This window comes from Nicotiana tabacum, chromosome 6 (genome assembly GCF_000715075.1).
Source record: "Nicotiana tabacum cultivar K326 chromosome 6, ASM71507v2, whole genome shotgun sequence".
Taxonomy (NCBI): domain Eukaryota; kingdom Viridiplantae; phylum Streptophyta; class Magnoliopsida; order Solanales; family Solanaceae; genus Nicotiana; species Nicotiana tabacum.
This window is the reverse complement of record NC_134085.1, coordinates 142,734,111-142,806,199: the sequence shown is the minus strand read 5'-3', so window position 1 is coordinate 142,806,199 and position 72,089 is coordinate 142,734,111. Positions and strand designations below refer to the sequence as shown.

The window sequence follows — 72,089 nt, the reverse complement described above, 5'->3', positions numbered from 1 at the left end:
ACAGAATTTACTTTCAATATGAGTGATGACCCAAAGAGAATCACGTAAAAATCAAAGGAATACAACAACCTTTACGAAACAACATGACATGTAAGGCACGTGATAACTACGCAGACCATCATGACAATTTGGACATGTAGCATATATGCAAAGAGTCATGGAGGAACTCACAATTAAGAAGTAAACAAACAACAAGGAAGGTAATAACTTCAACTAAGGCAAATAAGGCCAAACAATGAGCAAGAGGTAAACAAATGCTTGTAAACATGTAATTTTTGACCCTCTCCAAGATTTTATACATTTTAGCATAAATATTTAGTTTAGGGTTAGTATCGCTATTCTAAATAGTTTTGACTCTTTTACTTTATTTTATCACAAAAATAAAAATTACAAAAAATATTTTCTTTTATTTAGCTAATTAAAATTTTTATCTAGTTACTTTTAATTTATCTACCTTACATAAAGGTCAAAAATACAAAAATAGTTCTAGGAATATTATTTTGATTTTACAATGTTTTTTCTATTTTTTATCTTTTAGTATGATATTTAAAAAATACCAAAAATAGGTTTGTTTTAACGGATAGTTTTATTTTAATAGTTATTTTTCTTAAGTAGGATTAATTAGTAAATGTGGTAATATTTTTAGTCTTGTTCAAGGAGAAAGAATAAATTTGGGCTCAAACAACCCATTTCTTTAGACCTAGTTTTCGTACCCTTAACCCACAAATCCAAGCCCAATATCCTTTAAACCCACCCAAAAAAGAAACTTAATCTTCCCTTTAAAAGGGAATGAGACAAAAATATAAAAGGAGGACCTAATTCCAAAAATATCTAAGGCAAAAAAGGGAAAAAACTGTGTAGTAGCTTGAGGAAGAAAAGCCAAAAAAATAGTGATAACACACACACACACACGATAGAGAGAGGGACGGGAAAGAACAGAGACTTGGGATCGGAGGGAAAATAATAAGATAGGAGGCAAAACTTCTTCTTCTTCCTAGTAAAAAATCAACTTCAAGAGCTCCATGTGAATTCCGTTGAAAACTTGCTTCGAAACTCCATTGAAACTAGCTTTGAGCAGCCATGAAAATCAGCCAAAACTAGCTGTAAAACAGCTGAAATTAGCTGCGAATCAGACTAAAAACGAGCTAAAAAAGGACCAAAATCCAGCCCCAAAACCACCCGGAAGCAGCTGTAGCTCCACTAGTTCATCGCTACTGCTTCAGCTGTACAAACACCAGCGAAACACCACCCAAAATGAGCCACAGACCAACTAAAAATCAGCTCCAAACAACCAGCCAAACATATGAAATTTTAGCAGCCTTCCACCTCCAAACACCACCGCTAAAGTTGCCGAATCGAGTCAAGGTCGTCGAGTTTCAAAAGTTCTGGTCATACTCCATTTTTAGAGTTTTCTGTTGCATTGTGGTTGCTATTTACTTTAGATTTCACGACCGCATTCATTTATATTTGATTCCAAACAAACTAATCAAATCTTTGTGCGTTCAGGTCCATCCCTTTCTCTTCTATAATTTGCTTTTGGTGATGATCCGAGTATGATAAGGGCCATTGTTAATTCACTTTGAAATATTTATGAGACTGGATTGTTTGACAAATGCTAAGTGAGCAATGACGCATTTTCTATGCCTTGCTTAATTATTTGGGATTACTACTTTGGTTTATATTTGCTTTGAAGCACTACACATGAACATTGAGTCTATTTGCTTTCCTCAGTTCGTCTCGATTTCAGCTTGAAGCTGTCTTTGTTCATTTTGCCGTCAATGATTTGTCTGTACTTATTGTTAAATTTTGGAATCTGTTAAGACTTCTACCTTCAAGGTTGTTGAGGTGTTAGTTGAATTGATATTTATTTGTGCATGGCTCTTTTAGTTTTTTCCAACTTATTTGACTTTTGCAAGATAATTTGGTAGTGAAATTTATGAGTTTTGGATGCTGGTTTAGAATTTTTATTTGAATTTTGTAATCTCTATGTTTGTTGTTGTCTAGTTGCTTTGCCATCCTTCAAAACTATTTGACTCAGAGAACTCTTTTCCTTGGCAACCTTCTATTGTATTCATTTAGGCAAAAATTATAAAAAGATTATTCTGAATAGAAACAGATAATATACTTGTTTGTAGATTACTAAAATATGATCACTATTTAAGCATTTACTACAAGTTGTTTTTCTCATAAATTTTTTTCCCTTTTTTTGTCTTCTTGGTTGACCTTTGATAAGAAACTTATTTATTTGGTGCATGAACATCGTATCTTGCTTTAGGCGCGATTAATAAATTATCGTAGTCATGGGTACGGTTCCCGTGGCATGGTCACGATACGTTAATCCCAATTTGGGTGTTCATTTTATGTGACCCGACCATAACTTCTAATAATAATAAAATAAATATGTTGTAAACCGCGGGTGCATTTCATGTGACGCGATTCGCAATGTGTACAAAAATAGACGAGCGCGTGCCATCGCGACTCGTTCAAATAAATTTCATAAATCCTAAAAGCAGTTAAATAACTAATTAAAAGTGGTAGAAGGAATAAAATGCACAATAGGTTCTAAACATGTAATAAATTAGATAATTAGGCCAATTAATAATAGTTGAACGACCGTGCTAAAACCACGGAATTCGAGAATGCCTAACGCCTTCTCCCGGGTTAACAAAATATCTTACCCGGTCTTCTGTGTTCGCGGACCATAAATAAGAGTCAATTTTCTTTGATTTGGGATTTAAAATAAAATGGTGACTTAGGACACCATAAATTATCCCAAGTGGTGACTCTGAATAAATAACAATAATCCCATTTCGATTATATCACTTTAATTGGAAAAACTCCCCTATCCCCCTCGGGGTGTAAAAAGGAGGTGTGACAGCTCTGACGACTCTGCTGGGGACAAGAACCCAGAACTTCTGGTTCAGGGTTCAGAATTCGAGCTTAGAATAACTATTATACTTGGCTGTATTTATTATCCAACTTTTACATTTTTGAGCCAAATGTGCTAAATGTTGCCTTTTACCGCTTTGATATTGTTTGAACTGTATATAAATTATTACGAAACCCTCTTCTCTTTGAGTCTTCTAAATCATGTAGGAAGTGTGCACTTCGTGTGACCTCTTTTTTGTTAGAGTCATATCCCAATTTTAGAACAAGGTTCGGACAAGTTGCAAAGCCGGTAAAGCTTCTGTATTCCCGGTATGCTGCCCCCCTCGGCTCGAGCTGTCCGCTTGGGTAAGCCAAGTCTAGAACAATACACCCAGTTTTTAAACCTAGAATAACATAGCCTCATGTCAGATCCCTACTAGGAACGCTTGTTTGCATCACGTGCATTTGACTTTGGGGACTCAACACAGAGGTTGGGTCCGTCTAGGACAGGTGTACCTAAATTAAAAGACCGTCCTGATGCATCTTACGTGCTACTTGCGTATCTGTTTGTTTCGGCTTGCATGTTGACTGGCTTCTAGAATAGGGAAAGAAAAAAAGAAGAAGAAAATAAAAAAAAAGAGAAAGGAGAAAAAAGTAAAGAGAGTGAGAGGCAGTTATTTGAATTATCCTGAAATTCTGCCGAAATATTTGAAAAAAGAGAAAAAGTCTTTTCAAAATAAGTCATATTTTCCTTTGCTCCGTCAAAACTGATGAACTACGCAGGTCTGATTCTCACAAGATGTGAGATACGTAGGCAAACCTCATTGGTTCCGGCCCCAATTTTCAAAATCCAAAAAATATTTTCCTTTACTTCCTTCTTCAGAAAAGTCTTTCTTGAGGCGACAATTTTCGGAAAATCAAAAAATATTTTCCTTTACTTCCTTCTTTAGAAAGTCTTTTTTAGACTCTAATTTTTTTAAAACAAAAATCCAAAAATATTTTATTTTATTTTCTTCTAAAAAATTCAAAAATATTTTCATTCTTCTTTAGAAGTTTTTTCTTTCGAAAATTGAAAAGAAAATTCAAGATTCAAAAATATTTTTTTAGAAGTCTTTCTTTCATAATTTTAATATAAAAGTCCAAAAATTCAAAAATATTTTCTTTCTTCTTTATAAGTCTTTCTTCTAGAAATTAAAAAAAAATCAAAATCCAAAAAAAAAATGATTAGTTTATTCACTTTGTTCCCAAACTACGCAAGATCTGATTCATGTTCCCACATGATACGTAGGCAACCCACATCAAGTTCGATCACCATTAAAAAAATAAAAACAAAATGAAAAAATGATGATAATAATAAGGACCGACTCAGTCCATTCTAATATGTTTTTGTTTTGAATTGTGAAGAAAGTTTGAGGTGGCCGGTTTGTGGTAAGCTGACAACACAAGATCTAAGGAAATATGACAACTGACATCAAAGTTGTTACGAGTGCTCAAGAGGCTCAGGGTCAGAAGGTTCAACAAGAGTTTACTGTGGTTGAGGAAAATAGAGAACTGAAATAGAAAATGACTGAAATGTGTCAAGCATGGGCTAATGGACAAGGACCGCCCTTTTCTTCTCATGGTTTCCCAGAATTCACACACATCTCGACTATTGCCATTCCAGTCTCATTGTTTGATAAATCCTATCCACCTGGGTTCAGTCATTATCCCAACTGTACGGCTACAGCTGGAACTTCTGTTTCATGCTCTCAAAGTTTGTCATTGACAACCAATCAAACAACCTCTAGTGTTATGCCCGTGTGATGACTTGGCCAGTCGTCTCATGAGTTACTGCTCCGTTTTCCCCATTTCTACTCCTTTATGCTTTGTTTATTCGTGTTATGTGGTATCGGGTTGATCGGATCGAATCCGCAATGATTTTGGTAAGGTTTGAGACACTTAGTCTCTTTAGAGTGAGTTTAAGTTGGAAAAGTTAACCGGATATTGCCTTATGTGTTAGAGGGCTCAGATGTGAGTTCCTATGGTTCGATTAGCTTCGGGAGGTGATCTTGTGACTTAGGAGTGTGATCGGAATGAATTTTGGAGGTTCGTAGTAGATTTAGGCTTGAATTAGCGAAGTTGATATTTTTGGCGATTTCCGGTTGGTAGGCGAGATTTTGATGTAGGGGTCGGAATGAAATTCCGAGAGTTGCAATAGCTCCATTGTGTCATTTGGGATGTGTGTGCAAAATTTCAGGTCATTCGGACGTGGTTTGGTTGGGTCTTTTATCAAAAGCGGAATTTGGAAGATTTTAGAAAATTTGGCTTGAATCGGATGTGTTTTGGTTGATTTGATGTTGTTTGAGGTGTTTTGAAGATTGGTACAAGTTTGAATAAGGTATTATGATATGTTTGTGCTTTTGGTTAAGGTCCCAGGAGCCTCAGGGTGATTTCGAATGGTTAACAGAGAAGTTTGGAATTTATTGCAGCTGCTGAAATTGCTGCTTCTGGTATTTTTGCACCTGCAGATTGGGGACCGCAGGTGCGACGCTGCATAAGCGGAAGGGTGGCCGTAGAAGCGGAATCTAGGGAAGCCATCAGGAACCACATAAGCGGTTGGAATACAACATCTACGATGGCGCAGATGCGGAAAGTTGATCGCAGATGCGGAAATGAGAGTTTAAGTTAGGACCGCAGAAGTGGAAATATAGCCGCCGATGCAAAAAGTTCTGGGCGGAAAGTATAAATTTTGGCCTTCGCAAATTTTGAGTTATTTCACCATTTTTATCTTGGCTTTGGAGCTTTTTGGACGAATTGAAAGAGAGATTTCAAGGGAACTTCATTGAGGTAAGGAATTTGGACCTAAAACTCGTTCCTATGCTATTATTATACGGATTAGAGCTAGAGATCATGGAAATTAAGGGTGAAAATTGGGGAAACTAGGACTTGGGAACTTAGGCCTTTGATTGAGGATTTGGTGGACCATTTGAGGTCAGATTTCAGAAATTTTGATATGTATGAACTTGTGGGGAAATAAGGAATCTATTGATGTAAAAATTATTGAAGTATGAGACATGGGCCCGGGGGTCGGGTTTTGGTAATTTCGGGATTTGTGTCGTATATTGATTATTTTTGCTTGGGCTTCGTTCCCTTAGCATATTTTGACTTCCTCGTTCTAATTTTGGATAGACTCAACGCGAGTGGAGGCGGATTCATGGGGTAAAAGTGTCGCGAGCTTGAGATTTGACCGGTTAGAGGTGAGTAATGATTGTAAATGATGTTTTGAGAGTTTGAAACCCCAGATTGCACATCATAGTTCTATATTAAGGTGAGGCACATGTTTGATGATGAGCGTGGGGTCGTGCACTATTGGGGATTATGACTTGGTCCGTCCCGATCGATGATTTTACCGCGTATTTGACTGACATCTATTTGTTATCATCATTATTTGGGATGAATGCCATATTTGGGCCTTGTGCCAACTATTTGAACCCTTCAAGGATTTTTACTGATATTTTTCTCACTGTTTTGACTTTATACTTGAACTCAGTCATGTTATATTTCACTGTTTTCGTACTCAGCCATATTTACTCTTTTTTAAACACTCACATGATCTCTTAAATGATATTTTTAGGCTGAGAAACATGTTTTACTATTGCCCGAGTAGCTTGTGAGGATTTTTGACTGAGTAAGGCTGATGGCCTATGTTGTGAGGAAACATTTGATACCGATTATGAGGCCGAGGGCCTGAGATATGTACGCCACGAGGTGGCTTGATTGATATGAGGCCGAGGGCCTAGTGATGATGCCACGAGGTGGTTTGATATTGCGCTTGGGCCGTAAGGGGCCCCTCCAGGAGTCTTACACCCCCAGTGAGCGCGGGTACCCATTGTGATGTGAGATTGAGTCGGAGGGGATGGTATTATTCTATATGATTGCCCGAGGGGGCAGATTTATTGATACTGTGCCCGAGGGGCGAGCCTTTATGTGCTTACTTTTCATAATTGACTGTCAATTACCTGCTTAATCATTGAAAAAGGCTTTTCATGAAACTACATTTGAGTTAAATAATTTTACCTATCTTTCACTGATTTACTAATTTTAAATAGTTTTACTGCTTCAGGCGTTGCTGATCCGTCCAGTGCGAGTTGAGAGCTCCCAACGAACATTCGGAGTTCATGAGGCAGCTGCTTGAAGTCCGCAGACCCGTGTTTCTCCCTCTTTATCATTTCTATTTCTGATCAGACAATTGTAATAGTTTATAGACTTATCGGATTTGTAGTAGGATTTATAGATGCTCATGACTAGTGACACCCCGATATCGGGAAGTGTTGGGTTGTCCTTCCGCATATTTATGATATTATCTGCTACTTAGTATTATTAAATCATGTTTTAGACTGTTTTCCTGTTGTTCGTTTAACATCGAATTGGGAATAGTTGGCCGGCCTTGTCTTCACAAGAGGCGCCATCATGACCGGGTTCGGGTTTAGGGTTGTGACAAGTTGGTACCAGAGCCTAGGTTACATAGGTCTCACGAGTCATGAGCAGGTTTAGTAGAGTCTCATGGATCGGTACAGAGATGTCTGTATTTATCCTCGAGAGGCTGCAAAACCTTTAGGAAAAACTTCATATCCTTGAAATTCTTGTCGTGCAAATTTGTTGATTCGAGTACTAAACTTCTGTTGTTCTATTCTCTCATAGATGGTGAGAACACGCGCTACTGGTTAGGATGGACGACCTCCAGTTCCATCAGCTGTGGCCATTAGAGCCCGAGGATGCGACTGTGGTCGTGGTAGGGTAGAGAATCTAGGGTAGCACAACTAGGGTAGCACCTGCAGATCCACCAGCTGCCCCAGTTCAGGGTCAGGTCCCAGTTATGGATGCTCCAGCAGCAACAGCTCAGGCACCAGCTGTGCCCATTGTGATTCCGGGTCTTTAGGAGGCCTTGGGTCAGATCTTATTAGTTTGCACTGGACTAGCTCAGGTGGTTTCAGCCACTACAGCCGCAGCTACTTCTCAGGCCGAGAGAGGCAATCAGACTCCTGTCGCTCGCACACCTGAGCAGGTCGTGCAGGGACTTCAGACGCTGGGGGCACATCCAGCCCAATCGGTTACAGCTGCTCAGGACTATGTAGTTCCTGCTATGCCGGAGGATGAGCAGCGTAGGTTGAAGAGGTTTGGTAGACTGCAGCCTCCGACCTTTAGTGGTGTAGAGGGCGAGGATGCCCAGGGTTTCTTAGATAAGTGTTAGAGGATGCTTCGTACCTTGGGTATTCTGGAGACCAACAATGTTGCTTTCACTACTTATCAGTATTCTGGAGCTGCCTTCACTTGGTGGGAGACTTTTGAGAGGCGTAGGTCTGTTGGTGCAACATTCCTTACCTGGCAGCAGTTCTCCATTCTCTTTCTGGAGAAATATGTGCCACAGTCTCGCAAAGAGGAGCTGCATTGGTAGTTTGAGTGGTTGCGTCAGGGAGAAATGACTATGACGCAGTACGAGATGAGGTTTTCCGAGTTAGGTCGTCATGCTATTTGGATGGTTCCGATAGATAGATAGAGGATTATGAGGTTTGTTGATGGCCTTACTTATCAGCTTCATATTCTCATGATCAGGGAGAGGGTGGTTGGTGCTACTTTTGAGGAGGTTATGGATATTCCCCATGAGATTGAGTCTATTTGTCGCCAGGAACGCGAGGAGAGGGAGGCCAAGAGGCCTCGAGGTTCTGGTAGTTACAGTGGTACTCCTTCGAGAGGTCAGTTTCAGCACGGCAGAGGTCGTCCATTCAGGCATGCTCAGCCATCTCGCCCAGGTTATCATGGGGCGTCATCGGGTCATGGTTCTCATAGTTCTCATCAGGGCCAATTATCACTTAGTGCCCTTCCAGCTCTGAGTTCATCCCGTGCTCCATCAGTTCAGGACTCTTCTATGCCGAGTGTATCTGCTAATCACTCCGGTGCGAGGGGTTCCCTTCAGTCCCCTTATCCAACACCCGGGAGTTGTTATGAGTGTGGTGAGATGGGTCATATATGGAGGCAGTGCCCTCGTCGTCTTGCGAGCTCATCTTAGCAGAGGGGTCAGTCATCAGCTTTAGCGCTAGTTACTTCACCACCACCCGCCCAACCAGCTAAGGGTGGAGGTCAGTCAGCTAGGGGTTGCCCTAGAGGGGGAGGTCGATCAGGTGGAGGTCAGGCCCATTTCTATGCACTTCCAAGCAGACCCGATGTTATTGCTTTAGATGTTGTTATTACAGGTATTGTTTCAGTCTGCCACAGAGATGCCTCTGTATTATTTGATCCCAGTTCCACCTTTTCTTATGTGTCATCATACTTTGCTCGTAATTTGGGTACGCCCCATGAGTTTCTTGCTTCACCTGTTCATATATCTACCCCGATGGACGATACTGTTGTTGTAGACCGTGTGTACCGATCATGTGTGGTGACTATTGGGGGTCTGGAGACCCGTATGGATCTTTTATTATTGTGTATAGTGGATTTTGATGTTATTTTGGGCATGGATTGACTATCTCCATGTCGTGCTATTCTAGATTGTCATGCTAAGACAGTCACATTGGCTATACTGGGTGTGCCACTGATTGATTGGCAAGGTGTGACTGATTATGTTCCTAGTAGAGTGATCTCATTCTTGAAAACCCAACATATGATTGGGAAGGGTTGTCTTTCATATCTAGCCTTTGTGAGGGATGTCGGTGCCAAGACTCCTAGTATTGATTCTGTTCCAATTGTGAGGGATTTTTCTGATATGTTCCTGCAGACCTGCGAGCATGCCACCGGACATGGACATTGATTTTGGTATTGACCTGGTGCCAGGCACTTAGCCCATTTCTATTTCGTCGTATTGTATGGCACCGACAGAGTTGAAGGAATTAAAGGAGCAGCTTCAGGAACTCCTTGATAAAGGGTTCATTCGGCCTAGTGTGTCACCTTAGGGTGTGCCGGTTCTATTTGTGAAGAAGAAGGATGACACTATGAGAATGTGCATTGATTATAGGCAATTGAACAAGGTAACAATCAAGAACAAGTATCCTTTGCCTCGCATTGATGATTTATTCGACCAACTTCAGGGAGTGAGAGTGTTCTCCAAGATTGATCTCCATTCAGGTTATCACCAGTTGAAGATCAGGGACTCAGATATTCTTAAGACAACTTTCAAGACCCGATATGGTCATTATGAGTTCTTGGTAATGTCTTTTGGGCTGACCAATGCCCCAGCAACATTCATGCATTTGATGAACAGTATGTTCGTGCCTTATCTTGACTCCTTTGTCATAGTCTTCATTGATGATATTCTGGAATATTCGCATAGTCAGAAGGAGCACGCGGAGCATTTGAGAGTTGTGTTGCAGAGATTGAGAGAGGAGAAGCTTTATGAAAAATTATCCAAGTGTGAGTTTTGGCTTAGTTCAGTGGCTTTCTTAGGGCACGTAGTGTCCACCGAGGGTATTCGGGTTGATTCGAAGAAGATAGAGGCGGTTAAGAGTTGGCCCAGACCGTCCTCAGCCACAGAGATTCACAGCTTTTTTGGTTTGGCTAGTTATTATCGTCGTTTTGTTCAGGGATTTTCATCTATCGCATCGCCCTTGACCAAGTTGACTCAAAAGGGTGCTTCATTTGTGTGGTCGGACGAGTGTGAGGAGAGCTTTCAAAAGCTCAAGACAGCTTTGACTACAGCTCCAGTGTTAGTTTTGCCATCAACTTCAGGTTCATATACTGGGTATTGTGATGCTTCGAGAGTTGACATTGGTTGTGTATTGATGTAGAAGGGTAGAGTTATTGCTTATGCTTCTCGTCAATTGAAGCCCATGAGAAGAACTACCCCATTCATGATTTGGAGTTGGCTGCCATAGTTCACGCGTTGAAAATTTGGAGGCATTACTTGTATGGTGTGTCTTGTGAGGTGTTTACTGATCATCGTAGCCTCCAGCACTTGTTCAAACAGAAAGATCTCAATTTGAGGCAGCAGAGATGGTTGGAGTTGCTTAAGGATTATGATATCACTATATTGTACCATCTGGGAAAGGCCAATGTGGTAGCCGATGCCTTGAGCCGAAAGGCGGTGAGTATGGGGAGTTTGGCATATTTTCCAATTGGGGAGAGACCTCTTGCGGTTGATGTTCAGGCCTTGGCCAACCGGTTCATGAGATTAGATGTTTCGGAGCCCAGTCGGGTATTGGCTTGTGTGGTCTCTCAGTCTTCCTTATATGCTCGCATCAGAGAGCGCCGGTATGATGATCCGTATTTGCTTGTCCTTAAGGACAGAGTTCAGCATGATGATGCCAGAGATGTGACCATTGGTGATGATGGGGTGTTGAGGATGCAGGGCCGGATATATATGCCCAATGTGGATGGGTTTCGGGAGTTGATTCTGGAGGAGGCCCATAGATCGCAGTATTCCATTCATTCGGGTGCCGCGAAGATGTATCAGGATCTGAGGCAACACTATTGGTGGAGGAAAATGAAGAAAGACATTGTGAGATTTGTAGCTCGGTGTCTCAATTGTCAGCAGGTGAAATATAAGCATCAAAGACCGGGTGCCTTGCTTCAGCAGATGGATATTCCCGAGTGGAAGTGGGAGAGGATCACTATGGACTTTGTAGTTGGACTTCCACGGACTTTGAGAAAGTTTGATGCTATTTGGGTGATTGTGGATCGGCTGACCAAGTCCGCGCACTTCATTCTTATGTGTATTACCTATTCTTCAAAGCGGTTGGCAGAGATCTATATCCGGGAGATTGTTTGTTTGCATGGTGTCCCAGTTTCCATCATTTCAGATAGGGGCACTCAGTTTACTTCACAGTTTTGGAGGTCTGTGTAGCGAGAGTTGGGTACTCAGGTTGAGTTGAGCATAACCTTTCACCCTCAGACGGACGGGCAGTCTGAGCGCACTATTCAGATATTGGAGGACATGTTGCATGCTTGTGTCATTGATTTTGGAGGGTCATGGGATCAGTTTCTACCGCTTGAAGAGTTTGCTTATAAAAACAACTACCCGTCGAGTATTCAGATGGCTCCATATGAGGCTTTGTATGGGAGGCGGTGTAGATCTCCAATTGGTTGGTTCGAGCCCGGTGAGGCTAGGCTATTGGGGGTAGACTTGGTGTAGGATGCCTTAGAAAAGGTGAAGGTGATTTAGGAGAGGCTTCGTACATCGCAGTCGAGGCAAAAGAGTTATGCTGACAGGAAGGTTCGAGATGTGTCCTACATGGTTGGTGAAAAGGTTCTATTGAAGGTTTCGCCCATGAAGGGTGTTATGAGATTTGGGAAGAAAGGGAAATTGAGTCTTCGGTTCATTATGCATTTTGAGGTGCTTCGGAGGATTGGGGAGGTGGCTTATGAGCTTGCTTCGCCGCCTAGCTTGTCGAGTGTGCATCCGGTATCCCAGTTTCCATCATTTCAGATAGGGGCACTCAGTTTACTTCACAGTTTTGGAGGTCTGTGCAGCGAGAGTTGGGTACTCAGGTTGAGTTGAGCATAACCTTTCACCCTCAGACGGACGGGCAGTCTGAGCGCACTATTCAGATATTGGAGGACATGTTGCATGCTTGTGTCATTGATTTTGGAGGGTCATGGGATCAGTTTCTACCGCTTGTAGAGTTTGCTTAAAAAAACAACTACCCATCGAGTATTCAGATGGCTCCATATGAGGCTTTGTATGGGAGGCGGTGTAGATCTCCAATTGGTTGGTTCGAGCCCGGTGAGGCTAGGCTATTGGGGGTAGACTTGGTGTAGGATGCCTTAGAAAAGGTGAAGGTGATTTAGGAGAGGCTTCGTACATCGCAGTCGAGGCAAAAGAGTTATGCTGACAGGAAGGTTCGAGATGTGTCCTACATGGTTGGTGAAAAGGTTCTATTGAAGGTTTCGCCCATGAAGGGTGTTATGAGATTTGGGAAGAAAGGGAAATTGAGTCTTCGGTTCATTATGCATTTTGAGGTGCTTCGGAGGATTGGGGAGGTGGCTTATGAGCTTGCTTCGCCGCCTAGCTTGTCGAGTGTGCATCCGGTATTTCATGTTTCCATGCTCCGGAAGTATATTGTAGATCCGTCTCATGTTTTGGACTTCAGCACGGTTCAGTTAGATGATGATCTGACCTATGATGTGAAGCTAGTAACTATTTTAGGTCGTCAGGTTCGGAAGTTGAGGTCAAAGGATGCAACTTTAGTGAAAGTGCAGTGGACAGGTCTGCCCGTGGAGGAGGCTACCTAGGAGACCGAGCGGGAGATGCGGAGCAGATATCCTCACCTGTTTTAGGCTTCAAGTATGTTTCTTGATTCGTTCGCGGGCGAACGTTTGTTTAAGTTGGGGAAGATGTGAGTTTCGATGGATCGGTTAGCTTTGGGAGGTGATTTGTGACTTAGGAGCGTGATCGGAATGAATTTTGGAGGTTCGTAGTAGATTTAAGCTTGAATTGGCGAAGTTGATATTTTGGAGATTTTCGGTTGGTAGGCGAGATTTTGTTGTAGGGGTCGGAATGGAATTCCGAGAGTTGTAGTAGCTCCGTTGTGTCATTTGGGATGTGTTTGCAAAATTTCAGGTCATTCAGACGTGGTTTAGTTGGGTCTTTGATCAAAAGCGGAATTTGGAAGATTTTAGAAAATTTGGATTGAATCCGACGTGTTTTGGTTAATTTGATGTTGTTTGAAGTGTTTTGAAGATTTGTAAAAGTTTGAATAAGGTATTAGGATATGTTTGTACTTTTGGTTGAGGTTCCGGGGGCCTCAGGGTGATTTCAGATGGTTAACGGTGAAGTTTGGAATTTGCTGCAGCTGCTGATATTGCTGCTTCTAGTATTTTCGCACCTGCGGATTGGGGACCGCAGGTGCGGCGCTGCATAAGTGGAAGGGTGGCCGCAGAAGCGGAATCTGGGGAAGCCGTCAGGAACCGCAGAAGCGGTTGGAATACCGCATCTGCGATGGTGCAGATGCGGAAAGTTGATCGTAGAGGCGGAAAGGAGAGTTTAAGTGAGGACTGCAGATGCAGTGTTTTGGACCGCAGATGTGGTACCGCAGAAGCGGAAATATAGCCTCATATGCGAAAAGTTTTGGACCTTAAACTCGTTCCTATGCTATTATTATACGGATTAGAGCTAGAAATCATGGAAATTAAGGGTGAAAATTGGGGAAACTAGGGCTTGGAAACTTAGGCCTTTGATTGAGGATTTGGTGGACCATTTGAGGTCGGATTTCAGAGCTTTTGATATGTATGAACTCATAGGGAGATAAGGAATCTATTGATGTAAAAAAATTATTGAATTCCGAGGCATGAGCCCGGGGGTCGGGTTTTGGTAATTTTGGGATTTGTGTCGTACATTGATTATTTTCGCTTGGGCTTCATTCCCTTATCATATTTTGACATCCTCGTTCTGATTTTGGATAGATTCGATGCGAGTGGAGGCTGATTCGAGGGACAAAGGTGTCGCGAGCTAGAGATTTGACCGGTTCGAGGTGAGTAATGATTGTAAATGATGTTTTGAGGGTTTGAAACCCCGAATTGCACATCGGTGTGCTATATTGAGGTGAGGCACATGCTTGATAACGAGCGTGGGGTCGTGCACTATTGGGATTGTGACTTGGTTAGTCCGGATCGATGATTTTACTGCGTATTGGACTGAAATCTATTTGTTATCATCATTATTTGGGCTGAATGTCATATTTGGGCCTTGTGCCAACTATTTGAACCCTTCGGGGGTTTTTACTGATATTTTCCTCACTGTTTTGACTTTATACTTGAACTCAGTCATGTTATATTTCACTGTTTTCGTACTCAGCCATATTTACTCTATTTTAAACACTTACATGATCTCTTAAATGATATTTTTTGGGCTGAGAAACATGTTTTACTACTGCCCGAGTGGCTTGTGAGAATTTTTGACTGAGTAAGGCCGAGGGCCTATGTTGTGAGGGAACATTTGATACCGATTATGAGGCCGAGGGCCTGAGATATGTACACCACGAGATGGATTGATTGATATAAGGTCGAGGGACTAGTGATGATGCCACGAGGTGACTTCAAATTGTGCTTGGGCCGTAAGGGGCCCCTCCAGGAATCTGTACACCCCCAGTGAGCGCGGGTACCCATTGTGATGTGAGATTGAGCCCGAGGGGCTGGTACTGTTCTATGTGATTGCCCGAGGGACTGGTACTGTTCTGAGATGTTTCCCGATGGGCGGATTTGTTGATATTGTGCCCGAGGGGCGAGCCTTTATGTGTTCACTTTTCATAATTGACTGTCAATTACCTGCTTAATCATTGAAAAAGGCTTTTCATGAAACTACATTTGAGTTAAAGAATTTTACCTATCTTTCACTGATTTAAAATGGTTTTACTGCTTCATTATGGAATGTTTTGTGCCTTAAGTGATTTCTTACTTTCAGTCTTTATTTACATTTGTTACTCACTGAGTTGTGGTACTCACTTTACTCCCTGCACCCCTGTGTGCAGATTCCGGCGTTGCTGATCCTGCCAGTGCGAGTTGAGAGCTCCTGGCGGACATTCGGGGTTCACGAGATAGCTGCGTGACGTCCATAGACTCGTGTTTCTTCCTCTTTATCATTTCTATTTCTGATCAGACAATTGTAATAGTTTATACACTTATCGGATTTGTAGTAGGATTTATAGATACTCATGACTAGTGACACCCCGGTATCGGGCTATGTTGGGTTGTCCTTTCGCATATTTATGATATTATCCGCTACTTAGTATTATTAAATCATGTTTTAGATTGTTTTCTTGTTGTTTAACTGTTTAACATCGAATTGGGAATAGTTGGCTGGCCTTGTCTTCACGAGAGGCTCCATCACGACCGAGTCCGGGTTTAGGGTCGTGACTGCCCGTCTTCACCATCCCATAGCCGACGGTGGTGCAGAGGAAAACTCATGAGTCACAATTTGCTACCCCACAATTTCCAAGATCTATGTATGTTCCCCGATGTCCACTTGCCTCCTGGCTTCAAGATTCCCAAATTTGAAAAATATGATGGACATAGAGACCCCATAGCCCACCTGAAAAGGTATTGCAATCAACTAAGGGGTGCGGGAAGAAATGAAGAATTGCTAATAACTTATTTTGGGGAAAGCCTTACGGGAGTAGCATCTGAATGGTTTATGGATCAAGACACATCTCGCTGGTATGTTTGGGATGATATGGCACAGGCCTTTGTCAAACAGTTCCAATACAACATCGACATCGCCCCAGACTACAATTCCCTTTCAAGCCTGAAGAAGAAATCAGTTGAGAGTTTTAGGGAATATGCCACTAAATGGAGAGAGCAAGCATCTAGAGTTAAGCCACCCATGGATGACCACGAGCTAATCACTGTCTTTCTTCAGGCTCAAGAGCTAGATTACTTTCAAAACATGATGTCCGCAGTTGGCAAATCCTTCTCGGAAGCAATCAAAATGGGATAAATGGTAGAGAATGGCCTTAAGACGGGCACAATTATAAGTCAAACAGTTCTCAAAGCCACAACTCAGGTTGTCCAGATTGAATCCGATAGTTTTGGTGATACGAATGAGAAGGTTGAAGAAATCATGATGACATCAGGGTCGAGAAGAGGTCCCAGGAGAACATCTCGAAGGTATGAGCAGCCTTCTCAGGTTTTCCATGACTCCTCTGAGCACTATTATCCACCTCAGAACCCTTAATACTCTGTTGCTGCACCTCAGTACGTTTGCCAGCCACCAAAACACCCTAGAAGGCGAGCACGAGCATCACAAAATCTCCACCAGCCTCCACAAAATTTTTAAGTGCCCTATAACCCACATCCAATGCCCAGGGGCACAATGTTGAAAGTTGTCGGGATTTTAAAAGAGAAATAGAAAGGATGATCCAGGAAAAACTAATTGTGATCCAAGACATTGACACCCAGAATATCACGCAGAATCTTTTACCTACACATGATGATGCACAATTTGTGGAGATGATGCCTGATGACATGGAGTATGAGAATCTTCTTGGGAACTTGCCGAATGAAATTGGAGAAGGCCATGGTGATTCTGATGAGCAAATTTGTGGCTAAATGTCAAGCTTAGCAATTAAAAGTCATTCCATCCTTACTAGGAAGGAATCTTGGTAGCTTGTTTTGATATTTTTTCTATTATCTGGGTTATTTCAGGGTTGTGATCTAGATTTTATTTGTTTTATTGAGTCAAACCCTTGTATCCCTCCATTCTGTCTATTGAGTCTTGTTCGTTTGTTCTGTTGTTATTTTCATTACTCGGGTTATTTTAGGGTTGTAACTCGGATTTTAGGTGTTTGTCTTGTTTTTAGACCCTTTTCATCCTTTACTCAATAAAATACAGTTTATATGGGTTCTTTTCTCGCTAGTTCTAATGAAATGACATGCATGTGGAAATTTTGGCCAGATCTTAGAAATTGATTTAATTTGGAATTGGATAACTGAAAAAAACACTTTTGAGGATGAATAAAGAGTTGAAATACTTTGGAATTAAGGTCGAGTCAGATTCACCTTCAAATCATTGTGAAGATCGGGCTTGAGGATGTTTAATCAATTGAAGTTTGTTGGAAACTTTGACACTAAGGGATGGAAAGTGTCTTGTGACCACGACACACCAAGAAGACAGACATCTTCGTCAATGCTATGATCGTGAAAAGATATTATGTTTGGTGTTCTCGAGGTTGGAAGGCCCTTTTTATGCTACCCAAACACATTATACCCTTTGTCACCCCTTTGAGCATGTGTTATTTTCTTTGGCCACCCTCTTTTAGAATCAAGTTTAGAGTCAAAAGTCAAAAAAATAAATGAAATAACAATAAAAGTACATGACCCAAGAGTACAAATTGGGGCAGCTTTTAAAAGTTCTAAGTGCAAAAAAAGAAGAAAAGAATTGTCAAAGGTCCATGCCTCAAAAATAGAAGCTGGGGCAAACAAAAAAAAGACAAAGAGAAAAAAGAAAAAAAGAAAAGAAAAAAAAAGAAACAGAAAGAAAGATGAAAAATAGTTTAGGTCAGATGTTTGAACTACGTTCGACCTGATTCCTTAAAAAAGGATGCATAGGCAGCCTCACGGTTCGGTCTAACACAAATAAGAATTCAAAAAAAAAAGGAAAAAGAAAAAGAAGGAAAAAGAAAAATTTAGTATCTAAAACTGGGGCATGAGTTTGTTTTAGTTTTTGAAAGAGTCGATTCCAAGAGTTGTAAGTGTACAACCCATCATATTGAGTCTACTTTGAGCCTTCAGGCCGTCCTTTCTTTCTAACCCTATCCAAAATTCTTCCAAATAAAGACCTCCCGATATGCCTTCAAGAATGCCAAGAGATGCATGCAATGAGTAACAGTTGTCACACGACATAGAACACTATCAGGTTGCTCACAAAAGAAGGCAAAAGAAAAGAAAAACAAAAGAAAAATGAGAGAGTCTTGCTAGTGAAAACCCTCAAGGGCACTATAATGCGACAGTAAGTAGATATTAACAAATGAAAGAGACTTATTGTTGAAAATCCCTCGGGGCACCACTAGTCGAAAGTGAGTCATGAAGCTGATGTAAAGGATTGGCACGAACAAGCCCAACTTCAAAGGTCATAAGAATGGTAAAAAGGAATATTGGATTAGTTTGATAGATCATGCCGTTGAGTCAAAAATGCATGTCATGACCATTAAGGCTAGTTATTGGAAAAAAAAGGAAAAAAAACTCTTCTTTCTGTCCTTCCAACAAGGGCATTTCTTGTTAATACTTGTTTCTTTGCATCATTTGTGTCTTTTACTCTGAGTCAGTCCTTGTCAAAACAAGCAAGAAAAGGTTTCAAAAACTGCTACAAGTTTTTCAGTTGCACAACGTAAATTTGACCAGCGCACTCAGTTTTTCCAGTCAACATGCCTTGAGGATTCATGCAAAGGCTTCCCAAAAAAGACTCTTGTCAGCCTACTTGGCGCAAGAAAGATAACTGGTGATCCTCTCTGACAAACAAATTGCTCAAAAAGCAGGAAGTCATTCAAGATATCAGAAAAGGTCACCTAAGCAAAGATCTCTAGTTGGGATAAGGTTGTTTGAGCTGCAAATACAAATGGTACTGGGTGTGAAACAATCAGAGTTAGTGCAGAAGAAAAGTCTCTTGAGACCGACATAGGCTGATCGAGCAAAAGCCAAGCTGCACAAGACTCAAGGCCACAAACCGATCACCACCTTTTAAAACTGACAAAGTTTTTTTTTGTTTGAAACAGGAACAAAGCAGTGCAAGGAAAGTGGTTCAAAAAAAATATAGAAAAAAAAAGAAAAAAAAAGAGAAGAAAAAGAAAATAAGAGAAGAGCCGACAAAGGGAAGTTTCTCAAATCTTTGCCTTTATTTGTCTTGCTATTGTGCATAAAATCTTGCCATTGATCTTCACATTTTTCCTCCTAGTATAAAAAGTACTAGTCTGATTGATTTTCTCCCAATTAAAATCTTAGTCTGATGAATCTTTCTCCTAAGATAGAAACCCTAGTCTGATGAATCTTTCTCCTAGGATAAACGTCTTAGTCTGATGAAGCTTTTTCCTGAGATAATAACAGAAAAGTGACCTAGTCTAATGAACTTTCTCCTAGGGTCAAAATCTTAGTTTGATGAATTTTCTCCTAAGATAGAAGACCTAGTCTGACGAACTTTCTCCTAATCGAAATCTTAGTCTGATGAATCTTTCTCTTAAGATAGAAGACCTAGTCTGATGAACTTTCTCCTAGGATAGAAATCTTAGTCTGATGAATCTTTCTCCTAAGATACCAAAAAAAGAGACCTAGTCTGATGAATTTTCTCCTATGATCAAAATCTTAGTGTGATGAATCTTTCTCCTAAGATACCAAAAAAGGAGACCGAGTCTGATGAATTTTTTCCAAGGATAAAATTTTTAGTTTGATAAATCTTTCTACTGAGATTAAAACCTAGTCTGATGAATTTTCTCCTAGGATAATAATTATTTTTTTAAAAAAGGAAGTCTGGATTTCAAAAAAAAGGGTCAATTTTTAGTTTTCTTAAGTTATTAATCTTTCGTTTTCTTGAAATCAGGGATCCCGCCTGGAGGATAGGGCTAGTTTTTACTTTAGTCAAGCTTAGTTTATAGTTTTGCACAAGCTCAATCTTAAATCTAGTAGACGCACTTCCTGGTCTGGGTCATTCAGTATTTTTAGCAGACGCATTTGCTAGTCGAAATTTTCTTGGTTTTACTCACAGGAGACGTACATCCTGGTTGAGTCTTCAATTGCATCCTTCATCAATAGCATAGGTGATTCATAGGTCTGCTAACAACTCACAAATCTTCCTAGTACAAACTGGGGCTGAAAGGTTTCTTTTGTTTTGTCTGTTTTGCTGTAGTATCAGGCGCCCACCTGGAGAATAAGGGAATTCATTTTATAGTCACTTCAAATTTCAAGTCAGTACCAGACGCCCACCTGGAGAACGAGGGAAGTCATTTCAGAATTCAATTCAAGATAGAAGTAGCGGAAGCTTGCCTCAAAATTGCGAGTCGACAGCTCAAGATAACCAAAAGAATAAGTCTCAATCCAAAAAAAAAGAAGAAAAAAAGGAAAAGAAAATAAGGGAAGTGAATCCAAATGCATAAGCCGATGAAAGGTGTGAACTGCTCAAGACATGGCTGAAGTCACGAGCACTGCATGTCCGGTCTTGATCCGAAGAAGTCGTGGAAGAATGAACTAACACCTGTAGCTAACAAGCATCAAGATTCAGATCAGAGTCCGCATGAAGAACCAACCAAGACTCAAGATCAAGCTTCAAAAGACTCATAGATATGAATCTTGTAACTCGTACCTGATAGGCTTAGTTAGTCTTTTTAATTTTGATTTTTGATGTAATAACAGGACCGCAGACCTCCATCACTTGACTCTCTCATCCTCTCCACACACTCCATCACCTCATTCACTTCTGAACTATACGTGGCCTGATCCTTTATAGCCAAGGAGATATAAGCAGCTTAGATACCAGGGCTAGGTCACATTCTCTTTTATTTTAGTTTTTGGTCTCTCTAAATAAGGGTCGGGTCAAAAAACCTGTCTCGTCGTTCTTTGTCTGAAAGCTCTTCGTGTTTCCAATAAAAGAGGGGCAGCTGTAGACATGTAATTTTTGATCATCCCCAAGATTTTACAAATTTTAGCGTAAATATTTAGTTTAGATTTAGTATCGATATTCTAAATAGTTTTGACTCTTTTACTTTATTTTATCATAAAAATAAAAATTACAAAAAATATTTTCTTTTATTTAGCTAATTAAAATTTTTATCTAGTTACTTTTAATTTATCTACCTTACATAAAATTCAAAAATACAAAAATAGTTTCAGGAATATTATTTTGATTTAACAATAATTTTTCTATTTTTTATCTTTTAATATGATATTTAAAAAATACCAAAAATAGGTTTGTTTTAACAGATAGTTTTATTTTAATAGTTATTTTTTCTTAAGTAGGATTAATTAGTAAATGGAGTAATATTTTTAGTCTTGTTCAAGGAGAAAGAATAAATTTGGGCTCAAACAACCCATTTCTTTAGACCTAGTTTTCGGACCCTTACCCCACAAATCCAAGCCCAATACCCTTTAAACCTACCCAAAAAAGGAACCTAATCTTCCCTTTAAAAAGGAATGAGCCAAAATCTGAAAGGAGGACCTAATTCCAAAAATAGCTAAGGCAAAAGAGGGAAAAAGCTGTGCAGTAACTTGAGGAAGAAAAGCCGAAAAAATAGTGATAACACACACACATACGATAGAGAGAGGGACGGGAAAGAACAGAGACTTGGGATCGGAGGGAAAACAATAAGATGGGAGGCAAAACTTCTTATTCTTCCTCCTAAAAAACCAACTTCAAATCTCCATGTGAATTCCGTTGAAAACTTGCTTCGAAACTCCATTGAAACCAGCTTTGAGCAGCCATGAAAATAAGCCAAAACTAGCTGTAAAACAACTGAAATTAGCTGCGAATCAGACCAAAAATGAGCATAAAAAAGGACCAAAATCCAGCCGCAAAACCACCCCGAAGCAGCTGTAGCTCCACTAGTTCATCGCTACTGCGTCAGCTGTACAAACACCAGTGAAACACCACCCAAAACGAGCCGCAGACCAACTAAAAATCAGCTCCAAACAACCAGCCAAACACATAAAATTTTAGCAGCCTTCCACCTCCAAACACCACCGCTAAAGTTGCTGAATCGAGTCGAGGTCGTCGAGTTTCAAAAGTTTCGGTCATGGTCCATTTTTAGAGTTTTCTGTTGCATTGTGGTTGCTATTTACTTCAGATTTCATGGCCTCATTCATTCATATTTGATTCCAAACAAAATAATCAAAGCTTTGCACGTTCAGGTTCATCTCTTTCTCTTCTATAATTTTCTTTTGGTGATGAAACAAGTATGATAAGGGCCATGGTTAATTCACTTTGAAATATTTATGAGACTAGATTGTTTGACAAATGCTAAGTGAGCAATGACACATTTTCTGTGCCTTGCTTAATTATTTGGGATTACTACTTTGGTTTATATTTTCTTTGAAGCACTACACATGAACATTGAGTCTATTTGCTTTCCTCAGTTCATCTCGATTTCGACTTGAAGTTGTGTTTGTTCATTTTGCCGTAAATGATTTGTCTGTACTTATTGTTAAATTTTGGAATCTGTTAAGACTTCTACCTTCAAGGTTGTTGAGGTGTTAGTTGAATCGATATTTATTTGAGCATGGATCTTTTAGTTTTTTCCAACTTATTTGACTTTTGCAAGATAATTTGGTAGTGAAATTTATGAGTTTTGGATGCTAGTTTAGAATTTTTATTTGAGTTTAGTAATCTTTATGTTTGATGTTGTCTAATTGCTTTGCCATCCTTCAAAACTATTTGACTCAGAGAGCTATTTTCCTTGGCAACCTTCTATTTTATTCATTTAGGCAAAAATTATAAGAAAATTATTCTGAATAGAAACAGATAATACACTTATTTGTAGATTACTAAAATATGATCACTATTTAAGCATTTACTACAAGTTGTTTTTCTCATAAAGTTTTTTTCCCTTTTTTTGTCTTCTTGGTTGACCTTTGATAAGAAACTTATTTATTTGGTGCACGAACATCGTATCTTGCTTTAGGTGCGATTAATAAATTATCGTAGTCATGGGTACGGTTCCCGTGGCATGGTCACGATACGTTAATCCCAATTTGGGTGTTCATTTTATGTGACCCGACCATAACTTCTAATAATATAAAAATAAACATGTTGTAAACCGCGGGTGCATTTCATGTGACGCGATTGACAATGTGTACAAAAACAGACGAGTGCGCACCATCACGACTCGTTCAAATAAATTTCATAAATCCTAAACGCGGTTAAATACTTAATTAAAAGCGGTAGAAGGAATAAAATGCACAATGGGTTCTAAACATGTAGTAAATCAGATAATTAGGCCAATTAATAATAGTTGAGTGACCGTGCTAAAACCACGGAACCCGAGAATGCCTAACACCTTCTCCCGGGTTAACAGAATTTCTTACCCGGTCTTCTGTGTTCGCGAACCATAAATAAGAGTCAATTTTCCTCGATTTGGGATTTAAAATAAACCGGTGACTTGGGACACCATAAATTATCCCAAGTGGCGACTCTGAATAAATAATAATAATCCCATTTCGATTATATCACTTTAATTGAAAAAACTCCCCTTATACCCCTCGGGTGTAAAAAAGAGGTGTGATAGTGTTAACAATATCATATAGAGCATGTAAGTGTAGCCTAACAACAAGATACCACATATTATGACAATTTGATCAAATGCATGGAAAAAGACTAGACAATCTAGCCGACCAACACCATATATAAATTGTGTACCCACTCGTCACCTTGCATACACGGCTTTCACATATCAAGATAGCACAATTGACTCAATTCCTAAGGGGTGATTTCCCCACACAGGGTTAGAGAAGATACTTACCTAAATTCGGCCAACTCAATACTCAATTTAGCTTTTCCTTTACCAATTCACCATCGCTCGGTCCAATCTAGCTAAAGATAACTTAAATACAACAAACATTGCAAGAGAAAACAATTTCAATTAACAAAGCTATGATCCTTATACAATTTACAAAAAGTCAACAAAAGTCAACTCCCCAGACCCGTGCCTCAAAACCCGACAAAATTTACAAGACCCGAACACCCATTCCGATATGAGTTCAACCATATAAAATTATCAAATTCCGATATCAATTTGTCCTTCAAATCATCATTTTTCATTTTTGAAAGATTTTATAATTTTCCCCAAATTTTCCTTTAGATTCTCATGAATTTGAGGTTAAATCTAAAATATAATCACAAAATATAGTTGGAAATTGATTAAAGACACTTACCCAATGATTTGTTATGAAAATCTTCTCTCAAAATTGCCCACTCTCGAACCTAGGGTTCAAAATACGGTAAAATGAAGCTAAGATTCGGAATGCCCATCTTTTAGTAGGCTGCTGATATCGCATTTGCGACGCTGGGTTCGCAAATGCAAACTGTCAAAAGCGAAGCCTTGACTATCCTGTCTCTATCACAATTGCGACAAAACACTTCGCAAAAGCGACCCAAATGTTCGCAAATGCGAACTTCCTTTGCCCAGTTCATTTTCGCATTTGCAAAACTGGCTTCGCAGTCCCTAGCCTTTTCGCAAATGTGATTCCAAGTTCGCAAAAGCAGTGGTCGCAAATGCGACCCTCTACTCGCAAATGCGAGATCAGACAGTAGCAGTTCTGAACTTTCTTCCAAACACTCTGAAATGCGTACGAAACTAGTCTGAGCCCTCGGGGCTCCAAACCAAACTCCCACACAAGTCTGAAAATATAACACAAACTCGCTCACGCGATTGGAACACCAAAATAACCTCTAGAACCATGAATCGGATGCCAAAATGCATGAAAATCACTATGAACTTCAAGATCTTCTAGAATTGCAACCAAGCGTCCAAACCATATCAAATCAATTCCAAACGACACCAAATTTTGCAGGCAAGTCCCAAATGCCATAACGGAGCTGCTCCAACTCTCAAAATTGCATTTTGACCCCGATATCGCCAAATTCAACTCTTGGACAAACCTTTCAATCTTCCAAAATTTCAACTTTTCAATTTTTGCCAAATTGCTTCAAATTACCCTACGGACCTCCAAATCTAAATACGGATATATGCCTATGTCACGACCCAAAACACGACCCATCATGATGGTGCCTATCGATGATACTAGGCTAGTCGAAATTACCAAAATGCTTTCAACAATAACTAGAAATAAAACAAGACTTTTAAAATAACTGAAATCTTTATCATAAAACCCCAAAACATAAGTGCGGAAAATAAAGTCCAACATTAGGGTGTCATTAGTCATGAGCGTCTAACATAATCGATCCGAAAATAACAAGACTAACATAGTCTGGAATCCAAAATACAGAAAATAAGGAAAGATAGGGAAGAAGGAAGCAGGGCTGCGAACGCCGACAACTACCTCATGATCTCCAATGATCAGCTACGGGTACTATCAACAACCTCCATGTCCAATAACTCCTGGATCTGCACACGAGGTGTAGGGAGTAACGTGAGTGTGAGCACCCAATTTTTGCCCACATGGAAATTACTCCTAAAAATAGACCAAAAATAATTTTAATGGATTTTAAGAGTTTTTCTTTATTTAGTTGCATTTCATGCATGTTTAATATTTTAAAATCATAAAAATTGTCACATTTTTCGTTTCGTGCCATCATAGGTTTAATTTACATTTTAGGAATTAACTACTCTTGAATAGTTAGAATTAATGCATAAAAATCAAACAAAATACTTTTTAGATTTTACATGCATTTGTTAGTAGATAAATAGAATTATTTTTGCTAAATTAGATTTAAGTTAGGTTTTAATTTGTTAGAACTTAAAATTAAAAGAAAAACAAAGAAAAAAAGGTAGATTTGGTCTGTCAATTTCGTCTGGGCCAGCTTAATTTGAAGCCCAAAAATTCCAAATTACCTAAGCCCATACCATCCCAGCCCACTATCCAAATACACATTCCCCTTTATTAAAACCCTACCTCCTACACTCTAAGATATAGACACACTAGAGACCTAGTATAGACATCAAATCCTTCACACAAAAACAGACCCCTCCTCTCTAAAGAGGACCAACGCAGTTCCTCCTCCATCAAGGGCTCTCTTTCTCTCTGAATACAAAAATCAGAACCCTTCCCCTTAGAGACCAAAACGGCGCACCTCTCTGGTCTTCAACAAAAGGAACGAACACCCTCCCCTTCTTCTCCTCCATTCCCCCTCTCCTTCTTCATTCTTCTCTCACTTTCACAAACAGAAACATTTGGATTTAAATATACGAAATTTCAAATCTAAAAAAAAGAAGAACTCCGAATATCAAAAAGAAAACAATGAAAAGGAAGATTTAAAGATGGTTTCAGGTTTTCATTCAATTGCTGCATATTTTCTGCGATTTCTCTAAGTGGTTTGAGTTGTTGAAGTTTTCAAATCTGCTAGATCTGTTTGTTTTGGGAGCTGCTGGGTTATCTGGTTTTTGGAGCTGTAGACTTGCGCTCTAGGTACTCCTCTTGGCTTCCCTGCTTCGTGTAATATTTGTGGTTAATAGAAGGTCATCCGTAAGTTGTAGCAACATATTTGTCTTCAAATCTGAGACCTCTCTACTTCTTACCTGTTATTGTTTGGGTTCATTATTAAAATAATTTGTTGCAATGTGTATGAACATACAGCTGCTGAGATTTAGTAGTAAAATCATGACTTAAAAATAATTAGTAAATTTGTTGAATGAATTTGTACATATTAGATTCTGGAAGTGTAATTTTGAGAATATCTGTTAGGTAGTAAACTATTAGTTAAGAAATTCGGCCTTTTTTGCTCAAATGTAAAAGTCAGTAGTTCTTAAATCAAATTCAAACAAAAAAATATATTTTTGCAGTGGGAGGTGCTGGGCGTTGGTTTAATAAAATTTCGTTCTCTAAACTTGATTTTCATTTTCATAAATTTTTTCAATAGTTTTTCTTCATAAAGCTCCCAAAAAAAGGCAACTGCAAAATTTTCTTGGTAAGAATTTATTTACTAATCTTTGGTTTTTTCAGTGATTTTATCTTCTGTAAATTTTTTAGAGATTTGATTTCGTTGTCCATTTGCAAGTGTTATTGTCGGAGATTTGATTTCGTTTGTCCATTTACAAATGCTATAACCAACTCTTCATCTCTATACTTCCTTCCACAAATTCCATTTTCCATGACTCATGGCCTCACAATAATCTCAAATTAGATTAGGGAATAAATCACAAACATCGTAGCTTGCTTTAGGCACGATTAATAATAAACATTGTAACCATAGGTACGGTTCCCGTGGCATGGTCACGACACATAAATCCCAATTCGGGTGTGCATTTCATGTGACCCGACCATAACTTCGAACAATAATTAAAATAAACATGTTGTAAATCGCGGGTGAATTTCATGTAGCGCGGTTTGCAACGTGTATAAAAAACGACAAGTGTATGATAATCGTGACTTGTTCCAGAAATAAATCCATAAATAAATAAAAGCGATTATAAAGTTAAAAATGCACAATAGGTTTAAACACATGTAATAAATCAGATAATTAGGTCAATTATTAATAGTTGAGCAACCGTGCTAAAACCACGAAACTCGGGAGTGCCTAACACCTTTAGCCGGGTTAATAGATTTCCTTACCCAGTCTTCTGGTTTAGCAGACTTTAAACGGAGTCAAATTTCCTCGATTTGGGATTCAAAATAAACCGGTGACTTGGGATACCATAAATTATTATGAGTGGCGACTCTGATTAAATAAATAATTCCATTTCGATTTATGTCACTTTAATTGGAAAAACTTCCTTATATCCCCCTCGGGTAAAAAGGAGGTGTGACAGCTCTGACGACTCTGCTGGGGAAAAGAACCCAGAATCTCTGGTTTAGGGTTCATAATTCGAGCTTAGAATAATTATTATAGTTGGCTTTGTTTATTATCTGATTTTTACGTGTTTCAGCTTATGTGCTAAATGCCGTTTTTTACCTCTTTGATATTGCTTGAACTGTATATAAATTGTTACGAAACCCTTCTTCTCTCTTAGTCTTCTAAATCTTCTAGGAAGCGTGCGCTTCGTGTGAATTCTTTTCTGTTAGAGTCATATCCCAATTTTAGAACGAAGTACGAATAAGTTGCAAAGCTAGTGAAGCTTTTATATTCCCGATACTCTGCCCCCCTCCCCCCGTCTTGAGCTGTCCACTCGGGTAAGCCAGGTCTAGAACAATACACCCAGGTTTTAAACCTAGAATAACACAGCCTCATGTCAGATCCCTAGTAGGAACGCTTGTTTGCATCACGTACATTTGACTTTGGGGACTCAATACACGGGTTGGGTCCATCTAGGACAGGTGTACCAAAATTAAAAAGACTATCCTGATGCATCTTACGTGCTACTTGCGCATTTATTTGCTTCGGCTTGCATGTTGATTGGCTTCTAGAATAGGGAAAGAAAAAAATCAAAATAAGCGAGAGGTAGGTATTTGGAAAATTTTAAAACTTTGTCAAAATTTTGAAAAAAAAGAAAGAAAGAAAATAAGCCAAAGTTTTCAAAGGTCATGTTTCCCTGTTCTGTCAAAACTGACCGAACTACGCCGGTCTGCTTCTCACTGGATGTGAGATACGTAGGAAAACCTCATCGGCTCCCCAAATTTCAAAAACAAATCCAAAAATATTTTCCTTTAATTCCTTCTTTAAAAGCATTTCCTTAGAAAATTCAGAAAAAAAATATAAAATATCTTTAAACTCAAAAAATAATTTCCTTCTTTCTGAAGTCTTTCATATGGAAAAAGAAATAAAACGAAAAATCAAAATTCAAAATGCGGGTTTTCTTTATTTTGAAGTATTTTTCTCAAAATTTTAAAAAAAAGAACCCAATTTTTTTTTTCCTTCTTTAAAAGTCTTTCTTTCGTAAATGTCATAAAATTTTAAAAAAATTGAGGTCCAAAAATATTTTCATTTTTCTTTAGAAGTACCTTTGTAAATTTAAAAACAAAAAAAAAAACTCAGAAATCCAAAATATTTTCTTATAAGTCCTTCTTTCAAAAATACAAATCAAACAAAATCCAAAAAATATTTTTTACCTTTTTTAGAAGTCTTTTCCCAAAAAACAAAAGCAAAATCAAAAAGCCAAAATGTATTTTCTTTCTTATTTAGAAGTCTTTTTTTCAAAAATTCTCAAAAAAAAAACAATTCAAAATCCAAAAAAAAAATCTTTCTTCTTTAGAAGCCTTTCTTTCAAAAATTTCAAAAAAAAAAAATCAAAAATCAAAATAAAAAATTCAAAAATATTTTCTTTCCTCTTTAATAGCCTTTCTTTCGAATATTCAATAAAAAACAAAATGCAAAAAAAAAAGGAGATTTTCTTTTTAAATGCTTTCATTGTTTGAGTGTTATAAAAACTAAAAGAGAGAGTTAGTTTATTTATTCCATTCCTAATTTTCCCAAACTACACAAGATCTGATTCATGCGGCGTCATGATACGTAGACAATCCCCATCGGATTTGATCATAGCCATAAAATTAATTGAGCGAAAAAATAAACTGAAAAAAAAGAGAAAGAAAAATTGAGTGGAAAAAGAGAAAAGAAAAAAGAGAGTGCCAAAATAAAAGACCAACAAAAACAAAACGAAAATCATGAGTGATTTGAGCGAAGCAAAAATGAAAAAAAAAAGTGCAGAAAAGGGGTTAGTTAAGGCCGGGATGGAACATGCAACTCGTTCAAACACATAGTAGAAACGTTTAATTGTTTAGGTGCATTGCATCCCAATATGCGATTTCCTATTTGCTAAGCGTCTCAAAACTAACAAGGTTGTTGGATGTGTAAATTAGTCAGGTTCTGTTCAGGTGGTTAGTTTTGTTGGTAATCTGGCTTCCCATCCTTACTTCACAAGATCCAAAGGAAAGGTTCCTATGGCCTTTGAAAGCCATCTACAAATCATCGATCTTGAGTATAGCCCATCACCGGCTATTCCCCAACCAGAATTAGCAGCTGCTGAAGAGAATAGGATGTTGCTTCTCCGCATATTGGAAATGTGGGCCGCCTGGTCTTAGGGAACCGCCAAGTGCAATCCCTGGGTTCCCTGAATTGATCCCCAGGTCAGGTGAGGTTACGAATGCCCCTGTGCCCAGCCCGCTCATCCCATCTGGGCACCCTCTAATGCCGTCCAATGTACCTAGCATACCTTCTGTGGTTCGCCCCCAAGCGCCAGTTTCCCGGGCACCTCCAATATTGTTCTCTGTAGCACCAGTCTGCACCAGAGCAAAAACAAATTTACTATGGCCGTATATTGAGCCTCCAATGTTCACCTTTCAGGGTCCATATTTTCAATCAGAAATAACATATGTGACCCCGTACTCTTTCACTCAACCTCCGCAACATGATCTCTCGGTGGAGAAAGAAAAGGTTGTTAAAAATCCCGAGCAAGAGGAAATGGCTCAGAAGATGAAGAGCCTGGAACAAAGCCTGAAAAACATGCAAGGTTTGAGTGGCCAAAAGAGTATCTCATACTCTGACCCATGTATGTTCCTCGATGTTCGTCTGCCAGCTGGCTTCAAGATGCCAAAATTTGAAAAGTATGACGGGCACGGAGACCCAGTCGCTCACCTGAAACGATATTGTAACCAATTGAGAGATGCTGGTGGAAAAGAGGAGTTGCTAATGGCCTATTTTGGGGAAAGCCTTACCAGAATCGCTTCTGAGTGGTATACAGGTCAAGAAATTACCCATTGGCACATATGGGATGATATGGCCCGAGATTTTATCCGCCAGTTCCGGTATAATGTGGACATCACTCCTGATAGAAACCTTTGTTCAATTTGAAAAAGAAAACCGCGAAAAGCTTCCGCGAATATGCTGTCAAATGGCGTGAGCAAGCCGCCAAGGTAAAGCCTCCAATGGACGAAATTGAAATGGTCACGGTCTTTCTACAAGCCCAAGAGGCAGACTACTTCCAGAACATGATGTCCTCTATGGGTAAGACGTTCACTGAGGCTATCAAAATTGGGAAATGGTTGAAAATGGTTTAAAAACAGGTCGAATCTTGAGTCATGCTGCTTTTAATTCCACCTCACATGCTATTCAAAATGGTTTAGAGCATTTGACAAATGGAAACGGGAGTGAAGAAGGAGCCATGATGGCTTTCAGTTCGAGGGGGCCGGCAGGTCATTCAACCAATCATATATGCTTCCTTAGGTTCCTCAACACTATTATCCCCATCAAAATGCTGCTCATGCCGTGGTACCGCCTCCCTATGAGGTGATGAATGCGTAACCTTACAACCTTACATGCGGCCACAATATTATACACAAAACTGAGCTCCACCTCCCAGAAATGCCCATCCTTACCAAGCTCCATATAATCCCCAATCAAATGTTCCCCACTACAATGATCTCCCAAAAGAGCCTTTCAAAAAGAACCAGTTCACCCCTATTGGTGAATCGTATTCAGGCTTGTTCCAAAAGCTAATCAGGCTAAATCTATTGTAGCCAGTGGCCCCGAACTGACTGAACCTCGAGTCCCCCTCGCACCGAGCTGATGCTAGATGTGAATACCACTCTGGAGCAGTGGGACACAGTACAGAGGACTGTTGGACCCTCAAAAGGGATTTTGAAGATTTGGTTGAAGCTGAAAGAATTATTTTTCGGGACAAAAAGGCTCCTGATATGACGAATAATCCGTTGCCTGCTCACAACACCGGGTTAATAGTCGAAATTATTTGTGAAGATGAGGAATTTAATCCAGTACTGAAGGCCATTGAAGCCATTGATGAGGCAGAAGAAAAGTCGGAAAGCAGTCGCCAAGCTTGAAAGTTCCCCATCAGACGGGAGTTTCGGTAGCCAGTCTTGCTATCCTTTCCGCATTCGGATTATTTCAGGGTGTGATCCGAATGTTTTACTTTATTGTCTTACTTTCCGATGTAAACCCTTCTATCTTTAAAATTCAAAAATCGAAAAATAAATAAATCAAATCAAATGAAATTCTTCCAGGAATATCTCTCTTTTTAATCTTGTCATTTTTTATTTTCTTTTCACTTCTATTAAGTGCAGATTTCAATAACATGACATGCTTGCGGACTTCATGCCCAGATCCTAAAACACTGTTAGACTTCAAAATAATGAATCAAGAATCAGAATGCAATGAAGATAGGTTTAAGAAAATAAAACAAAGAATCAGAACAACTAACGGAAAATTGGCTCCAGATTGGAAAGATCCACACATGGTAACTCACAAGAGTACCGCCAAAAGAGAGCATTGTACCTGGGAAACGTCAAAGGAAGTATCCCAGAAACAAATATCAACGCAGGTTCAATCAAAAGGTACTATATTTGATCCTTTATACAACATTAATACTCCGATTGGAATGACGAAGGCTTCATTCTCGCTACCCAAACACCATTAACCCTTTTGTAAACCATTTGAGCCAGTTACTCTTCTTTGATTATCTTTTTTGGAACCTGAAAGTGTTATTGAAAAAAAAAATGAAAAACAAAAAGATGAAAAAGGAGAAGAAAAAGAAAGATACAAAAAAAGGGGGAAGAAAAGACAAAATGAAATGAAAAATGAAAAAAAGAGAGAGGAAAAAGGAAAGGAAAAAGAAAGAGAAAAGAAAGAAAAACAGAAGAAAAACAAAGTTCCTGAACTACGTTCGACTTGATTCCGAAAAGATACGTAGGCAGCCTCTCTCTGGAGTTCAGTCACACCAAAATAAAAATCCAAATTCCCCCAAAAGTTGAAACTGGGGCAGAAGTTATAATGGTTCGGCGATGGTTTTGCCTGAAAGGTTCCAAAGTTGTAATTTAATCTAAATTCTTTTTACCCCAAATCATGTTCAAGTCCTTCCAATCAATCATTAAAGATGTTCAAAATTGGAGGATACAATTACTTGGATCTGGTACAACAAAATGAGAGAAATAAAATGAGAGAGTCTTATCAGTGACAATCCTCACGGGCACCGTAAGGCAATGGTAAGCAAAGAAATTAAAAATGAGAGAGTCTTGTTAGTGTAAACTCACAAAGAGCACTATAAGACGACGGTAAGAAGAGAAATGAGAGAGGTCAACTGGTGAAAACCCGCAAAAGGCGCCACTAATCGAAAAGAGGATCCTTACAACTATAGGCATCAACAGAGTCTTGGCAAGGTTCCTCGATTTCAAGGCAAAGTTGTGATGAATTTCTGAGAGTCGGACGGTTTACACAGATCAGGCATGCAGTCCAAAAGGCATGTCATGTTCATTGAAATCTGCATGCACTCCAGATCCTTCTTTCTTTTCCCCGAAAGGGATACCTCTCATCTAAGTCTATTTGTCCATTCCATTGTTTGTTTTCTTTTGTATCCCTTTCGGTCTAACTCTATTCGAAAATTAAGACAAATAAGGGATGGCAAAACTAATTTACAGGGCTCTCGCTTAATACAAACTAATATGCAAAAAAGGCACCCAGCCTCGTCAGGGGTATCAAGTCGACCTGGACTGGCCATGGCGGCCGATGCTTCGAATTCAAAACTCTTGGAAGGAAAAAATCAAATTGAAGTGCCTATAAAGGCAAATGAAGTTGAAAAGTTTGAGTCCTATGTGGCTAACCATCTTGGCAAAGGTTTGAAAAGCCAAGGCACCCAAATGCTCTGAAATTGAAATTGGGAGAAATAATCCAGAAATGAAAGGCCTATGAAGGTGAAATAAAGTTAGAAAAGGTTAAGTCCCACGCGACTAGTCGTTGCGACAAAGTTTGAGGAGCTAAAAGTTCCCAATGCTTCGAAATTTAAAAAAGAAAAGAAAAAAAGAAAAGAAAAACAACAAGTCAGAAGGGAATGGCCTACAGAGGGAAAATAAAGTCGAAAAGGTTGAGTCCTATCGACCAATCGTCATGGAAAAGTCTGGAAAAGCCAGAGTTTCTCCTGGGTCAGAAATGCAATCGATATTAAGGAAACAACCAGTTGTAGATGAAAGGGGCCTAGATCAAGTGGTTGAAATAATCAAGGCCACAAAACCAACCAGTGTTTCAAATTGACAAATTGTTCTTTGTTTGAAAAACAGGAAACAGGTGCAATGCACAAGCAACCTTGCAAGAAGCAGGTGCTACCAAAAAGAAACTGAGCAAGAGCTAAAAAATATCTTTGCAGCAATAACTCCAAAAAGGGAAGTCTCCTCCAAAATTCTTTCCCGCATTTACTCATTCTATGAAATTAAAAAAAAAGAGAAAAAATAATGATGAAAATGAAAAAAAAAATTCAAAATCATGGTACTATAGGGTCTCCAATCCCTAGCTACGTCTTTTCCAACATAGGGTATCACTCCCTAGTTGATGCCGGCATAACCCGGTGACTTTTCAAACATAGGATCCCACTTCCTAGTTGATGACGGCATAATCCGATGACTTTTAAAATATAGGGTCCAACTCCCTAGTTGATGCCGGCATAACCCGATGATTTTCCAATATAGGATCCCACTCCCTAGTTGATGCCAGCATAACTCGATGACCTTTTCAACATAGGGTCTCACCCCCTAGTTGATGCCGGCATAACCCGATGACTTTTCCAACATAGGATTCAACTCCCTAGTTGATGCCGGCATAACTCGATGATTTTCCAACATAGGGTCCCACTCCCTAGTTGATACCGGTATAACCCGATGACTTTTCCAACATAGGGTCCCACTCCCTAGTTGATGCTAGCATAACCTGATGACTTTTCCAACATAGGGTACCACTCCCTAGTTGATGCCGGCATAACCCAATGACTTTTCCAACATAAGGTTCCACTCCCGAGTTGATGCTGGCATAACTCGATGATTTTCCAACATAGGGTCCCACTCCCTAGTTGATGCCAGCATAACCTGGTGATTTTTCCAACCTAGGGTCTCCAACCCCTAGTTGATTTAGTTCAGATATAGGGTCTCCACTTCCTAATCTCTTTTTCTCAAGGATACTCAATCCTGACTTTTATTGCTTTCAATAAAGAAGTAGTTTAGAATTTTGTTACAAATAACTCACGAAATTTCCTAGTGAAAACTGGGGCAAAATATTTCGTTCGTCTTTTGTTTTGGTGTCTGAGCAGGTTATACCTTAAGACACAGGGTTCGAGACAACCGAAAGAAGAAGTCTCAGTCCAGAATAAAAGAAAAGAAGAAAAGAAAAAGAAGTGAACTCAAAGTGCAGAAGTGGAGAAAAGATGTGAACTGCTCAAGACATGATTGAAGTCGCAAACTTTGCATGTCCCACCTTGATCCGAGAAGCTGAAAAAGAATGAACCAGTACCTGCAGCTAACGAGCATCAAGATTCAGATCTTAGTCCTCATGAAGAACCATCCAAGACTCAAGATCAAGCTTCAGAAGACTTGTAGATAGGAATCTTGTAACTCGTAGCTGATAGACGTAGTTAGTCTTTTTCATTTTTGATGTTGGTGTAATAAGAAACTCAGCAAGCAGTAACAGCAGCAACAGCAGTAAAATCACAACTTCTCGGTAGTCCCAGCTACCAAAATTTCCAGAACTACACTGACCTGATTCCTTTATAGCCAAGGATATGTAGGCAACCTCCGAGCAAGGTTCGGTCAAAACTTTTTCAAAGTGCTTCCAAATGGAATATCCAACGGGCAAAAAATTGCTCATAATTGCTCACTTTATCTTTGCCTGAAAACTCTTCATGTTTCCGAGCAAAGAGGGGCAGCTGTGAGCACCCAATTTTTGCCCACATGAAAATTACTCCTAAAAATAGACCAAAAATAATTTTAATGGATTTTAAGAGTTTTTCTATATTTAGTTGCATTTCATGCATGTTTAATATTTTAAAATCATAAGAAAAATCATAAAAATTATCACATTTTTCGTTTCATGCCATCGTAGGTTTAATTTACATTTTTAGGAATTAACTATTCTTTAATAGTTAGAATTAATCCATAAAAATCAAACAAAATATTTTTAGATTTTACATGCATTTGTTAGTAGATAAATAGAATTATTTTTTGCTAAATTAGATTTAAGTTAGGTTTTAATTTAGGATTTAATTTGTTAGAACTTAAAATTAAAAGAAAAACAAAGAAAAAGAAGTAGATTTGGTCTGTCAATTTCGTCTGGGCCAGCTTAATTTGAAGCCCAAAAATCCCAAATTACCTAAGCCCATACCATCCCAACCCACTACCCAAATACCCATTCCCCTTTATTAAAATCATACCTCCTACACTCTAAGATATAGACACACTAGAGACCTAGTATAGACATCAAATCCTTCACACAAAAACAGACCCCTCCTCTCTAAAGAGGACCAACGCAGTTCCTCCTCCATCAAGGGCTCTCTTTCTCTCTGAACACAAAGATCAGAACCCTTCCCCTTAGAGACCAAAATGGTGCACCACTCTGGTCTTCAACAAAAGGAACGAACACCCTCCCCTTCTTCTTCTCCATTCCCCCTCTCCTTCTTCATTCTTCTCTCACTTTCACAGAAAGAAACATCTGGATTTAAAAATACCGAATTTCAGATCTAAAAAAGAGAAGAACTCCGAAAATCAAAAAGAAAAAGAAAATGACGAAAAGAAAGATTTAAAGTTGGTTTCGGATTTTCATTCAATTGCTGCACATTTTCTGGGATTTCTCTAAATGGTTTGAGCTGTTGAAGTTGTCGAATTTGCTGGATCTGTTTGTTTTTGGAGCTGTTGGGTTATCTGGTTAATGGAAGGTCATATGTAAGTTGTAACAACATATATGTCTTCAAATCTGAGACCTCTCTGCTTCTTACATGTTATTGTTTGGGTTCATTATTAGAATAATATGTTGCAATGTGTATGAACATATAGCTGCTGAGATTTAGTGGTAAAATCATGACTTGAAAATAATTAGTAAATTTGTTGAATGAATTTGTACATATTAGATTCTGGAAATATAATTTTGAGAATATCTGTTAGGTAGTAAACTGTTAGTTAAGAAATTAGGTCTTTTTTGCTCAAACGTAAAAGTCAGTAGTTCTTAAATCAAATGCAGACAACAAAAAAAATATATTTTTGAGGTGGGAGGTGCTGGGCATTGGTTTAATAAAATTTCATTCTCTATACTTGATTTTTATTTCCATAAACTGTTTCAATAGTTTTTCTTCATAAAGCTCCCAAAAAAAAGGCAACTACAAAATTTTCTTGGTAAGAATTCATTTACTAATCTTTGATTTTTTTCAGTGATATCCATCTTCTGTAATTATTTTTAGAGATTTGATTTGGCGTAATGGCTTCCTAGCCACTTAAACTTGTAGGGCTTTTGAAAGCCGATACACGAACTTTGAATTTTCCCATTTGAATACTCCAACTTGACAAAATGGTAATAATAAACACATCCACCAAAGCGTGTATATCAATTGCGCTGACATGTACAACACATCATGCTAAGCTATTTATTACTTGCCATGTGTTATTTGTGGGTCCCATTTTTAAATACAAAATCAGAAAAAAAAAGTTACAAAAACGACATGTAGCGCGGTTTGCAACGTGCATCAAAAACGACAAGTGTACGACAATCGTGACTTGTTCCAGAAATAAATCCATAAATAAATAAAAGCGGTTATAAAGTTAAAAATGCACAATAGGTTTAAAACATGTAATAAATCAGATAATTAAGCCAATTATTAATAATTGAGCGACCGTACTAAAACTATGGAACTCGGGAGTGCCTAACACCTTTTCCCCGGTTAATAGAATTTCTTACCTAATTTTCTGGTTTCGCAGACTTTAAACGGAGTCAAATTTCCTCGATTTGGGATTTAAAATAAACCGATGACTTGGGACACCATAAATTATTCCAAGTGGCGACTCTGATTAAATAAATAATCCCATTTTGATTTATGTCACTTTAATTGGAAAAACTCCCTTATATCCCCCTCGGGTAAAAGGAGCTGTGACAGTGTGTACACCAACTCAGTAAGTAGCAATAATAAATAAGGAACTGAAGATAGTGACGAGCTACACAGTTTTAGTTCATTTTCAATAATTTTAGAAAGGAAAATAGTCATGCTTCCCAAATTCTGGAAAATTCAAGTCAAATCAGTTTATTTTAGTCAAGTTGAAGTAAAACCAGATAAGAATATCTTTCAACAGTTTTCAAAACATGGATATAAGGCAACTGTGTGCATCAATAATATAATCATATACTGCCTCTCAGGCAATCATCTCTCAGTCCTCCCAATCACTCCAACCCCACAATCACTCATTCCTCCCAGTCACTCATTCCTCACAATCACTCAACACTTAGCACTCGGCTCTCGGCTCTCGGCACTCGCACTCAGTCATCAATCTCTCCAGTTTCTCGGGCTCTCAGATGTCAGGAAAACCAGCCCAAATAGCAATAACAGGATGTATAGAATAGAATAACAGAGATTGAGATATGATATGCGAGTAAAAACTGTGAATGAGTACAAATAGCATTTAACAGGCAATTCAACATGTAACGAGGCCCCTACAGGACCCAAAAGTGCCAACATATAGCCTAAATATGGTTTCTAACATGATTTATAGTCAACCTTTCATAACACATAGAGAGCATATAGCTAACAACAAGTTGTTCAACTTTACAGTTCTACGAGACGGTCCAAGTCACAGTCCCCTCGGTGCACGCCCACACGCCCATCACCTAGCATGTGAGTCACCTCCAAAATAGTCACAAGACACAATGTCCAGGGTTTCATACCCTCAAGACCAGATTTACAACTGTTACTTACCTCAATCCGAGTGAAATCCTACTCCGTGATGCCTTTGCCTCTCGAATCGGCCTCCAAATACCCCGAATCTAGCCACAAGCAGTACATTACCATTAATATATGCTAAAGGAATCAATTGCACAAGAAAACTACTAAATTAGACTCAAAACCCGAAATTGGCTCAAACTCGGCCCCTGGGCCCACGTCTCGGAATCGGACAAAATTCACAAAACTAGAAATCCCATACACTCACGAGTCTACCCATACCAAATTCATCAAAATCTGACACCAAATAGCCATTCAAATCCCCAAAATCATCTCTCCAATTCCTAAGCCTCAAACCCTCAAATTACACCTCAAAAACACGCCAAACAGTTGGGAAAGTTACTGGGGAAACATAATTATTGAATTGAAATGATCAATAGGAACTTACCTCAAGAATTTCCTTCAAAATCCTCTCAAAAATCTCCAAAACAGAGCTAAAAAATGTTAGAAGTTTGAAAAATCCCGGAACACTCGTTTTTGAACCCTTTTTATACTGCCCAGTGATGCCTTCATCGCGAACGCGATCTTCCGCTCGCGTTCGCGTAGACCATTCTGACTGCCCCTCAATTTACTCTTCGCGAACGCGAAGCTTTGATATCTCAAACAATTGTGAATGCGGCCACCCCTCGCGAATGCATAGACCAAATAGATGGGATTCCCAGCTGCCTCTTCTTTTCTTCGCGAACGTGATACTTCACTCGCGTTCGCGATGCACTCTACTCCTGAACCTTTGCGAACATGTCTCTTCCTTCACGAATGCGAAGAATAATTCACCCTAGATCTCCAGATGCTCTTTGTGAACGCGAGACCTGCCTCGCGAACGCGTAAGATGAAACCAGCAACAACAAAATACCAACAGATCAGCCAACATCCTAAGGCCAAAAATGATCCGTTAACCAGCTGAAACTCACCCGAGGCCTTTGGGACCTCAACCAAAAATACCAACACATCCCATAACATCATACAAACTTATTCGAACCTTCGAATCACTCAAAACAACATCAAAACACCAAATTACACTCGGATTCAAGCCTAAGAACTTCTAAACCTCTAAATTCCACAAACGATGTCGAAACCCGCTAAACCACGTCTGAATGACCTCAAATTTTGCACAAAAATAAAAAATGACACCACGAACCTATTCCAGCTTCCAGAATTCCATTCCGACCCCGATATCAAAATTTCCACTACCGACCAAAATTGCCAAAATTCTAACTTTTGCGAATTCAAGCCTAATTCTATCACGGGCCTCCAAATCACATTCCGAACGTGCTCCCCCATCCAAAATCACCTAACGGAGCTAACAGAACCATAAAAATTCAAATCCGAGATTGTTTACACATAAGTCAACATTCGGTCAACTTTTCCAACTTAAATTCCTCCTAAGAGACTAAGTGTCTCAATTTACTCCAATACCACTCCGGACCTGGACCAACTGACCCGGTAAAACATAATACAACTGAAGAATATAAATGAAGCAGAATATAGGGAACGGGGCTATAACTCTCGAAACGACCGGTCGAGTTGTTACATCCTAAGTCCAAAATCACTACCCGAGCCTATCGGAACCATCGAAACTCCAATCCGAGGTCAAATACTCAAAAGTCAAATCTTGGTCAATTCTGTCAACTTCAAGCTTCTCAAATGAAAGTCACTTGTAAAAATCCTTTCCGAACTTCTCAAAAACTCGAACCGATGATACACGCAAGTCATAATACACTGTGTTAAGCTACTCGTCACGTCATACTGCTGAACCGAACGCAATTGCAAAAAACGACCAGTCGGGTCGTTACATCCTCCCCCACTTAAACATACATTCATCCTCGAACGTACCCGGAGTCATTCCAAAACCATCAAACCACTGCATGAGCTCACCATACATACACCCGAGGGTGATTCCCCATCACCCAAACTAATGTAGGACTGACAACATAATTTAACTGAAGATCTCACTTCATCCTTAGTCCATAACCTTAAGACAGAACCTAAATCTCAACATCTGAAATTCATCATAGGACTCGAATCTCGCATCATCACATTGTATAAACCTGAACAAGCCGAATCGAGTCATAATTCCAACCCAGGGTACAATTACATGATGTTCCACACAACTCAAGTGCCCGTAGGAATAACCTCTTACCACCATAACTGCCCAAATAATATTTTGGATGTCGATAATACACTTCACATTGAATAGAACCTTGTTCCAGACTTCCACAACACTGCCCATGATAAAGAAACATGTGAGAACCCATAACCACCCATGAAGTCAACAAGTCAAGAAGCTCTTTTGTCCATCAAGGGCCATTGCCCAGATCTTAGCAGAAATAGTCTCATACTTCCAAACACTCCTCACCCAATACAATAGTGCAAATCACAGGTCTAAGAACCTCATCTCATCCAATACAAGCAGCCAACTGACAACTCATCACGGAACCACACGGATTCTCACACCACACATCTCTTACACCAACTCAGCAGTAACCCAGTTATGCAGTACAAATAGAAGGAAAACAAGCTATGAGGATTATCTAACAAGTAAAACATGTGTAAAAACAAAAGTACAGTTTCATTAAATCATCCCACAGAGGGAAAACAAAACACCAAATAAACTCAAGTATAGGGTATCTCATATAACATCCGCTGCGGCATGCAGTCCGCTCCCAAATACTCGTCAAGCCAAAGTGCTCGAATTTACTGCTCACATTAATACTGATATCAAGAACAGTAGAGTGCACAAGTATAACTATGGTAAAAGGAATAGAAATAATAAAACATAGAAGAAAGCAAGCACAACTAAGGTGCAATGAGAAAATCAACATTACGAGGGTTATCTCACCCACATCGCCATAAAGCCTGAACGGAATTACAACATGCGTGGAGAATAATCATACAATCTCACAACCCATCACATAAGAGAGTAGCACATAACATAGGCCAGGGGAACAAATAATATCCATTCTTCCTAGTAACATAACCGTGATAACAATCTCACAAGAGTACCCAATCTTGATCTGCTATAAAATACACATTCTCGTTGAGCTTTCAGAAAACCCCTAACCAAATCCTGATTCTTCCCAATTAGGTAAATATCCTTCCAAAAGTCCATAGCAACCTATCGATAGTGTATGCTATCAGTTACCCCATTCTCACATGCCTTCACAATCCGCAAATAAGAAATAGCCGGCATACGGGGACATCTAGCCCCAAAACCTCAAGAATACCAAAATTTTCATACCCCAACTCAACTACACTAATCGAATGGCTGATACATCAGTCACACCCTATCATCTTGCTGAAGCACCTATATAGATTTTTCGGCCGCGTAACCAAACCTGAACCTCAAAATCCTCAAAATCCAGTAATTACCATGCCACTAGCCACGCACCCGCAACTCAAAACTCAAGGTCCCTTCCAAAATGCACGCTCATCACATATGCTATCCAATAATGCCAACATTCTATTAACTTCTTATATCCATCCAAGAGAAAACCATAATGTATAACATATTCCTTATGCCTATAGTAGCCAGCCGACTCAAGCCATTGCCGAAACCATCGAGACCTCTCCGAGATTCGCTCGCGTGCAACTAAGCTATTAGGACCACATCTCCCCAACTCAACTAAATCACACAAACAGTCCAACCCAAGAGTACTGCCACAAATGCTAGTAGGGAATTGCTATTCAAAATGACTAATTACTTCCATTGCTATGCTGACCTAACACTGAAGCAGACCCATTTCTTCGGATACTCTTTAATTTTTCCTCTAGGGTAATACTTCTCCCTGTCGATATACAATGATTTCAATCAAAGTCCAAATGCAGATAATCCTAGCATGAACCACATAGCCCAGAAGCTCATAAACCACCGCATTTCCTCTGAAGCACCCTGTACTTCCGCAACTACGATGCCCATGCTGAATAGACCTTCTGTGAATTTGAAGTTGTTTCTTCGACTCCCCTTGATACTGAAATGTAAATCCATTAATGACATAGAAACACCGTAAGCCCCAATATCATCCCATGCAAGATCTCTAACCTTAGTCATATACAAATTTCAGGAATTTTCCAATACTACATATATACATACCTCAAGCCAAAACTGATGTAAATCTGACTCTGCAATCCAAATGCCGCTAGTGGACTCCCCACTTGGCGCGAAGCCATAGAAAATAACATCTGATGATCCACAACACTAACCTTCACAACTCGCACAACACCAGTCATTAGGTACTCCAAGTCATCTACTAAGCGCACGTCCATTTTCGTAATAGTCAAACTCGCTTCCTTCAATGCCTTGAATGATAACATGTACCTTTCACTAAGTAGAAATCTCATACAAACCATATAGTCTCCAATACCACCAACTATACTCAATCAACATCCACCTCATGACCCCACCACAATCTCTACGACCAATCAACCAATTAAACCTTTCCAAGCTCGTACTCATCCACCAGATACCGAAACCTGCTGTACCTCCATGTGAACAATTGAATAGTCCTTTAATACCTTTGTATCTTCAGTCTGGACGACATGTTGAGACAATATTTGAGCATCCCTGGCTCCCTCGTAGCCTATTTGTAGCATCACGAACCACTGGCGCCTAGCGGATACTGAGAGCGCAATATCATACACGAGTGGATGTAAAGGAACATAATATATGCTTCAAGCTGAATCAATGTCGCACGATAAGGAATGAAAGTGGTAGAATTTCCTAATAGTTTTTGTAACCTTTCGAAGATAAGTACAAACGCCTCCGTACTGATCCGCAAAACTTTACTAAACCTGTTTATGACTCATAGCACCTATGAACCTAGAGCTCTGATACTAACTTGTTACGACCCAAAATCCCTCTAAAGGAGTCGTGATGACACCTAGTCTCTAAAACTAGGTAAGCCTAACATTAACAGAAAACACGACAATATTTACTAACTTCGAAATAGATATCTCTATACAATTTATAATACCAAAACCGGTAGTACAAGTCATAAGTCTTTTTAGGAGTAGTTATACATATTGAATACATCACTATTCTAGAACAAAAGGAAACAATGGAAATAAATACAATAGAAGGTGACTCCAAGGCCTGCGAATGCAGTAGTAGGTTTACCTTGAGTCTCCACAGCAATGATCTGCACAGCCACTAACGATCGAATACTTGGATCTGTACAAAAATGTACAGAAGTGTAGAATGAGCACACCATAATGGTGCCCAGTAAGTATCAAGACTAACCTCGGTGGAGTAATGACGAGGAATAGTCAAGACACCTACTGGTCTAATAAACTAAACAGGATATGACATAAAGCTAAAAAGATAAAGATAACGAAGTAATGCCAATAGTAAGGAGAAATCAAACTACAAACAATAGAGATGATAAGGGGAAACATGGATGGTAACAAAAACAATAACCAAGTAATTACACATCAACATATTTGGGATACAGACAAGTAAAAAATGTGCTCAAGTAAGGAAAGCGATGTCAACTCAACCAATCGCATCGTTTCTAATACACAAATTCCAACAATTCCGATTCTCGTAACCTCATATCATAATCACAAGTTCCAAACCTTTAACATACATGGGACCTTATGCCCACATATTTTCATCTCACTTTGCATGACAAAATCCACGTGCTACTCAATACATAATATCCGTGACAAACACTAATTAAGATGTTCAAGAAGTTCTATTTATATATCATAAAGTAAATTTACAGTTTCTAGACCAAATAGGAAACCAACGAGAAAAGATGAAGTTATTTTTCGAAATCATTTGAGTGAAGAAAATAACATTTTCAAATAAAAATACAACATCGAATAAGCTATTGCCTTTAATATAAGATTAATTAAATAAAAACTTAATAGCAATTCCTTTTTAAGTAAAATACAACCTCAGACAGGTTAAGGAGATTTAGTTGAGAAACCAATTGAAATAAATATAACAATTATTAGAATTAGTAATACTAAAATATATACGGCGAGTTCTAATTTAAAAGTCATACAAGGTAGCATAATATTAATTTCTTTATTTTAAATCACTATATTACTAACAACTCAACAGTGCGAGGGGTAATGACTCAACATAGTATATTCACCTTGAAAATCAATTTACAGGAATAACAGTATTAGGAAAAGATCTCAGGAAATGACGGCAAGGCAATAATGTCAATGATAATGACTAAATCCTCGAAAGACAGTGAAAACCGGAAAATACAAATTCTCAGAATTTTGTACGAAGGAACTGAAAACAATACAATAAAATAGGGAATACAGAATACACAAATATGTTGCGGCGTGCAACCCGATCCCACCATATAATATCAATATCATAATTCATCTTTATTTCACCATATCAATCCACTCTTATTTCACCTATTGCGGCATGCAACCCGATCCCACCATACAATAAACATCAATATCATAACAATAAACATAACATGTTACGACGCGCAACCCGATCCCACCATATAATCTCAATATCATAATTTACCCTTATTTCCACATAACAATTCACCCTCATTTCACCTGTTGCGGCAATCAACCCGATCCCATCGTATAATAATAATAATATCACAATATAAATGTGCTCTCTTATTCCACCGCCCCCCTATTTCACTTGTTGTGGCATGCAACCTGATCCCCCATACAATAATTTAAATCAATAACAATAATTCAACAACTCAATTACAAGAATTTCTACAACCAAGAGTATGAGTACACGATAACAAGAGAACCACGTAAAAATCAAAGGAATACAACAACCTTTAGGAAACAACAAGACATGTAAGACACGTGATAACTACGCAGACCATCACAACAATTTGGACATATAGCATATATGCACAGAATCATGGAGGAACTCACAATTAAGAAGTAAACAAACAACAAGGAAGGCAATAACTTTAAATAAGGCAAATAAGGCCAAACAACGAGCAAGAGCTAAACAAGTGCTAACAATATCATATAGAGCATGTAAGTGTAGCCTAACAACAAGATACCACATATTATGACAAATTGATCAAAGGCATGGAAAAAGACTAGACAATCTAACCAGTCAACACCACATATAAACTGTGTACCCACTCGTCACCTTCCTTACACATCTTTCACATATCAATATAGCACAATTGACTCAATTCCTAAGGGGTGGTTTTCTCCACACAAGGTTAGACAAGAAACTTACCTTAATTTTACCAACTCAATACTCAATTTAGCTTTTCCTTTACCAATTCACCATCGCTCGGCCCAATCTAGCCAAAGACGCCTTAAATACATCAAACATTGTAGGAGAAAATAATTTTAATTAACAAAGCTATGATCCTTGTACAATTTACAAAAGGTCAACAAAAGTCAACTCCCCAGACCCGCACCTCAGAACCCGACAAAATTTATAAAACCCGAAAACCCATTCTAATACGAGTTCAACCGAACAAAAAATATCAAGTTTCGATATCAATTCGTCCTTCAAATTATCATTTTTCATTTTTGAAAGATTTTACAATTTTCCCCAAATTTTCCTTTAGATAATTAGGCCAATTAATAATAGTTGAGCGACCGTGCTAAAACCACGGAATCCGAGAATGCCTAACGCCTTCTCCCGGGTTAACAGAATACCTTACCCGGTCTTCTGTGTTCGCGGACCATAAATAAGAGTCAATTTTCCTTGATTTGGGATTTAAATTAAACCGGTGACTTGGGACACCATAAATTATCCCAAGTGACGACTCTAAATAAATAATAATAATCCCATTTTAATTATATCACTTTAATTGGAAAAACTCCCCTATCCCCCTCGAGGTATAAAAAGGAGGTGTGACAGCTCTGGCGACTCTGCTGGGGACAAGAACCCAGAACTTATGGTTCAGGGTTCAGAATTCGAGCTTAGAATAACTGTTATACTTGGCTGTATTTATTATCTAATTTTTACATTTTTGAGCCTAATGTGATAAATGCTGCCTTTTACCGCTTTGATATTGTTTGAACTGTATATAAATTATTACGAAACCCTCCTCTCTCTGAGTCTTCTAAATCATCTGGGAAGTGTGCACTTCGTGTGACTTATTTTCTGTTAGAGTCATATCCCAATTTTAGAATGAGGTTCGGACAAGTTGCAAAGCCGGTAAAGCTTCTGTATTCCCTGTATGCTGCCCCCCTCGGCTCGAGCTGTCCGCTCGGGTAAGCCAAATATAGAACAATACACCCAGGTTTTAAACCTAGAATAACATAGCCTCATGTCGGATCCCTACTAGGAACGCTTGTTTGCATCACGTGCATTTGACTTTGGGGACTCATACCTCCTACACTCTAAGATATAGACACACTAGAGACCTAGTATAGACATCAAATCCTTCACACAAAAACAGACCCCTCCTCTCTAAAGAGGACCAACGCAGTTCCTCCTCCATCAAGGGCTCTCTTTCTCTCTGAATACAAAAATCAGAACCCTTCCCCTTAGAGACCAAAACGGCGCACCTCTCTGGTCTTCAACAAAAGGAACGAACACCCTCCCCTTCTTCTCCTCCATTCCCCCTCTCCTTCTTCATTCTTCTCTCACTTTCACAAACAGAAACATTTGGATTTAAATATACGAAATTTCAAATCTAAAAAAAAGAAGAACTCCGAATATCAAAAAGAAAACAATGAAAAGGAAGATTTAAAGATGGTTTCAGGTTTTCATTCAATTGCTGCATATTTTCTGCGATTTCTCTAAGTGGTTTGAGTTGTTGAAGTTTTCAAATCTGCTAGATCTGTTTGTTTTGGGAGCTGCTGGGTTATCTGGTTTTTGGAGCTGTAGACTTGCGCTCTAGGTACTCCTCTTGGCTTCCCTGCTTCGTGTAATATTTGTGGTTAATAGAAGGTCATCCGTAAGTTGTAGCAACATATTTGTCTTCAAATCTGAGACCTCTCTACTTCTTACCTGTTATTGTTTGGGTTCATTATTAAAATAATTTGTTGCAATGTGTATGAACATACAGCTGCTGAGATTTAGTAGTAAAATCATGACTTAAAAATAATTAGTAAATTTGTTGAATGAATTTGTACATATTAGATTCTGGAAGTGTAATTTTGAGAATATCTGTTAGGTAGTAAACTATTAGTTAAGAAATTCGGCCTTTTTTGCTCAAATGTAAAAGTCAGTAGTTCTTAAATCAAATTCAAACAAAAAAATATATTTTTGCAGTGGGAGGTGCTGGGCGTTGGTTTAATAAAATTTCGTTCTCTAAACTTGATTTTCATTTTCATAAATTTTTTCAATAGTTTTTCTTCATAAAGCTCCCAAAAAAAGGCAACTGCAAAATTTTCTTGGTAAGAATTTATTTACTAATCTTTGGTTTTTTCAGTGATTTTATCTTCTGTAAATTTTTTAGAGATTTGATTTCGTTGTCCATTTGCAAGTGTTATTGTCGGAGATTTGATTTCGTTTGTCCATTTACAAATGCTATAACCAACTCTTCATCTCTATACTTCCTTCCACAAATTCCATTTTCCATGACTCATGGCCTCACAATAATCTCAAATTAGATTAGGGAATAAATCACAAACATCGTAGCTTGCTTTAGGCACGATTAATAATAAACATTGTAACCATAGGTACGGTTCCCGTGGCATGGTCACGACACATAAATCCCAATTCGGGTGTGCATTTCATGTGACCCGACCATAACTTCGAACAATAATTAAAATAAACATGTTGTAAATCGCGGGTGAATTTCATGTAGCGCGGTTTGCAACGTGTATAAAAAACGACAAGTGTATGATAATCGTGACTTGTTCCAGAAATAAATCCATAAATAAATAAAAGCGATTATAAAGTTAAAAATGCACAATAGGTTTAAACACATGTAATAAATCAGATAATTAGGTCAATTATTAATAGTTGAGCAACCGTGCTAAAACCACGAAACTCGGGAGTGCCTAACACCTTTAGCCGGGTTAATAGATTTCCTTACCCAGTCTTCTGGTTTAGCAGACTTTAAACGGAGTCAAATTTCCTCGATTTGGGATTCAAAATAAACCGGTGACTTGGGATACCATAAATTATTATGAGTGGCGACTCTGATTAAATAAATAATTCCATTTCGATTTATGTCACTTTAATTGGAAAAACTTCCTTATATCCCCCTCGGGTAAAAAGGAGGTGTGACAGCTCTGACGACTCTGCTGGGGAAAAGAACCCAGAATCTCTGGTTTAGGGTTCATAATTCGAGCTTAGAATAATTATTATAGTTGGCTTTGTTTATTATCTGATTTTTACGTGTTTCAGCTTATGTGCTAAATGCCGTTTTTTACCTCTTTGATATTGCTTGAACTGTATATAAATTGTTACGAAACCCTTCTTCTCTCTTAGTCTTCTAAATCTTCTAGGAAGCGTGCGCTTCGTGTGAATTCTTTTCTGTTAGAGTCATATCCCAATTTTAGAACGAAGTACGAATAAGTTGCAAAGCTAGTGAAGCTTTTATATTCCCGATACTCTGCCCCCCTCCCCCCGTCTTGAGCTGTCCACTCGGGTAAGCCAGGTCTAGAACAATACACCCAGGTTTTAAACCTAGAATAACACAGCCTCATGTCAGATCCCTAGTAGGAACGCTTGTTTGCATCACGTACATTTGACTTTGGGGACTCAATACACGGGTTGGGTCCATCTAGGACAGGTGTACCAAAATTAAAAAGACTATCCTGATGCATCTTACGTGCTACTTGCGCATTTATTTGCTTCGGCTTGCATGTTGATTGGCTTCTAGAATAGGGAAAGAAAAAAATCAAAATAAGCGAGAGGTAGGTATTTGGAAAATTTTAAAACTTTGTCAAAATTTTGAAAAAAAAGAAAGAAAGAAAATAAGCCAAAGTTTTCAAAGGTCATGTTTCCCTGTTCCGTCAAAACTGACCGAACTACGCCGGTCTGCTTCTCACTGGATGTGAGATACGTAGGAAAACCTCATCGGCTCCCCAAATTTCAAAAACAAATCCAAAAATATTTTCCTTTAATTCCTTCTTTAAAAGCATTTCCTTAGAAAATTCAGAAAAAAAATATAAAATATCTTTAAACTCAAAAAATAATTTCCTTCTTTCTGAAGTCTTTCATATGGAAAAAGAAATAAAACGAAAAATCAAAATTCAAAATGCGGGTTTTCTTTATTTTGAAGTATTTTTCTCAAAATTTTAAAAAAAAGAACCCAATTTTTTTTTTCCTTCTTTAAAAGTCTTTCTTTCGTAAATGTCATAAAATTTTAAAAAAATTGAGGTCCAAAAATATTTTCATTTTTCTTTAGAAGTACCTTTGTAAATTTAAAAACAAAAAAAAAAACTCAGAAATCCAAAATATTTTCTTATAAGTCCTTCTTTCAAAAATACAAATCAAACAAAATCCAAAAAATATTTTTTACCTTTTTTAGAAGTCTTTTCCCAAAAAACAAAAGCAAAATCAAAAAGCCAAAATGTATTTTCTTTCTTATTTAGAAGTCTTTTTTTCAAAAATTCTCAAAAAAAAAACAATTCAAAATCCAAAAAAAAAATCTTTCTTCTTTAGAAGCCTTTCTTTCAAAAATTTCAAAAAAAAAAAATCAAAAATCAAAATAAAAAATTCAAAAATATTTTCTTTCCTCTTTAATAGCCTTTCTTTCGAATATTCAATAAAAAACAAAATGCAAAAAAAAAAGGAGATTTTCTTTTTAAATGCTTTCATTGTTTGAGTGTTATAAAAACTAAAAGAGAGAGTTAGTTTATTTATTCCATTCCTAATTTTCCCAAACTACACAAGATCTGATTCATGCGGCGTCATGATACGTAGACAATCCCCATCGGATTTGATCATAGCCATAAAATTAATTGAGCGAAAAAATAAACTGAAAAAAAAGAGAAAGAAAAATTGAGTGGAAAAAGAGAAAAGAAAAAAGAGAGTGCCAAAATAAAAGACCAACAAAAACAAAACGAAAATCATGAGTGATTTGAGCGAAGCAAAAATGAAAAAAAAAAGTGCAGAAAAGGGGTTAGTTAAGGCCGGGATGGAACATGCAACTCGTTCAAACACATAGTAGAAACGTTTAATTGTTTAGGTGCATTGCATCCCAATATGCGATTTCCTATTTGCTAAGCGTCTCAAAACTAACAAGGTTGTTGGATGTGTAAATTAGTCAGGTTCTGTTCAGGTGGTTAGTTTTGTTGGTAATCTGGCTTCCCATCCTTACTTCACAAGATCCAAAGGAAAGGTTCCTATGGCCTTTGAAAGCCATCTACAAATCATCGATCTTGAGTATAGCCCATCACCGGCTATTCCCCAACCAGAATTAGCAGCTGCTGAAGAGAATAGGATGTTGCTTCTCCGCATATTGGAAATGTGGGCCGCCTGGTCTTAGGGAACCGCCAAGTGCAATCCCTGGGTTCCCTGAATTGATCCCCAGGTCAGGTGAGGTTACGAATGCCCCTGTGCCCAGCCCGCTCATCCCATCTGGGCACCCTCTAATGCCGTCCAATGTACCTAGCATACCTTCTGTGGTTCGCCCCCAAGCGCCAGTTTCCCGGGCACCTCCAATATTGTTCTCTGTAGCACCAGTCTGCACCAGAGCAAAAACAAATTTACTATGGCCGTATATTGAGCCTCCAATGTTCACCTTTCAGGGTCCATATTTTCAATCAGAAATAACATATGTGACCCCGTACTCTTTCACTCAACCTCCGCAACATGATCTCTCGGTGGAGAAAGAAAAGGTTGTTAAAAATCCCGAGCAAGAGGAAATGGCTCAGAAGATGAAGAGCCTGGAACAAAGCCTGAAAAACATGCAAGGTTTGAGTGGCCAAAAGAGTATCTCATACTCTGACCCATGTATGTTCCTCGATGTTCGTCTGCCAGCTGGCTTCAAGATGCCAAAATTTGAAAAGTATGACGGGCACGGAGACCCAGTCGCTCACCTGAAACGATATTGTAACCAATTGAGAGATGCTGGTGGAAAAGAGGAGTTGCTAATGGCCTATTTTGGGGAAAGCCTTACCAGAATCGCTTCTGAGTGGTATACAGGTCAAGAAATTACCCATTGGCACATATGGGATGATATGGCCCGAGATTTTATCCGCCAGTTCCGGTATAATGTGGACATCACTCCTGATAGAAACCTTTGTTCAATTTGAAAAAGAAAACCGCGAAAAGCTTCCGCGAATATGCTGTCAAATGGCGTGAGCAAGCCGCCAAGGTAAAGCCTCCAATGGACGAAATTGAAATGGTCACGGTCTTTCTACAAGCCCAAGAGGCAGACTACTTCCAGAACATGATGTCCTCTATGGGTAAGACGTTCACTGAGGCTATCAAAATTGGGAAATGGTTGAAAATGGTTTAAAAACAGGTCGAATCTTGAGTCATGCTGCTTTTAATTCCACCTCACATGCTATTCAAAATGGTTTAGAGCATTTGACAAATGGAAACGGGAGTGAAGAAGGAGCCATGATGGCTTTCAGTTCGAGGGGGCCGGCAGGTCATTCAACCAATCATATATGCTTCCTTAGGTTCCTCAACACTATTATCCCCATCAAAATGCTGCTCATGCCGTGGTACCGCCTCCCTATGAGGTGATGAATGCGTAACCTTACAACCTTACATGCGGCCACAATATTATACACAAAACTGAGCTCCACCTCCCAGAAATGCCCATCCTTACCAAGCTCCATATAATCCCCAATCAAATGTTCCCCACTACAATGATCTCCCAAAAGAGCCTTTCAAAAAGAACCAGTTCACCCCTATTGGTGAATCGTATTCAGGCTTGTTCCAAAAGCTAATCAGGCTAAATCTATTGTAGCCAGTGGCCCCGAACTGACTGAACCTCGAGTCCCCCTCGCACCGAGCTGATGCTAGATGTGAATACCACTCTGGAGCAGTGGGACACAGTACAGAGGACTGTTGGACCCTCAAAAGGGATTTTGAAGATTTGGTTGAAGCTGAAAGAATTATTTTTCGGGACAAAAAGGCTCCTGATATGACGAATAATCCGTTGCCTGCTCACAACACCGGGTTAATAGTCGAAATTATTTGTGAAGATGAGGAATTTAATCCAGTACTGAAGGCCATTGAAGCCATTGATGAGGCAGAAGAAAAGTCGGAAAGCAGTCGCCAAGCTTGAAAGTTCCCCATCAGACGGGAGTTTCGGTAGCCAGTCTTGCTATCCTTTCCGCATTCGGATTATTTCAGGGTGTGATCCGAATGTTTTACTTTATTGTCTTACTTTCCGATGTAAACCCTTCTATCTTTAAAATTCAAAAATCGAAAAATAAATAAATCAAATCAAATGAAATTCTTCCAGGAATATCTCTCTTTTTAATCTTGTCATTTTTTATTTTCTTTTCACTTCTATTAAGTGCAGATTTCAATAACATGACATGCTTGCGGACTTCATGCCCAGATCCTAAAACACTGTTAGACTTCAAAATAATGAATCAAGAATCAGAATGCAATGAAGATAGGTTTAAGAAAATAAAACAAAGAATCAGAACAACTAACGGAAAATTGGCTCCAGATTGGAAAGATCCACACATGGTAACTCACAAGAGTACCGCCAAAAGAGAGCATTGTACCTGGGAAACGTCAAAGGAAGTATCCCAGAAACAAATATCAACGCAGGTTCAATCAAAAGGTACTATATTTGATCCTTTATACAACATTAATACTCCGATTGGAATGACGAAGGCTTCATTCTCGCTACCCAAACACCATTAACCCTTTTGTAAACCATTTGAGCCAGTTACTCTTCTTTGATTATCTTTTTTGGAACCTGAAAGTGTTATTGAAAAAAAAAATGAAAAACAAAAAGATGAAAAAGGAGAAGAAAAAGAAAGATACAAAAAAAGGGGGAAGAAAAGACAAAATGAAATGAAAAATGAAAAAAAGAGAGAGGAAAAAGGAAAGGAAAAAGAAAGAGAAAAGAAAGAAAAACAGAAGAAAAACAAAGTTCCTGAACTACGTTCGACTTGATTCCGAAAAGATACGTAGGCAGCCTCTCTCTGGAGTTCAGTCACACCAAAATAAAAATCCAAATTCCCCCAAAAGTTGAAACTGGGGCAGAAGTTATAATGGTTCGGCGATGGTTTTGCCTGAAAGGTTCCAAAGTTGTAATTTAATCTAAATTCTTTTTACCCCAAATCATGTTCAAGTCCTTCCAATCAATCATTAAAGATGTTCAAAATTGGAGGATACAATTACTTGGATCTGGTACAACAAAATGAGAGAAATAAAATGAGAGAGTCTTATCAGTGACAATCCTCACGGGCACCGTAAGGCAATGGTAAGCAAAGAAATTAAAAATGAGAGAGTCTTGTTAGTGTAAACTCACAAAGAGCACTATAAGACGACGGTAAGAAGAGAAATGAGAGAGGTCAACTGGTGAAAACCCGCAAAAGGCGCCACTAATCGAAAAGAGGATCCTTACAACTATAGGCATCAACAGAGTCTTGGCAAGGTTCCTCGATTTCAAGGCAAAGTTGTGATGAATTTCTGAGAGTCGGACGGTTTACACAGATCAGGCATGCAGTCCAAAAGGCATGTCATGTTCATTGAAATCTGCATGCACTCCAGATCCTTCTTTCTTTTCCCCGAAAGGGATACCTCTCATCTAAGTCTATTTGTCCATTCCATTGTTTGTTTTCTTTTGTATCCCTTTCGGTCTAACTCTATTCGAAAATTAAGACAAATAAGGGATGGCAAAACTAATTTACAGGGCTCTCGCTTAATACAAACTAATATGCAAAAAAGGCACCCAGCCTCGTCAGGGGTATCAAGTCGACCTGGACTGGCCATGGCGGCCGATGCTTCGAATTCAAAACTCTTGGAAGGAAAAAATCAAATTGAAGTGCCTATAAAGGCAAATGAAGTTGAAAAGTTTGAGTCCTATGTGGCTAACCATCTTGGCAAAGGTTTGAAAAGCCAAGGCACCCAAATGCTCTGAAATTGAAATTGGGAGAAATAATCCAGAAATGAAAGGCCTATGAAGGTGAAATAAAGTTAGAAAAGGTTAAGTCCCACGCGACTAGTCGTTGCGACAAAGTTTGAGGAGCTAAAAGTTCCCAATGCTTCGAAATTTAAAAAAGAAAAGAAAAAAAGAAAAGAAAAACAACAAGTCAGAAGGGAATGGCCTACAGAGGGAAAATAAAGTCGAAAAGGTTGAGTCCTATCGACCAATCGTCATGGAAAAGTCTGGAAAAGCCAGAGTTTCTCCTGGGTCAGAAATGCAATCGATATTAAGGAAACAACCAGTTGTAGATGAAAGGGGCCTAGATCAAGTGGTTGAAATAATCAAGGCCACAAAACCAACCAGTGTTTCAAATTGACAAATTGTTCTTTGTTTGAAAAACAGGAAACAGGTGCAATGCACAAGCAACCTTGCAAGAAGCAGGTGCTACCAAAAAGAAACTGAGCAAGAGCTAAAAAATATCTTTGCAGCAATAACTCCAAAAAGGGAAGTCTCCTCCAAAATTCTTTCCCGCATTTACTCATTCTATGAAATTAAAAAAAAAGAGAAAAAATAATGATGAAAATGAAAAAAAAAATTCAAAATCATGGTACTATAGGGTCTCCAATCCCTAGCTACGTCTTTTCCAACATAGGGTATCACTCCCTAGTTGATGCCGGCATAACCCGGTGACTTTTCAAACATAGGATCCCACTTCCTAGTTGATGACGGCATAATCCGATGACTTTTAAAATATAGGGTCCAACTCCCTAGTTGATGCCGGCATAACCCGATGATTTTCCAATATAGGATCCCACTCCCTAGTTGATGCCAGCATAACTCGATGACCTTTTCAACATAGGGTCTCACCCCCTAGTTGATGCCGGCATAACCCGATGACTTTTCCAACATAGGATTCAACTCCCTAGTTGATGCCGGCATAACTCGATGATTTTCCAACATAGGGTCCCACTCCCTAGTTGATACCGGTATAACCCGATGACTTTTCCAACATAGGGTCCCACTCCCTAGTTGATGCTAGCATAACCTGATGACTTTTCCAACATAGGGTACCACTCCCTAGTTGATGCCGGCATAACCCAATGACTTTTCCAACATAAGGTTCCACTCCCGAGTTGATGCTGGCATAACTCGATGATTTTCCAACATAGGGTCCCACTCCCTAGTTGATGCCAGCATAACCTGGTGATTTTTCCAACCTAGGGTCTCCAACCCCTAGTTGATTTAGTTCAGATATAGGGTCTCCACTTCCTAATCTCTTTTTCTCAAGGATACTCAATCCTGACTTTTATTGCTTTCAATAAAGAAGTAGTTTAGAATTTTGTTACAAATAACTCACGAAATTTCCTAGTGAAAACTGGGGCAAAATATTTCGTTCGTCTTTTGTTTTGGTGTCTGAGCAGGTTATACCTTAAGACACAGGGTTCGAGACAACCGAAAGAAGAAGTCTCAGTCCAGAATAAAAGAAAAGAAGAAAAGAAAAAGAAGTGAACTCAAAGTGCAGAAGTGGAGAAAAGATGTGAACTGCTCAAGACATGATTGAAGTCGCAAACTTTGCATGTCCCACCTTGATCCGAGAAGCTGAAAAAGAATGAACCAGTACCTGCAGCTAACGAGCATCAAGATTCAGATCTTAGTCCTCATGAAGAACCATCCAAGACTCAAGATCAAGCTTCAGAAGACTTGTAGATAGGAATCTTGTAACTCGTAGCTGATAGACGTAGTTAGTCTTTTTCATTTTTGATGTTGGTGTAATAAGAAACTCAGCAAGCAGTAACAGCAGCAACAGCAGTAAAATCACAACTTCTCGGTAGTCCCAGCTACCAAAATTTCCAGAACTACACTGACCTGATTCCTTTATAGCCAAGGATATGTAGGCAACCTCCGAGCAAGGTTCGGTCAAAACTTTTTCAAAGTGCTTCCAAATGGAATATCCAACGGGCAAAAAATTGCTCATAATTGCTCACTTTATCTTTGCCTGAAAACTCTTCATGTTTCCGAGCAAAGAGGGGCAGCTGTGAGCACCCAATTTTTGCCCACATGAAAATTACTCCTAAAAATAGACCAAAAATAATTTTAATGGATTTTAAGAGTTTTTCTATATTTAGTTGCATTTCATGCATGTTTAATATTTTAAAATCATAAGAAAAATCATAAAAATTATCACATTTTTCGTTTCATGCCATCGTAGGTTTAATTTACATTTTTAGGAATTAACTATTCTTTAATAGTTAGAATTAATCCATAAAAATCAAACAAAATATTTTTAGATTTTACATGCATTTGTTAGTAGATAAATAGAATTATTTTTTGCTAAATTAGATTTAAGTTAGGTTTTAATTTAGGATTTAATTTGTTAGAACTTAAAATTAAAAGAAAAACAAAGAAAAAGAAGTAGATTTGGTCTGTCAATTTCGTCTGGGCCAGCTTAATTTGAAGCCCAAAAATCCCAAATTACCTAAGCCCATACCATCCCAACCCACTACCCAAATACCCATTCCCCTTTATTAAAATCATACCTCCTACACTCTAAGATATAGACACACTAGAGACCTAGTATAGACATCAAATCCTTCACACAAAAACAGACCCCTCCTCTCTAAAGAGGACCAACGCAGTTCCTCCTCCATCAAGGGCTCTCTTTCTCTCTGAACACAAAGATCAGAACCCTTCCCCTTAGAGACCAAAATGGTGCACCACTCTGGTCTTCAACAAAAGGAACGAACACCCTCCCCTTCTTCTTCTCCATTCCCCCTCTCCTTCTTCATTCTTCTCTCACTTTCACAGAAAGAAACATCTGGATTTAAAAATACCGAATTTCAGATCTAAAAAAGAGAAGAACTCCGAAAATCAAAAAGAAAAAGAAAATGACGAAAAGAAAGATTTAAAGTTGGTTTCGGATTTTCATTCAATTGCTGCACATTTTCTGGGATTTCTCTAAATGGTTTGAGCTGTTGAAGTTGTCGAATTTGCTGGATCTGTTTGTTTTTGGAGCTGTTGGGTTATCTGGTTAATGGAAGGTCATATGTAAGTTGTAACAACATATATGTCTTCAAATCTGAGACCTCTCTGCTTCTTACATGTTATTGTTTGGGTTCATTATTAGAATAATATGTTGCAATGTGTATGAACATATAGCTGCTGAGATTTAGTGGTAAAATCATGACTTGAAAATAATTAGTAAATTTGTTGAATGAATTTGTACATATTAGATTCTGGAAATATAATTTTGAGAATATCTGTTAGGTAGTAAACTGTTAGTTAAGAAATTAGGTCTTTTTTGCTCAAACGTAAAAGTCAGTAGTTCTTAAATCAAATGCAGACAACAAAAAAAATATATTTTTGAGGTGGGAGGTGCTGGGCATTGGTTTAATAAAATTTCATTCTCTATACTTGATTTTTATTTCCATAAACTGTTTCAATAGTTTTTCTTCATAAAGCTCCCAAAAAAAAGGCAACTACAAAATTTTCTTGGTAAGAATTCATTTACTAATCTTTGATTTTTTTCAGTGATATCCATCTTCTGTAATTATTTTTAGAGATTTGATTTGGCGTAATGGCTTCCTAGCCACTTAAACTTGTAGGGCTTTTGAAAGCCGATACACGAACTTTGAATTTTCCCATTTGAATACTCCAACTTGACAAAATGGTAATAATAAACACATCCACCAAAGCGTGTATATCAATTGCGCTGACATGTACAACACATCATGCTAAGCTATTTATTACTTGCCATGTGTTATTTGTGGGTCCCATTTTTAAATACAAAATCAGAAAAAAAAAGTTACAAAAACGACATGTAGCGCGGTTTGCAACGTGCATCAAAAACGACAAGTGTACGACAATCGTGACTTGTTCCAGAAATAAATCCATAAATAAATAAAAGCGGTTATAAAGTTAAAAATGCACAATAGGTTTAAAACATGTAATAAATCAGATAATTAAGCCAATTATTAATAATTGAGCGACCGTACTAAAACTATGGAACTCGGGAGTGCCTAACACCTTTTCCCCGGTTAATAGAATTTCTTACCTAATTTTCTGGTTTCGCAGACTTTAAACGGAGTCAAATTTCCTCGATTTGGGATTTAAAATAAACCGATGACTTGGGACACCATAAATTATTCCAAGTGGCGACTCTGATTAAATAAATAATCCCATTTTGATTTATGTCACTTTAATTGGAAAAACTCCCTTATATCCCCCTCGGGTAAAAGGAGCTGTGACAGTGTGTACACCAACTCAGTAAGTAGCAATAATAAATAAGGAACTGAAGATAGTGACGAGCTACACAGTTTTAGTTCATTTTCAATAATTTTAGAAAGGAAAATAGTCATGCTTCCCAAATTCTGGAAAATTCAAGTCAAATCAGTTTATTTTAGTCAAGTTGAAGTAAAACCAGATAAGAATATCTTTCAACAGTTTTCAAAACATGGATATAAGGCAACTGTGTGCATCAATAATATAATCATATACTGCCTCTCAGGCAATCATCTCTCAGTCCTCCCAATCACTCCAACCCCACAATCACTCATTCCTCCCAGTCACTCATTCCTCACAATCACTCAACACTTAGCACTCGGCTCTCGGCTCTCGGCACTCGCACTCAGTCATCAATCTCTCCAGTTTCTCGGGCTCTCAGATGTCAGGAAAACCAGCCCAAATAGCAATAACAGGATGTATAGAATAGAATAACAGAGATTGAGATATGATATGCGAGTAAAAACTGTGAATGAGTACAAATAGCATTTAACAGGCAATTCAACATGTAACGAGGCCCCTACAGGACCCAAAAGTGCCAACATATAGCCTAAATATGGTTTCTAACATGATTTATAGTCAACCTTTCATAACACATAGAGAGCATATAGCTAACAACAAGTTGTTCAACTTTACAGTTCTACGAGACGGTCCAAGTCACAGTCCCCTCGGTGCACGCCCACACGCCCATCACCTAGCATGTGAGTCACCTCCAAAATAGTCACAAGACACAATGTCCAGGGTTTCATACCCTCAAGACCAGATTTACAACTGTTACTTACCTCAATCCGAGTGAAATCCTACTCCGTGATGCCTTTGCCTCTCGAATCGGCCTCCAAATACCCCGAATCTAGCCACAAGCAGTACATTACCATTAATATATGCTAAAGGAATCAATTGCACAAGAAAACTACTAAATTAGACTCAAAACCCGAAATTGGCTCAAACTCGGCCCCTGGGCCCACGTCTCGGAATCGGACAAAATTCACAAAACTAGAAATCCCATACACTCACGAGTCTACCCATACCAAATTCATCAAAATCTGACACCAAATAGCCATTCAAATCCCCAAAATCATCTCTCCAATTCCTAAGCCTCAAACCCTCAAATTACACCTCAAAAACACGCCAAACAGTTGGGAAAGTTACTGGGGAAACATAATTATTGAATTGAAATGATCAATAGGAACTTACCTCAAGAATTTCCTTCAAAATCCTCTCAAAAATCTCCAAAACAGAGCTAAAAAATGTTAGAAGTTTGAAAAATCCCGGAACACTCGTTTTTGAACCCTTTTTATACTGCCCAGTGATGCCTTCATCGCGAACGCGATCTTCCGCTCGCGTTCGCGTAGACCATTCTGACTGCCCCTCAATTTACTCTTCGCGAACGCGAAGCTTTGATATCTCAAACAATTGTGAATGCGGCCACCCCTCGCGAATGCATAGACCAAATAGATGGGATTCCCAGCTGCCTCTTCTTTTCTTCGCGAACGTGATACTTCACTCGCGTTCGCGATGCACTCTACTCCTGAACCTTTGCGAACATGTCTCTTCCTTCACGAATGCGAAGAATAATTCACCCTAGATCTCCAGATGCTCTTTGTGAACGCGAGACCTGCCTCGCGAACGCGTAAGATGAAACCAGCAACAACAAAATACCAACAGATCAGCCAACATCCTAAGGCCAAAAATGATCCGTTAACCAGCTGAAACTCACCCGAGGCCTTTGGGACCTCAACCAAAAATACCAACACATCCCATAACATCATACAAACTTATTCGAACCTTCGAATCACTCAAAACAACATCAAAACACCAAATTACACTCGGATTCAAGCCTAAGAACTTCTAAACCTCTAAATTCCACAAACGATGTCGAAACCCGCTAAACCACGTCTGAATGACCTCAAATTTTGCACAAAAATAAAAAATGACACCACGAACCTATTCCAGCTTCCAGAATTCCATTCCGACCCCGATATCAAAATTTCCACTACCGACCAAAATTGCCAAAATTCTAACTTTTGCGAATTCAAGCCTAATTCTATCACGGGCCTCCAAATCACATTCCGAACGTGCTCCCCCATCCAAAATCACCTAACGGAGCTAACAGAACCATAAAAATTCAAATCCGAGATTGTTTACACATAAGTCAACATTCGGTCAACTTTTCCAACTTAAATTCCTCCTAAGAGACTAAGTGTCTCAATTTACTCCAATACCACTCCGGACCTGGACCAACTGACCCGGTAAAACATAATACAACTGAAGAATATAAATGAAGCAGAATATAGGGAACGGGGCTATAACTCTCGAAACGACCGGTCGAGTTGTTACATCCTAAGTCCAAAATCACTACCCGAGCCTATCGGAACCATCGAAACTCCAATCCGAGGTCAAATACTCAAAAGTCAAATCTTGGTCAATTCTGTCAACTTCAAGCTTCTCAAATGAAAGTCACTTGTAAAAATCCTTTCCGAACTTCTCAAAAACTCGAACCGATGATACACGCAAGTCATAATACACTGTGTTAAGCTACTCGTCACGTCATACTGCTGAACCGAACGCAATTGCAAAAAACGACCAGTCGGGTCGTTACATCCTCCCCCACTTAAACATACATTCATCCTCGAACGTACCCGGAGTCATTCCAAAACCATCAAACCACTGCATGAGCTCACCATACATACACCCGAGGGTGATTCCCCATCACCCAAACTAATGTAGGACTGACAACATAATTTAACTGAAGATCTCACTTCATCCTTAGTCCATAACCTTAAGACAGAACCTAAATCTCAACATCTGAAATTCATCATAGGACTCGAATCTCGCATCATCACATTGTATAAACCTGAACAAGCCGAATCGAGTCATAATTCCAACCCAGGGTACAATTACATGATGTTCCACACAACTCAAGTGCCCGTAGGAATAACCTCTTACCACCATAACTGCCCAAATAATATTTTGGATGTCGATAATACACTTCACATTGAATAGAACCTTGTTCCAGACTTCCACAACACTGCCCATGATAAAGAAACATGTGAGAACCCATAACCACCCATGAAGTCAACAAGTCAAGAAGCTCTTTTGTCCATCAAGGGCCATTGCCCAGATCTTAGCAGAAATAGTCTCATACTTCCAAACACTCCTCACCCAATACAATAGTGCAAATCACAGGTCTAAGAACCTCATCTCATCCAATACAAGCAGCCAACTGACAACTCATCACGGAACCACACGGATTCTCACACCACACATCTCTTACACCAACTCAGCAGTAACCCAGTTATGCAGTACAAATAGAAGGAAAACAAGCTATGAGGATTATCTAACAAGTAAAACATGTGTAAAAACAAAAGTACAGTTTCATTAAATCATCCCACAGAGGGAAAACAAAACACCAAATAAACTCAAGTATAGGGTATCTCATATAACATCCGCTGCGGCATGCAGTCCGCTCCCAAATACTCGTCAAGCCAAAGTGCTCGAATTTACTGCTCACATTAATACTGATATCAAGAACAGTAGAGTGCACAAGTATAACTATGGTAAAAGGAATAGAAATAATAAAACATAGAAGAAAGCAAGCACAACTAAGGTGCAATGAGAAAATCAACATTACGAGGGTTATCTCACCCACATCGCCATAAAGCCTGAACGGAATTACAACATGCGTGGAGAATAATCATACAATCTCACAACCCATCACATAAGAGAGTAGCACATAACATAGGCCAGGGGAACAAATAATATCCATTCTTCCTAGTAACATAACCGTGATAACAATCTCACAAGAGTACCCAATCTTGATCTGCTATAAAATACACATTCTCGTTGAGCTTTCAGAAAACCCCTAACCAAATCCTGATTCTTCCCAATTAGGTAAATATCCTTCCAAAAGTCCATAGCAACCTATCGATAGTGTATGCTATCAGTTACCCCATTCTCACATGCCTTCACAATCCGCAAATAAGAAATAGCCGGCATACGGGGACATCTAGCCCCAAAACCTCAAGAATACCAAAATTTTCATACCCCAACTCAACTACACTAATCGAATGGCTGATACATCAGTCACACCCTATCATCTTGCTGAAGCACCTATATAGATTTTTCGGCCGCGTAACCAAACCTGAACCTCAAAATCCTCAAAATCCAGTAATTACCATGCCACTAGCCACGCACCCGCAACTCAAAACTCAAGGTCCCTTCCAAAATGCACGCTCATCACATATGCTATCCAATAATGCCAACATTCTATTAACTTCTTATATCCATCCAAGAGAAAACCATAATGTATAACATATTCCTTATGCCTATAGTAGCCAGCCGACTCAAGCCATTGCCGAAACCATCGAGACCTCTCCGAGATTCGCTCGCGTGCAACTAAGCTATTAGGACCACATCTCCCCAACTCAACTAAATCACACAAACAGTCCAACCCAAGAGTACTGCCACAAATGCTAGTAGGGAATTGCTATTCAAAATGACTAATTACTTCCATTGCTATGCTGACCTAACACTGAAGCAGACCCATTTCTTCGGATACTCTTTAATTTTTCCTCTAGGGTAATACTTCTCCCTGTCGATATACAATGATTTCAATCAAAGTCCAAATGCAGATAATCCTAGCATGAACCACATAGCCCAGAAGCTCATAAACCACCGCATTTCCTCTGAAGCACCCTGTACTTCCGCAACTACGATGCCCATGCTGAATAGACCTTCTGTGAATTTGAAGTTGTTTCTTCGACTCCCCTTGATACTGAAATGTAAATCCATTAATGACATAGAAACACCGTAAGCCCCAATATCATCCCATGCAAGATCTCTAACCTTAGTCATATACAAATTTCAGGAATTTTCCAATACTACATATATACATACCTCAAGCCAAAACTGATGTAAATCTGACTCTGCAATCCAAATGCCGCTAGTGGACTCCCCACTTGGCGCGAAGCCATAGAAAATAACATCTGATGATCCACAACACTAACCTTCACAACTCGCACAACACCAGTCATTAGGTACTCCAAGTCATCTACTAAGCGCACGTCCATTTTCGTAATAGTCAAACTCGCTTCCTTCAATGCCTTGAATGATAACATGTACCTTTCACTAAGTAGAAATCTCATACAAACCATATAGTCTCCAATACCACCAACTATACTCAATCAACATCCACCTCATGACCCCACCACAATCTCTACGACCAATCAACCAATTAAACCTTTCCAAGCTCGTACTCATCCACCAGATACCGAAACCTGCTGTACCTCCATGTGAACAATTGAATAGTCCTTTAATACCTTTGTATCTTCAGTCTGGACGACATGTTGAGACAATATTTGAGCATCCCTGGCTCCCTCGTAGCCTATTTGTAGCATCACGAACCACTGGCGCCTAGCGGATACTGAGAGCGCAATATCATACACGAGTGGATGTAAAGGAACATAATATATGCTTCAAGCTGAATCAATGTCGCACGATAAGGAATGAAAGTGGTAGAATTTCCTAATAGTTTTTGTAACCTTTCGAAGATAAGTACAAACGCCTCCGTACTGATCCGCAAAACTTTACTAAACCTGTTTATGACTCATAGCACCTATGAACCTAGAGCTCTGATACTAACTTGTTACGACCCAAAATCCCTCTAAAGGAGTCGTGATGACACCTAGTCTCTAAAACTAGGTAAGCCTAACATTAACAGAAAACACGACAATATTTACTAACTTCGAAATAGATATCTCTATACAATTTATAATACCAAAACCGGTAGTACAAGTCATAAGTCTTTTTAGGAGTAGTTATACATATTGAATACATCACTATTCTAGAACAAAAGGAAACAATGGAAATAAATACAATAGAAGGTGACTCCAAGGCCTGCGAATGCAGTAGTAGGTTTACCTTGAGTCTCCACAGCAATGATCTGCACAGCCACTAACGATCGAATACTTGGATCTGTACAAAAATGTACAGAAGTGTAGAATGAGCACACCATAATGGTGCCCAGTAAGTATCAAGACTAACCTCGGTGGAGTAATGACGAGGAATAGTCAAGACACCTACTGGTCTAATAAACTAAACAGGATATGACATAAAGCTAAAAAGATAAAGATAACGAAGTAATGCCAATAGTAAGGAGAAATCAAACTACAAACAATAGAGATGATAAGGGGAAACATGGATGGTAACAAAAACAATAACCAAGTAATTACACATCAACATATTTGGGATACAGACAAGTAAAAAATGTGCTCAAGTAAGGAAAGCGATGTCAACTCAACCAATCGCATCGTTTCTAATACACAAATTCCAACAATTCCGATTCTCGTAACCTCATATCATAATCACAAGTTCCAAACCTTTAACATACATGGGACCTTATGCCCACATATTTTCATCTCACTTTGCATGACAAAATCCACGTGCTACTCAATACATAATATCCGTGACAAACACTAATTAAGATGTTCAAGAAGTTCTATTTATATATCATAAAGTAAATTTACAGTTTCTAGACCAAATAGGAAACCAACGAGAAAAGATGAAGTTATTTTTCGAAATCATTTGAGTGAAGAAAATAACATTTTCAAATAAAAATACAACATCGAATAAGCTATTGCCTTTAATATAAGATTAATTAAATAAAAACTTAATAGCAATTCCTTTTTAAGTAAAATACAACCTCAGACAGGTTAAGGAGATTTAGTTGAGAAACCAATTGAAATAAATATAACAATTATTAGAATTAGTAATACTAAAATATATACGGCGAGTTCTAATTTAAAAGTCATACAAGGTAGCATAATATTAATTTCTTTATTTTAAATCACTATATTACTAACAACTCAACAGTGCGAGGGGTAATGACTCAACATAGTATATTCACCTTGAAAATCAATTTACAGGAATAACAGTATTAGGAAAAGATCTCAGGAAATGACGGCAAGGCAATAATGTCAATGATAATGACTAAATCCTCGAAAGACAGTGAAAACCGGAAAATACAAATTCTCAGAATTTTGTACGAAGGAACTGAAAACAATACAATAAAATAGGGAATACAGAATACACAAATATGTTGCGGCGTGCAACCCGATCCCACCATATAATATCAATATCATAATTCATCTTTATTTCACCATATCAATCCACTCTTATTTCACCTATTGCGGCATGCAACCCGATCCCACCATACAATAAACATCAATATCATAACAATAAACATAACATGTTACGACGCGCAACCCGATCCCACCATATAATCTCAATATCATAATTTACCCTTATTTCCACATAACAATTCACCCTCATTTCACCTGTTGCGGCAATCAACCCGATCCCATCGTATAATAATAATAATATCACAATATAAATGTGCTCTCTTATTCCACCGCCCCCCTATTTCACTTGTTGTGGCATGCAACCTGATCCCCCATACAATAATTTAAATCAATAACAATAATTCAACAACTCAATTACAAGAATTTCTACAACCAAGAGTATGAGTACACGATAACAAGAGAACCACGTAAAAATCAAAGGAATACAACAACCTTTAGGAAACAACAAGACATGTAAGACACGTGATAACTACGCAGACCATCACAACAATTTGGACATATAGCATATATGCACAGAATCATGGAGGAACTCACAATTAAGAAGTAAACAAACAACAAGGAAGGCAATAACTTTAAATAAGGCAAATAAGGCCAAACAACGAGCAAGAGCTAAACAAGTGCTAACAATATCATATAGAGCATGTAAGTGTAGCCTAACAACAAGATACCACATATTATGACAAATTGATCAAAGGCATGGAAAAAGACTAGACAATCTAACCAGTCAACACCACATATAAACTGTGTACCCACTCGTCACCTTCCTTACACATCTTTCACATATCAATATAGCACAATTGACTCAATTCCTAAGGGGTGGTTTTCTCCACACAAGGTTAGACAAGAAACTTACCTTAATTTTACCAACTCAATACTCAATTTAGCTTTTCCTTTACCAATTCACCATCGCTCGGCCCAATCTAGCCAAAGACGCCTTAAATACATCAAACATTGTAGGAGAAAATAATTTTAATTAACAAAGCTATGATCCTTGTACAATTTACAAAAGGTCAACAAAAGTCAACTCCCCAGACCCGCACCTCAGAACCCGACAAAATTTATAAAACCCGAAAACCCATTCTAATACGAGTTCAACCGAACAAAAAATATCAAGTTTCGATATCAATTCGTCCTTCAAATTATCATTTTTCATTTTTGAAAGATTTTACAATTTTCCCCAAATTTTCCTTTAGATAATTAGGCCAATTAATAATAGTTGAGCGACCGTGCTAAAACCACGGAATCCGAGAATGCCTAACGCCTTCTCCCGGGTTAACAGAATACCTTACCCGGTCTTCTGTGTTCGCGGACCATAAATAAGAGTCAATTTTCCTTGATTTGGGATTTAAATTAAACCGGTGACTTGGGACACCATAAATTATCCCAAGTGACGACTCTAAATAAATAATAATAATCCCATTTTAATTATATCACTTTAATTGGAAAAACTCCCCTATCCCCCTCGAGGTATAAAAAGGAGGTGTGACAGCTCTGGCGACTCTGCTGGGGACAAGAACCCAGAACTTATGGTTCAGGGTTCAGAATTCGAGCTTAGAATAACTGTTATACTTGGCTGTATTTATTATCTAATTTTTACATTTTTGAGCCTAATGTGATAAATGCTGCCTTTTACCGCTTTGATATTGTTTGAACTGTATATAAATTATTACGAAACCCTCCTCTCTCTGAGTCTTCTAAATCATCTGGGAAGTGTGCACTTCGTGTGACTTATTTTCTGTTAGAGTCATATCCCAATTTTAGAATGAGGTTCGGACAAGTTGCAAAGCCGGTAAAGCTTCTGTATTCCCTGTATGCTGCCCCCCTCGGCTCGAGCTGTCCGCTCGGGTAAGCCAAATATAGAACAATACACCCAGGTTTTAAACCTAGAATAACATAGCCTCATGTCGGATCCCTACTAGGAACGCTTGTTTGCATCACGTGCATTTGACTTTGGGGACTCAACACAGGGGCTGGGTCCGTCTAGGACAGGTGTACCCAAATTAAAAGACCATCCTAATGCATCTTACATGCTACTTGCGTATCTGTTTGTTTTGGCTTGCACGTTGACTGGCTTCTAGAATAGGGAAAGAAAGAAAAAAAGAAGAAAATAAAAAAAAAAGAGAAAGGAGAAAAAAGAAAAGAGAGTGAGAGGCAGGTATTTGAATTATCCTAAAATTCTGCAGAAATTTTGAAAAAAAAAGAGAAAAAGTCATTTCAAAATAAGTCATATTTTCCTTTGTTCCGTCAAAACTGACAAATTACGCAGGTCTGATTCTCATAGGATGTGAGATACGTAGGCAAACCTCATCGGTTCCGGCCCCAATTTTCAAAATCAAAAAATATTTTCCTTTACTTCCTTCTACAGAAAAGTCTTTCTTGAGGCCACAATTTTCGAAAAATCAAAAAATATTTTCCTTTACTTCCTTATTTAGAAAGTCTTTTTTTAGACTCTAATTTTATTTAAAACAAAAATCCAAAAATATTTTATTTTATTTTCTTCTAAAAAATCCAAATATATTTTCATTCTTCTTTAGAAGTTTTTTCTTTCGAAAATTGAAAATAAAATTCAAGATTCAAAAATATATTTTTTTAGAAGTCTTTCTTTCATAATTTTAATATAAAAGTCCAAAAATTCAAAAATATTTTCTTTCTTCTTTATAAGTCTTTCTTCTAGAAATTAAAAAAAAAATCAAAATCCAAAAAAATGATTAGTTTATTCACTTTGTTCTCGAACTACGCAAGATCTGATTCATGTTCCCACATGATACGTAGGTAACCCATATCAAGTTCGATCACCATTAAAAAAATGAAAACAAAATGAAAAAATGATGATTATAATAAGGACCGACTCAGTCCATTCTAATATGTTTTTGTTTTGAATTGTGAAGAAAGTTTGAGGTGGTCGGTTTGTGGTAAGCTGACAACACAAGATCCAAGGAAAAATGACAACTGGCATCAAAATTGTTACGAGTGCTCAAGAGGCTCAGGGTCAGAGGGTTCAACAAGAGTCTACTATGGTTGAGGAAAATAGAGTACTGAAACAGAAAATGACTGAAATGTGTCAAGCATGGGCTAATGGCCAAGGACCGTCCTTTTCTTCTCATGGTTTCCCAGAATTCACACACATCTCGACTATTGCCATTCCAGTCTCATTGTCTGATCAATCCTATCCACCTGGGTTCAGTCATTATCCCAACTGTACGACTACACCTGGAACTTCTATTTCATCTCTCAAAGTTTGTCATTGACAACCAATCAAACAACCTCTACTATTATGCCCGCGTGACAACTCGGCCAGTCGTCTTATGAGTTACCGCTCCGTTTTTCCCATTTCTACTTCTTTATGCTTTGTTTATCCGTGTTATGTGGTATCAGGTTGGTCGGATCGAATCCGCAATGATTTTGGTAAGGTTTGAGACACTTAGTCTCTTTAGAGTGAGTTTAAGTTGGAAAAGTCAACCGGATATTGCCTTATGTGTTAGAGGGCTCGGATGTGAGTTCTGATGGTTTGGTTAACTTCGGGAGGTGATCTTGTGACTTAGGAGCATGATTGGAATGAATTTTGGAGGTTCGTAGTAGATTTAGGCTTGAATTGGCGAAGTTGATATTTTTGGCAATTTCTGGTTAGTAGGCGAGATTTTGATGTAGGGGTCGGAATGGAATTCCGAGAGTTGCGATAGCTCCGTTGTGTCATTTGGGATGTGTGTACAAAATTTCAGGTTATTCGGACGTGGTTTGGTTGAATCTTTTATCAAAAGCGGAATTTGGAAGATTTTAGAAAATTTGGCTTGAATCGGATGTGTTTTGGTTGATTTGATGTTGTTTGAGGTATTTTGAAGATTGGTACAAGTTTGAATAAGGTATTATGATATGTTTGTGCTTTTGGTTGAGGTCCCAGGAGACTCGGGGTGATTTCTGATGGTTAACAAAGAAGTTTGGAATTTGTTGCAGCTGCTGAAATTGCTGCTTCTGGTATTTTTGCACCTGTAGATTGGGGACCGCAGGTGCGACGCTGCATAAGCGGAAGGGTGGCCGCAAAAGCGGAATCTAGGGAAGCCATCAGGAACCACAGAAGCGGTTGGAATACCGCATCTGTGATGGCGCAGATGCGGAAAGTTGATCGCAGATGTGGAAAGGAGAGTTTAAGTTAGGACCGCAGAAGTGGAAATATAGCCGCCGATGCAAAAAGTTATGGGTGGAAAGTATAAATTGTGGCCTTCGCAAATTTTGAGCTATTTCACCATTTTTATCTTGGCTTTAGAGCTTTTTGGACGAATTGAAAGAGGGATTTCAAGGTAACTTCATTGAGGTAAGGAATTTGGACCTAAAACTCATTCCTATGCTATTATTATACGGATTAGAGCTAGAAATCATGGGAATTAAGGGTGAAAATTGGGGAAACTAGGACTTGGGAACTTAGGCCTTTGATTGAGGATTTGGTGGACCATTTGAGGTCAGATTTCAGAACTTTTGATATGTATGAACTTGTAGGGAGATAAAGAATCTATTTATGTAAAAATTATTGAATTTTGAGACATGGGCCCGGGGGTCGGGTTTTGGTAATTTCGGGATTTGTGTCGTATATTGATTATTTTCACTTGGGCTTCGTTCCCTTAGCATATTTTGACGTCCTCGTTCTAATTTTGGATAGACTCGACGCGAGTGGAGGCCGATTCATGGGGTAAATGTGTCGCGAGCTTGAGATTTGACTGGTTAGAGGTGAGTAATGATTGTAAATGATGTTCTTAGGGTTTGAAACCCCGGATTGCACATCGTAGTGCTATATTAAGGTGAGGCACATGTTTGATGACGAGCGTGGGGTCGTGTACTATTGGGGATTGTGATTTGGTCCGTCCCAATCGATGATTTTACCGCGTATTTGACTGACATCTATTTGTTATCATCATTATTTGGGCTGAATGCCATATTTGGGCCTTGTGCCAATTATTTGAACCCTTCAGGGATTTTTACTGATATTTTCCTCACTGTTTTGACTTTATACTTGAACTCAGTCATGTTATATTTCACTGTTTTCGTACTCAGCCATATTTACTCTTTTTTAAACACTCACATGATCTCTTAAATGATATTTTTGGGCTGAGAAACATGTTTTACTATTGCCCGAGTAGCTTGTGAGGATTTTTGACTGAGTAAGGCCGATGGCCTATGTTGTGAGGAAACATTTGATACCGATTATGAGGCCGAGGGACTGAGATATGTACGCCATGAGGTGGCTTGATTGATATGAGGCCGAGGGCCTAGTGATGATGCCACGAGATGGCTTGATATTGCGCTTGGGCCGTAAGGGGCCCTACCAGGAGTCTGTACTCCCCCAGTGAGCGCGGGTACCCATTGTGATATGATATTGAGTTCGAGGGGCTGGTATTATTCTATGTGATTGCCCGACGGGTTGGTATTATTCTATATGATTGCCCGAGGGGCGGATTTGTTGATACTGTGCCCGAGGGGCGAGCCTTTATGTGCTTACTTTTCATAATTGACTGTCAATTACCTGCTTAATCATTGAAAAAGGCTTTTCGTGAAACTACATTTGAGTTTAATAATTTTACCTATCTTTCACTAATTTACTAATTTTAAGTAGTTTTACTGCTTCATTATGGAATGCTTTGTGCCTTACATGATTTCTTGCTTTTAGTATTTATTTACATTTGTTACTCACTGAGTTGGAGTACTCACTTTACTCCCTGCACCCCTGTGTGCAGATTCAGGCGTTGCTGATCCGGCCAGTGCGAGTTGAGAGCTCCCGGCGGACATACGGAGTTCATGAGGTAGCTGCTTGAAGTCCACAGACCCGTGTTTCTACCTCTTTATCATTTCTATTTCTGATCAGACAATTGTAATAGTTTATAGACTTATCGGATTTATAGTAGGATTTATAGATGCTCATGACTAGTGATACCCCGGTATCGGGATGTGTTGGGTTGTCCTTCCGCATATTTATGATATTATCTGCTACTTAGTATTATTAAATCATGTTTTAGACTGTTTTCATGTTGTTTGTTTAACATCGAATTGAGAATAGTTAGCCGGCTTTGTCTTCACAAGAGGCGCCATCATAATCTGGTTCGGGTTTAGGGTCGTAACAAGTTGGTATCAGAGCCTAGGTTACATAGGTC

General features: G+C 38.7%; 2 long non-coding RNA genes across 2 annotated transcripts; both read left to right on the top strand.

The window, feature by feature from the left end:
• The first annotated feature begins 25,884 nt into the window (after positions 1-25,884).
• LOC142181885 (uncharacterized) lies at positions 25,885-36,711 on the top strand. The gene is made up of 2 exons (XR_012710791.1): positions 25,885-26,391; positions 34,938-36,711. It is a non-coding gene; the product is annotated as an uncharacterized LOC142181885 (long non-coding RNA).
• Positions 36,712-46,669: 9,958 nt separating this feature from the next.
• LOC142181884 (uncharacterized) lies at positions 46,670-57,730 on the top strand. The gene is made up of 2 exons (XR_012710790.1): positions 46,670-47,410; positions 55,957-57,730. It is a non-coding gene; the product is annotated as an uncharacterized LOC142181884 (long non-coding RNA).
• Positions 57,731-72,089: the final 14,359 nt, after the last annotated feature.